The following is a 57,344-nucleotide window of genomic DNA, read 5'->3' on the forward strand; positions in this document are numbered from 1 at the left end:
CAAGACCTTAGAGGACAACGTCAGTACAATTTTCATGTTGCTATATGTTAACTATGATGCTGCATCCACGAGACAAGAAAAGCAAACGGAAATATGATTATGTTCAAATGTTTAAAAAAAAAACCTGCCTATCAGCAACTTTAGACCTCACTAATAACCATGTTATCTTATATTTTAATCTGTATTAAAACTAAACAAAATTTAAAACACTTTACTTCTTATACCCATGAGCCCAGTCAGCCCATAGTTCCCCCTGTTTCCAGTCCATTATGCTAAGCTAAGCTAACTGGCAGCTGGCTGCGGTTTTATATTTAGCATACATTTATTTGTCCTTTGAATATCGACATGATCTTTAATTCCAGTGTGGTGTTCATACAGAGCTTAGCTGAGACGCCCGGGGCCCTTGTGCAGCGGTACAGATAAACAACTGTATCCTCCCGTAGAAGCAGCCAGCTGCATGAAGGGCTACAGACTGGAAAAAAAAAAAAAAAAAAAAAAGGCAGCGAGCTTTGAAAAGGAATGAGCTGTCCTGAGTGGGTGGAAACATTCAAAGTATGGAGCAACACAACAGAAGTGCAAAACAGAGCTGGCCTCAGATATGACCTGCGTTGCACCATTCACCGAATCACCGGCTCACAGCGGATGAGGAATTTGGAAGTGCTGCTCTATGAGGCTGAGAGACTTCTGTAACTAAGATTTCAAAACAACGTCTGGAACATCGTGAGCTGCTCCCTCCTTCTCACAGCCCAGCTGCCATTCATTGATTTTCTGTCCAGCTGCAGGAATTAGAACATACTTAGGGACTTCAGTGAAGGGTAGCATCACAGTCAATCACTGAGGCCAACCAGTGACAGGATATGTCTCTCTGTCAGTCAGTAAACATGTATATATATATATATATATGAAGGTTTTTCGCTCTGTGCAGGATCGGGCAGGGGAATTGTTTGAGGTACCAGCTGTACTTATTCCCAGTATCTCTGTGGAAGGTTGCAGCAGAGCAATGGGCATTTTTCTTGAGAGCTGATGGAAAGCTGCCTCGCTGGTCACGTAAAGACTCAAATATTGTCTTCAAGCAGAGTGCACGGCATACTGCGGTTGTTACCATTAGGAAATCATTTGTTAGGAGTGGCTCAGTGCTAAAGCATAGACATGTACGAGATTGCAGGTTGATCCTCTTTATTATGCATCAAGAGGTGGAGCCTTTACTTTTTTTTTTTTTTTGGTGACACATTTTCATGTCTGCAGCAAATTGTTATCACGATGAAGTTTCTCCAACATGCTGCGATGCATCTAAATGCGGCTCCCTTGAAAAACTGTGTTTATGTAAGTGACCCATGGCGCAGATGAGGAGACATTTGTCTAATGCCAGAGGGGAGATATGCTATTATCAGTAGTAAGAGAGTGCTGTGAATAAAAAAAAGAAAAAAAAAAAAGAGGATCCAGTAAAATTAAAAGCAATTTCGGAAAGAGGAAGACCAAAGGAGACGTACAGGGGGATGGTTGAATGAAAAAAAAAAAAAAGAAAAAAAAAAAGCGAGATGTTGGGGGATGGAGAGAGAGAAAGGTTAAGAGGATTGGCAGGTTCCTGCAGTAGTGTTGTTGCTAGGGAACGCCATGTGACCTGTTGCCTGGCAACACTGTCTAACTGAGAGATTGCTGCAGCAGCCGCACCCTCCATCAGCAGGGAGTGGGCGAAGGCAGTTTCCATGGCAACCGGTCATATCTCTGAATGGAATATTTGGAGACAAAAAAAATAAAAAAAATAAAAGAGGAAGGAGTAGAGAGCAGAAAAGGGAAGGGGACTTGACAAGGGCAGGTATTAAGAAGAAAAAGAGGGCTATTGAGAGGATGAGTATGGTTTATATAGATGTGTGTCATGCAGAATACAAATGACACATATATATTTACACGACCACAATGTGACTGTCAGATTTGTGCATGTGCTACAAACCACCATAGGGATTCATTTCCAATGGTATCTTGGACTAGACAGAAAATAACGTAGCCTATTTTAAAACTAGGACATCAGGTTACAAGAAACGAGGCTTCTGACACCCACACATCCACATCAGGTGTCATAGCAACCGCCTCACAAGGAGCTATACTGACCTGCTTACCAGCAGTTACACCGTAATGCGTTTCAGACCCACGTTGGCTGTGAAACATAGTCTCATATAAAGCAATGGCAGAGGCATGTTACAGAAGTGATAAAACCTGCTCGTTACTGTAGGAATTAATATCTCACATGCACACACTCATACACACACATACACACACATACACACACATACACAGGAGAATCTCTGATTACTACCTGAGTCTGTACTTTAATTAACAATGTCAGGGGATTGGATTTGTCACAGCAGTGCAGGAATCCCTGGGATGTCCCAAGACACCGAAACAAAATTCACTTGAACAGACGCAACACAAGCAGCTGAAATTTTTAGCTTAGCTGGTCATGCAAAGGCACAGGAACTGCTCTAAAACCATGAAGTTTGCATATGCTGCCACTGCTATCTATACTGCTCTGATAGGGTATTATTTTCCTGATAGCAAGAACACGTAATTATAGTTTGACTTCCAGCAACATGTTTGTTGCTTTCTTAGTAAACTGTGGATAAAGAATTTACACCATGTCTCACAAACTGTTCAATACCTGACTAAATAGGTCAAAGCTTAACCTGTAATGGTCAAAAACTCTAACACCCGTATGGCCCCAACCATAAAACACTGTGTCCACAAATTTTCAAACAAAACTTTGCCAAAATCGAATGATAATCTCAGCATTCATTTGCCATCGAGGACGCATCCTAATGTTTCAGTGAATTTTATTATACAAATCCATAATCCACGGAGGATCAACCCATTCAGGCTTGTACACTTGACCTATCATCTCTTTATGTAAACTCTTCCACGGGTATATTGTAGGCAAATAGTTACACTTGCTAGAGAAAAAATTATGACAGGTTGAAATTAGCTTTAATTTCCTCCTGGCTTTTCCTCAACCAAGAGCTGAGCTCACCGCGTATAACATGCAAAAATGTGGCAAAAAGGCAAATAAAGGCTAGAAATGGCCAAAGGTGGTGCATGGGTGGAGCTGAGTCGGGTCGAATTAAACCTGATCGCTGAAACTGGCACCAAGGAGAGTCTCTGGCTGACAGTCAGTGGCTGAAGCCTGTAGACATCCAGCCAAAGGTGACGGGACCCACCTGTCACTCAAAGAAGCTCATGCATAACTTTAAGCCTTATTACATTTTAAATAAGCGAGTTATATAAATTGTCACCGCTTGTTCAGTTGTCATGAACTAGGAAACCTGCTGCAGTGACCAAAACCCCTTTTTTTTTGTACCAGGCTGGAAACATGTTTATTTCTACTGTAAAGTTGGTCATTTCAAAATAAGAGTCATGGGGATCGACTCGCTTTTGGAGCGAGCCTCTTGTGGCTGTTCAAGGAAATGCAATTTTTGGCACTTCTGCATTGGCTTCATATTTCAGCCTCAGAGGTTGCTGCTTACATGCTTATATGTAACATGTCGCTTCAAAGCCACCCGAGTTTAATGTAAAAAGTAGTCTGCCGGTATTCAATGCCACCCCTATAGTTTAATGCTGTGGTTTCACATTACGGGCGAATGGGTATTTCTAGGTCTATCAGCACAACGGTACCTAAAGCATTCTCCAAATCTCAGCATCAAATCACCATGTTTTACAGAGCAGGATCAGGTAACAGGAAATGGTGTTTCCGTTACACAGAACTCAGCTGAATTGTGTACAGAAATGCAGTGCACGTACAGGCTCGTCCACGTTCTGACGCTTCACAGTGTTTCACTCATCTACTTTAACTCGTCTTCTCAGTATATTTGAATCATCTTCCTCACCTTAACTGCTGATACCAGTCACATATATTACAACCTCCTCCTGGGCTTAATATCCAGATTAAATACAGACAGACACCACGTACCATCAAATGTCATAATCCTTAAACAGCATTACAGTATTACAGCAGTGACGGCACTAATGGTAAGATAAGGAGATAACATCTGACACAGACTAATTATCAAACAAGCTCACTTACATTGGTCAATTAGCTGCTGGTGGATTTTTTTTTTTTCTAAAATTGTCCATGAAAGTTACACAAAATTATATTTAAAAAAAAAACAGCTTAATCTGGAGTTCCTCCAAAGCTTTTTTTTGTTTGTTTTTTTCACCTTCAAATGCTAATTATTTCATATAGTTAAAAGTGAATATTTATATTTTTACAAGTAGGGAACAAATTATTTATGTGCATGCTCTTTCTGGTATGTTGTAATAATAATGTCGCTACGTTACTTCATACCACTCTCTGACCTCTGTTGCTATATAGAAAGCACCCATCCTTTCCAGCATTGTCTGGTGTTAATATATATCACAGCAATCTCTGATTCTTTATAGGCTCTTTGTACGAGGTGTTAAAAAGGGCAATAATACAGAGCTATCTCTTGTCCAGATTAATAGTGTCTATTACATCAACTACAGTCTTCACATGGACTGTACTCTGAGACTCAATGAAGTCACTGTGGGGACACAGTGGGACTCCGTGCGTACGGACGTCGCAAATTTTCTAAAATAGTGTGCGTTCCAGTGGGACAGTGGGTGAAACCATTTCAGCACTCCAACAATGTCATAAATAGCCTACAAAGAAAAATCAAACAGAATCGTTTTGCAAGTGGCCCGTGTTTGATCTAAATAAAATCCAGACAGAAAGTAGGTCAGCGCAGAGGGAACTGGTGTGGGCCTGAGAGCACCGTGCCTGTGAAACCCGCCCACCCCCCATCTCTCTTACTGCCTCTCTTGCACTCTCGCTCTCTCTCTCTCTCTCTTCATCTCCTCTCACATCCTCTTTCCTTTTCATTCTGGAATATATGACCTTTTGACCTTAATAGCTATGTCTTATTTTCACTTATCATTATATTTCCCCGATGCGAATACAGAACACCTTCCTGTTTTTTTTCTTTCTGTTGTATTTTTCTGAGCTCCTTTCTCTTTCACATCCATGCTTGCGTATTGAAGGTTGAGTCTCTGTCTCTGGCTTCCGATGAGAGCAGGATTATGCTGCTGCCAAACCCAAATACAAATCACATTGCCAAGTTAAACATCCCTGTGGTTTAAAGGTCAGACCCCGACAGCGTTCCCCGAATTCCTCTCCTGAAAATATCCGCCACTCCCTGTGGCTATTCCGCTATTGTCAAACCATTGACTCAATAATAAAGGCTAAGAAAAGAACAATGCATGACAAGCATATAACAATTAATAGCAATAGCAAAGCAGGGTTTAACCTAATAAAGTCCAGGCTAGAATGGGTTGTGCTCCTTCTACCACTTGTCAGCTATCAAAATATTACCAGTATGTGTAAAGACCAACCAACTTTTGAATTGATGCTGAAAGGAAGAGGATTTAACATTTTGGTATTTGCCTTCTTGACCAACGTTTTATGAGAAATCTGGTACCATAGTAAATAGTAAGTGTCTGGCTAGATTGGAACAAAGACTGGAAACGAAGGGAATCAGCTAGCCTGGTTCTGTCTAAAGGTGCCAAACTCTGCCTACCAGCACCTCTTCGTTCTTTTACTTTTAATTCAAAAAATGTTTTTGACTCAATTCAGCACTTTCCTGGAGGTTTTGCTGGTTGCCTGGCAACAGCTCCCAGGCGATAACATTGTATTTCATCCCGGTCTTATGCCAAAGTGTATAATACACCTCGCCTTAACGTGAGCGAAGACGCACGAGCAAAGCGTGACGATGACACTCTGTCCACCGGTTGGTGTATTACACAATTTGGCATGATACTGTACAGACAATAGAGTTGTATTTATTTCCCAAAATGTTGAACTCTTCCTTTAACATAGCCATCCAATTTTATGAGTGTCCAGATATGAGATGATCTCTGTTTTTTTCTTTCATCTTACTTCTATAGATGGCGATGGGGGTGGAGAGCTGTCGCCCCCAGTGGGCGCCGGAGTCAACAGCAACAGCTGGCACTTCAGATACGGCGCCGGAGCGGGCTACGGCCCTCCGCAACCTCTGAAACCCGGAGAGATCCCTCCTGAAGCCTTCATCATCCCTGGTTCCCCAGCCATCATTTCTATCCGCCAGGACCAGGGCCCTGTGGACGACAAAGGTGACTTCATAAGCTTCGGCAAGAAGGAGGAGGCCAAGAAGAAGAAAAAGAAGAAGAAGGACAAGAAGGACAAGAAGGATAAAGGAAAGGATGACGGTGATGAATAGAGGAGATGAACGCAGAGTTACCGACAAACTACCATCCCAATTTCAGAGCCAGAAAAATAAGCCAAATGCATATTGTAGAACCGAGGGAGCCTCCTTGCACCATACTTGCATAGACATTGTACAGTGGCCAAATCCTCATTAGACCCGGCCTGGCTCCCCACATCATGCGAACTTGTTAAACAAATGCTCTTTACCTAAAGGCTGGACCAAATTCAAACAGACACAAATTCATTGGCTTAAATTAGCCTTACTGTGATTTACTGCCCCTCCCCCCAGTTTGTATAATAATAATGAGGATAGCACCCGAAAAGGTGCAATATTTGTATCTGATCATTATCAGGTGAGGCTGCCTGTGATGACATCTCTGGGCCCCTTCCTTTTTGGCAGGTCGAACGCCAAACTTTTAAAAAGAAAAAATTCAACAGAGGCTTTTGTCTTCAGCATTATGGAGGCCTTATAGAAATTCAGACAATGTGGTCTTTTGTAAAAAAAAAAACATTGGAAAAAAAAATATGAAAAAGTAACAACATAACGGTATACCATAAGATTAGCACCTTTTAAGAAAAGGAGGTGGCTGAGAGAAGCTGGACCACACTCGAATAAAGAGCTCTGTCTCAGTGTAACATATAGCGCATCGCAGAGGCTGAGGACCTGGACTGGGTTGCACCAACTATGCGCAAGTTTGATCCCAGGTTAGTTACTAAAGTAGTGGCTTCATAACTGCTAGTTCATTTACAATTAGCAAATTACTAAATTCGATTGTACCATGGGGTAAGGTCTAAGGCTGTATCTATCTATAACATTAAGATTTAAGATGCCAATAAGTCATTGCTATATCGCGCTAAAGGTCCAAACCACATGGATTTGGCATAAAAATTACGATTGGTAAATATAATCCACATTTGACGCTTAAAGGGCAATGCTAGTTTTTGCATGTTTTAGTCCTCTCTACCAATGATTTCATACTGAACATCACTGCTAACCAGTTCCCGAAGCACATCGTTGTTCGTTTTGGTGGCACAAAAAAATGACATTAGCTGAGGCTCAAAACTCTTTCACACCAAGAAAGTCATCAAAGTGGACACAGCATTTGGTTTTATTGTAGTTCAAATTGTATTTTCATTGCATGGTAGCCTAATTCGGCAACATCTCAACAATTCAACCTTAGCCAAATTAAAAAACAAACATGACAGATTAGGTCCCGAATCTAAAGCAAGTCTCAGCATGCTAGCTTTTAGATTTTATGGGGCCAAAGTGGAACCCGGGTTTGCCTGAAGAAAAGGCAAAATACACAACAAAAAAACTTAAAGTGGAAAATTGTTGGCAGTTCTATGTAATTTGTAGAAAATGGACAGAAACATTCAAAACCCCCTGCTGTAGCCCTTCAAGTTGGAAAAATAGCATGGAATTGCTAAAGAAAAAAATATATATATGCTGTGTGCAGAAAAAAAGAAGAAAAAAAATTCTGCTTTACTGTCAGTGAGTGCAGTTGTGTGACTTTGTATCATTTGCACCTGCTTTATTGCTTGCTTAATCATGTACTTGTTACTTAGGGTTACGTTCTAAAAGGTTTTCGTGGTGGTACCGCTTGTAATTTAGCAGTGCGTGAATCGGGATTAGTGGCTACTTGGGATATAGTAACTAGGGAACCTACGTGCAGCTGATGCAACCGGCCCCTGACCTTGCCTCCTCTCTGGGACTATGGCACAGGTCACTGGGGGGTCTCAATCCTGCTGACTATCAGCACACCCAGTCTGACACACACATTACTGTACTCAAACACACACGCACGCACACACGCACGCACACACACGCACACACACACACACACACACACACACACACACACACACACACACACACACACGCGGTCCCTTCCTACAGTACATACAAACACACAAATATACTAAAAGAACACACGCCCCTTTATGGAAACCGCAACTCCAGAACTGAAGGCCGGCGCCATCCTTAATGTGGGAGTGTATTATAAGGCTGGGACGCAGGAACGTTGCTCGTCACTCCATTTCTGTTCAAGCCTGATCCCTCTACTTCTGTCTTTGAATGTTAAGTAGTTGTTCTTCAAGCCCTGCACCACTGCCTCAACTGCTTCAGTGCTTGTAGGATTTGCTTGCCCGCTGCTTGTTTCCTCCCTTCGCTTTTCGCGTTTCCTAGAATCAACAGGGTTGGACGACATCTTTTCAAAGTCCCTCTCCTTCAATGAACTGTGCGGTCGTGACACCGTAACTTTTGTGTATTTTGCATATTCACACACAGAATACACACATCGAGACTACATAAGGCACACAAACACACACATATACATCTTTTGTTCGCTTCAACTTCAACTGAGCGTCTCCTCTTGATTGCTAGTTGTTGACAGCTTTGCCATCCCTCGCATAGCTTTGCTCGCATTGCCTTGTGAGGACGCCTGACAGCTTAGCAGACACTGAGATTTTGCTGGATACAATTACACAAGATGGAGTGGCCAAAAGAAGAGTCAGATAGTAGCACTCGTTGTAAGTCTATTGTGTAGAAAACCTTGGGCGAATCGTTCCTGTTTTGCACGAGCAGAAGTGTTGCAGTTATTCCTGTCAGCCACAAGTGAGCAGCTAAGCAGCAGCCGAAAGAGGTTTGAGGTTAAATTCAGAGAGGGAAGAAGCCCTCTTATGAGACAGTGGGGGTGAAACACAATGTTGAAATTGCCTGTGTAGCACCAGAGATCGGTAACAACATGTAAAGATCAGCAATTGCACCTGGCAAGACTTTAAAATTGTACTTTTTTTTTTTTTCGCTTTATTGCTGTACATAGATATGAGAATCAAGGCTGGTGGGAAAGTTCAGTGTTAAAGAAAGTAGAGCTATATTTGTTGTGAAACCCCAGGTGTAGCATGGTAAAGAGAAAGGCTGTAGCAGGCAGTAGATCCTGGAGAAGCATCGACACGATTACAAGTGTCATCACCTCAGTGTTCCTTCTTTTTTTTTTCCCGACCATCAGACTACCAATCACTGTAGGGGAATATAGGTGCTGCTATCCAGCTCAAACCCTCCCGTGCACATGATTCCTTCCCCCCTCCTGCCCCCGTTCTTCAGGTGTACTTCTGTGCTGTCAGATCACCAAGTGGCTGTTTGCATGTTATAAGCAAAGGAAACAGATACTATATAGATACTATATATACATTGATATGTTTTTCCACTGGGAAATGCGTATTGGAATACATATACCTCTAATACACATTCTCAAAGACGACACACACACACACACACACACATCGGAATACATGGATCCACATGGATAAACACATACGTACGGTACATACAGATACGCCATTGCGAACAGTAATTTGTGGAAAAACCTAAAAGAATCACATTTTTTATCCTGTTGAAAATGAATTTAATATTCTAGATATACATAATGCTATTGTGTTATGCTATGAAATGCCTTTTTTTCTGATTTTAACCCATATGATTTTCATAGGTAAGAAAATCAATCCTTAAACTTGTGTTGAGCTTTGAGACGATGATCAAACAAACACTCTTGTGAAGTCAATTATTCACCTTCCATATCTCTTCCTTTCCCAATAGAGAAAAAGGCAGAAAAAGAAGAAAAAAAAAATCTAAATATATAAAATGATATGAAAAAAAATAAAGTTGATGTATTCTCTGCTTGTGTATAGTGAATGTTCCTCAGTCGCTGGGTGTGGACGTGAGCGGCACACACTAGTCGACTGTGACAGTGCAGATCTGTTAATAACTTTTTTGTACACCTGCTTATCATTGTAAAGGTGATAATAGTGATTCTTATGATTTAATCAATCTGGTAATGTGTTTTGTTAATAAGTCACGAATAAAGTTTTTTTCTTATATATCTTAAAACTGTGTCTTGATTTCAATTCAACTAACAGCTTGTGTTTCACTTCTTGTAAACTTTACACTTGTTGGACATGATTTGGAAAAGTCATATAATCAGCAGCTCACATGGGAGCAAATAATGAGATGATAATGCAGCAAATGGACATAAATGCTAACATGCTCAAAACGGCTACCCTACTTCTTTGCAAGATGGCTGCAAACCGTGAACCTGCCGTAACTCACAGTGCAGAGTTGCCAGTTTTGCTCCACAACAAAGGTGGAAGCGCTGCTGGATGACTAAATAAGGTAAGCTACATTTGTTTGTATAGCACATTTGAAAGAGAAGGCAATTCAAAGTGCAAAATATTGGTCTGGATATCAACCAGACTAATGTCTAATAATATGGCATTAATTATTAATGACAATAACAACAGTACATCTAATTTGTATGAAAGGTGCTTTCATACATAAAATGCAGGTCAAAACACTTTACAAAAGAAGGTAAAAACAAATTCAGAAAACAGGATAATGCAGTGGTAGTATGCATTAAGCAGTGCCTGTTATTGTTAATGAAACATAGGTGGAGGACTGAATACAGACACTACGAATGTTCCTACAGGATGACTACATTAAATATTTATAGAAATGTTATGGGAATACATGAAACTATACCATTAATCCAGGAACTAAACAACAACAGGCATCTTTCCAATTAATTATAAAATATCTTTCTGGAGACTGAAACATTTTGTCCTTGTAAAATCAACCATAAAGAAATGGAGGCCATCAGCCAAGCAGCTGACCTTATGGCCAAAAATGAGAACCATTTAAAAAATCTGACTGAAAAAAAACTGCCTGAGGTGCTGGGTTACCAACAGTTTGGCAGGGACTGACGGTTTCCACTGAGGCTTGGACATTTGTATGGGAACTTGATCTTTTCCTCCATTTGAGCAGGAGTTCTGCTTTGTAATATAGTCTGGGAAGGAGACTGTTGATGTTTGTAGCACGAGCGCCATCTTCCTGCAGCCTGGAGAAATGATCAACACACCTCCCCTTCATTCCCAAGAGTCCATGTCTCCAGCACTGCTGACACCTATTGATGAAAGCCAAGACTTACAACTGACCCATATTGTTGACATTAAATAACTGTTCATTTTGTGTATGTTAGAACAAAGCAGATGAAGTCATAATGACACATATAGTATTTACTACAAGATTAGTTTTTGCTTATTGTGTAAGTTTGGGTGGAGTAATTAATAATGGAATAATATCAGATTTTGCTCAGTTTTGAAATGACTTGATACTCAAAAAACGTATTCCAAAGACACTAACACAGAAACAAAGTGAATATTTGCCTTGGCTGTCATTACTGACACAGTTCAAGGAGTACATAGAGAAATGGAACAGTGAATGAGCTTCTTTGATACGAATCTGCCCCTTAGTGGCCGTTTTTTTTTAATGCAGCTTTGAAAAAACAAAATCTTGCTCAGTCATTCAGCTCCAGTAATCCCTAATAGAGTTGTATGAAATGCTTCTGAACCCACAGAAATATATGAAAATGTGATGGGATTTTGAGTGTATTATTTCAAACTATGATCATTACTCATGACTCAATGATTTTAGTTTTGCCACAAGGAACCTCTCTGATGTTTCATGGTTTAAAGATAAATCCTTTATATATTAGAAGCATGCTGAGACTGAAAGTGTAGCAATTGGAAAAAGAAAGGAAATGTCATGTTTCAACAGATTTGATACTCAAAGAAAAACTCTAGCAATTTTACACGTTAAACATTTTTATGAAAACAGGTGTATAAAGTCCTTTGGTCCTCCAAAGGGAACCACAAAGTGGAATGGAGTTATGGCTACATTAGCAAAACAGTCAGTGTGTGAAACTAGGACATAACAGTCAGTGGTCAAGTTGCATTGTGGGTTTGAATCTATGGAGTTAAAAAAAAAAAAGGCATATATCTGTTTGGTTTGCATACATTTTCCAAACTAGTAGCAGGAGTTCTCACGTAAAACAGGCCCCATCTTTACATGTTGTTATGTTTACCACAATACAATGACACCAGAATCGCAATGTAATTTTTTCAACTCTGCTTGGATAACTCCCTCGTTATCAGCATGACTGTAACTGCAACGACATCATCAGTCGTCATGGACGCGGTCTTCACAGCACCAGACACTAAAAGTTACAGTTTGGCAAAGGAAACTGAATCCTAATATTTAAATACTTCTCTGAAGAACAACCAAATGTTATGATGTATAAATGCAAACCCCACAAAGCTCTTACAGTGACAGTAAAACTGTTTTCACTGTAGGCAAATTCACTGATACAATATTGTGTAATCGCCCCGGGGCTGTGGGATGATTTTCTATTCACAAAGTCAGCTTTGTGTTCCCCAGGGCTGCAGTGATGGAATCGGAGTGCAATCTCCTGAACGCAGCACACTCAGTCAACCCACAGACCTATTTCAATGCAGCAACAGTTACATTTGATTAAATCTCGATTGCTGCTGGACTGTCACATTTTGTAAAGCACCTGCTATTTGAAGGGAACAGTTAACAGTCAGATTTCCATTTTGAACAGACAGTAAAAAGGTTTCTCACTTCATTCAATCAGTCCCTTTAATCTGAGACAGACAGTGACTCCAATTCAAAAGAAGCCCAGACTATGAGTTTGATTCACCAAATGACATATGCACATTAACTGTCATACATTGCGGCCTGCTGTCCAGAGGGATTTCACAATGTCAGTGAAAACTTTTACTTGTTTTAGACTTAGTCAAACACAAATACCCAGATTCATTCATCTGACAAATACGGCAGAATGCTTAATTTTGAAGAAATTGCTGCATAAAAAGAACTGCTATGTTCAAATAATAATTTTTTTTTTTTTTTTTTTAAATGGTTAGTTGTTATTCTATTACAATACGTTAATGTGTTTTATATTTTATATGTTAAATTTGGCAATTTCCATTCATCAAATCAGGTACTTTTCTGCCCTGTTTATTTTAACCTCATCAATTTTCTCCCATTATTTTAAAGTGTTGTTTACTGGAGGTTGAACATTGGATAATTAACTAAATAAAATAATTACACAGTCTAAAAATACCAAATCATTGTATGAGTAAAGGTCAAGCTTTAAATAATTTAAAAGTGCAAAAGTATGACTATCAAAATATACTTAAACTGTCAAAAGTATTCAATTATGCACAACGGTCTATTTCAACATAATTCAGATCAGATTGTTGGTTTAGAATAGTTTTATTACTATGTAAATCAGTGTAATGCTGTAGCTGTTACAGATAAGCTCATTTGAAGTGCTTTACTGTTGGGTAGCTGTTTTGCTATTCCTTAAATATAGTCATATCTTAACCTATTAAAATATTTCATTATTTATTTTATGATTATATGTTTTAGTATTAATCAGAATCTGCAAAGTCATACGTGAAATACCATCAAATACGTTATCAAGTAAATGTAATACTGTACTTTGTATTTTATGTTAAATACAGTACTAAAGTAAATGTATTTACTTCCTACCACTGTCGTTTAATTTAAGAAGTGTATGGAAGTGGTTCAAGTGCAAACAACATGCAGGTCACTATGTTATGTCTAAAGTGTAGACTTATGCCACCCCATCCTCACCAAAAATTACAGCACTGGTCGATTGTTGAAGGGTGGTGGACAACGGTCTTTGTTTTCATTTATTGTGACCTCTAGTGGTCGTAGTAAATATGACTGAAGCAATGTAGGAAGTCATGTTAAGTAGTTTAAAGAGCTAAGTTCTCTGAGGAACATGCAGTACATATAGGTTAGAGGTGGCTGCATATATCAAATGCAGGACTCTCACACTGTTTGTGTCCTGTCTGAAATCAAAAGTGTGTGTAATGTATTTTCCGTATGTCAAATTTGATGTAAATTATGAAACAAACATAGTTATTTTAACCCAAACAATGATCTTCTCCTAAACCTAACCAATTTATTTATTTACTGATTATTGTTATTCATCATAACAACAAAGTTCAGATATGCTGTTGCAACCTGGTGTCACATCAAAACACAAAATAGACAAGCCTGTCCACCTACTGCAAAATGTGAGAAAGCTGCGCTTGGCGATGTCTAAGCGTGACAGTTACACGTTTTTGCTGTAGTTGACATGCGTGTCTATTATAAGCTTTGGCCTGTGGCCATGTTTAGGAAAATGAAACGTACTGCATGGTTTCAACCATGGGACTTACAGGGAAACTAAACCATTAGCAAAAACACATGATTAGGGTTAGAAAGAAAATAAACTTGTGTACTTGGCCTCAAGACCTCTGTTGCGGAACCATGGTGACATGATCCTTTGACACATTTACGAGAATTGTAAATTTCACGTTTATGAAACGAGTAATGGACACGCCGGTCCACTACAGCAAAAGTAATGTAACTCTCACGCCGAGACAGCCCCAAGTGTAGCAATCTCACGTTTTTCTGTAGTGGACGAGCGTATCTATTTCACGCTTTGCAGTGAGACTGAGTTGGCCTGTCACTGGTGCTGTTCAATAGTAAAATAATTTCGTCTGTGTGTTGGTCCTATAGAGGGCGCTTAAAACACTTATTTACGTCACTTAAGTTAGTTTTGCAAATATCGACCTTTCTGTCCTTTCGGTATGATAATGTCATAAAGCACAAAAACATAAGAGGGTCAGAGAATATGGCATCTATATCAAAGATCTCTGAGTCTAGTCACTCAGAGGTAAGATAATGTACAACATATTTGACAGTAACAACATTAACTATATATTATACATGTAATTCGTCATGTATTCAGTCCCACATCAAATAATACCTTCTTCTAAAAATTATATTATTCATTACGTTACAAAAATCCAGATATTACCTACACTGGTGAAATTCATATTTGCTGAGAGCAGTGATGATCTTGAGAGACTGCAATTATTCATGTTTAGCAATTCAGTATAAAGAATTTCCTGACCAAATATAGATTTGTTAAAATTACTTTCTCCTCTTATTTTTCCATATTACCTCTTCGGCTTTGCTCTACTGTTGTTGTCAGTTCATTCCCCTGCTTTTTAACTCGCATAGTAATTTACACACACTCCCTACCCCACTGATGCAAGTCACTTCCTCTCTCTCTCTCTCTCTCTCTCTTTCTCTCCACCCAGCTATAGATCAGGATACATGAAGGCTGGGAAGGAAGACAGTGGCAGAAAGAAGGGAGAGGGAGAGAGAAAGAGAGGGGAGGAAGAGGAGGAGGTTAAAAAGGCACAAGACATAGTAGGACAGAATGTGTTGGAGGGCAGCATGCTGTAGCATACTGCTGTGTTCTGATTATGGAGTGAGCATGGAGCAGCAGGACCAAAACAAGAGGAGGAGTGGATACAATGAGGACACAGCTCGGCTGCATGCCTGATCAATAAAAGGTAGATTAGTTCAGAATCTGAGCAGGAGGGAGGAGGGCTCATTAAGCGGCATTGCTTTGCAGCGCTCACTGCATACGGACTCCTGTGAGTTTTGAATTGTGCCACCAAGGGACTGGAAATATGAGGACAAAGTCACTCCAAACCTTGAGGACTTACGAGGACATACAACAGAAAGCAGAAAACTAGCACCTGACATTTGGAAGACAAGAAAACAGGACATCTTGCTGCAGGATCACATAAAACCCGCAGGTATGCCTGTTAAACAGAACCACGAACACACATCACCAAAAACAGCTCTTTTTCTTTTCTTTTTGAGTCACCATCATTTTAAAAAGTGTGCGGCTTTTCAAGAGCATGCTTTTTTTCCCCCAACTCTGCATAGGCGGATTTAATGGTGTATAAACAGGGCAGGACAGTTGTCACTTATTGTTAGACAGTGACAGCAGACATAGGTCACTTGACACAGCTCAAGTAACATTAGATGACACGACAACCAAAATAATAATATCCCCTTTAGGTAAGATGACTAAATGTCCTTTTTTGCAAATTTAAACATCCCTGGATGAAAGCAGTTGAGGAGGATGAAGAGGAGGAAGGAGTGAACGGAGCCTTGTCAGATTGTGTTTGCATGAAATTTTTGTCACAAATTAAAGCTTCCAAGCACGCAAACACACACACACACACACACACACACACACACACACACACACACACACACACACACACACACACGGGATATCCTACTGTATAATAATTAAACGTCTGCTCGTATGTAGAAAAAAAAAAAGAAAAGAAGAAAAGAAATCCACACATTATTATAATGTTGGTGACTACAGAACTGTTGTTCCGTAAATCATTAAAATGACCTCCTCCACACTTGAGAAAACTGTGAAATCATGGGCGGTATGAACACACACAGAAACTGCCCCCGTAGTGAAAAGGGTGTTCCAGTTAAACGCACTCAAAGCTTAATGAAGTCTATCTGTAGTATCAGGGTACACATTATGGCCTCTTTCCAAGGTGAACCGAACGTGGAGGACAACAGAGTGAAAGCTGTCGAGAGAGGAGAACGAGTTCACCACAGGAACTATTGCTTTGAATTTTATCCCACAAATAAATTATTCCGTGTGCTGTCAGACATTGAAAAGAGGATCTGTGCAGTATGTTTGAAATGCTAATATAAGATAGAACACTTGTTTTCACTGCGACAGCCTCCTCTTGTTATCAGTATTAACAGATTGCCCTTCCTACTTCTTATCCAGTCACTATGTCTGAAAAGTTCAAAAGTGAGAGCACCATTTTTTCTGTCTTATCTCCAATCGGTAATTGATTTTTGACAACTCTAGTTCTGCCACATTCCTGCAGTACATTGTCTCAGCTCTAACTCTTGTGCTTTGTTTCAACTTATCGTGCTTGCTCATGGGTTTCCTTCACAAGCACCATCCTGAATGCCTCTCACTGTAAACTTGTCCCTCTCTTGCTTTTAGACGGATGTGATGGTGTGGAAACATTGCCTCTCTCCCACGTTATCAGACTTTTGAGTCGGTTGGACAAAAGGTATGGGGAGACGAGCAGCGGACCTGACGACTCCGGTTCCAGTTTTAGGTGTCCCCGCCTTGGTCGGCCTACGCGGTTGGAAGACAACAGGAGGAGACAGAACCGGAGGAGCCCTGCTGCAGACGTGGGGACTTCAGTGCAGCATCGGTGTTCAGACGTCCCCGTGGATAAGCAGACCACCTCCCCTGCTAACTGATACGCTCTCAGGTAGCATTGCTCAAACATCCAACAGCTATATCACGAAGGAGACGGAGTACAAGGAGATACTGCTGCTAACTAAGAGTGACAAGGAGAAAAAGGCTATTTTAAAACAGAAAAGTGGGGAATCCAGGACCAAAAAGGAAGTGACTTTCAAAGCACTTGGAGGTGAGGCCTCGAAGGACGTGACCTGCTGTCAGAGGAGCAGTGGTGGGACTTTTTGCTATGCCAGGGCAATCAAGACCAATCCACATATTGCAGGGAATGCAACCAACGGTAGGCCTAAATTGAAATCCGCTGCCCGTTACACCAACGGCAGCGTGGTCGATTCGGAGGCGATCGGTGGAATTAGCGTAGATAACGATGAGGCAGAGGCTGCAAAGACTGCAACCTCTCATGGAAGAGACCAAACCACACTGCAAGGTCATTATGCAGATCAGTCTGGGAAGGTGTTATCTGCTGCCCGACCTTTTGGTATGCCACAAATAATATGCAACCACTGTGGTGGGAAGCAGTCTGCCACCACTGGAGCTGCCATTGCGGAGGAGAGAAGCCCTACAGCAGATTCTTGCCCTGGACAGAAGCCGTTAAAGTCGACCCTCACCACACTCTCAACTGTGCAGATGGCCCGCATCGAAAACACCCTGAAACCAAGCCAGCAAATCACCGACGACGTCACAAACACTGAAAATCGGACACCAATGACAGTCAACCCACAAATATTCTCTCTAAATGAAGAACTACGGTATAAGAAAACACCCCACCCTGCATGCCCGGTGCACTCTAGAGGCAATCTGGTAACTTTGTCACACATATATACTGCTAGTGATGCAACATCCACCCAACCCGTGACCATCCCTCGTTCTAAAACCACCACTGTCACAAAAGCAACTATTGAAACCAGACAGGACAAATCCAGAGTCAAAGCTTTCCCAAACCCACCAGAGGACAGTAAGATCCCACGACCAACAAGTCTTACTTTGACCCCTCAGATGGCCACGGCGACAAAACCAAACAACCCTCATTCCCACACCTACCCAAAGCTCCCCAAGACAACGCATCACAACAGCGTGTCTCAAAATGTATTTGTATCTGTCCACGCTACACCTGAAAATTCTCACTCGGCACCTTCTCATTTGTATACTGTAGCTGCGACGCATGAAAGTACATCCAGTACCAACACGCATACAAAAAACACAACCTCTAATTCTGCAGCGATGTCCAATGACAGTATAGCTGCTAAAGTCAACGCTCCACTTGAAACCCTGCGCTCAATGCATGCAGCACAAATACACTTAACAAATAGTACCAATAGCCCACAAATAACCCCTAAATGCCCTACATTGTCACTGTCAACTAGAGCATTAGACCCCGTTCATAAATCAGAAACATCTGCAAGTCCGCCGTGTGCTTCACCTGATCCTCATAAACCACAAGAAAAGCCGTCTTCAAATACTGACAGCCCATCACTAGGAAAAATGTCTTTTACTCGCACTAGAATAAGCTCTTTTGCTTTTGCTAATCCACCACACACAAAGCCTGCACCTCAGAGAACCATTGTCCCACAGAGTACTTTGTGTCATGGAGCTAATTCAGATCAAATTAGCTGTACGAGCGCTAAACACAAGTTTGAGGCTGCACAAATTCACTTAATTCAACCTATCTCGTCAAATTCTGAACCGACGCTTCATGTTTCTACATCTTCTCCACACACGACATCCTGTGCATCTAAACCTCTCGACTCGAGAGCGAGGTTGCCTACAAGTAAAACACCCAGCTCCACATTTAGATGTAATAGCGTTCTATACAGAAGTGCAGCCCTCAGGAACAGCACATTCGATTTGAAGAAATCTGCATCCACAGCGAGCTCGCTTTCATATGCACTGACAGAAAAGCAAAATGATGTTTCCGTATCAACCACAGCTTTGCTTCAATCAACAGACGCAGCACAAATACTTAGCAGTAATGAAGCCCCCGACACGAGAGAACCTCATCACACACAAGCAGCTGACATCAGAACTCAAACCGCTGACGAATCTGATGTCTGCGGTGTTGCTCCTAATCAGGAAAACAACTCCAGAACACCTTGGCACTCATTGTCTGAGCCACAAAATCTGTCAAAACATCACAACAAAGGCATTGATGCCAGCAAACACGATCCCATATCAACCATTAATCCCAATGAGGAAGTGTATTCTGATAAAAACAAATTCAATGGTAATCTAATCAATGAATTAGCTGTGCATGAGTCAAAAGACCATGGAAATTCAAATCCATCACAGGTCACTAACCTTCAGAATTGTATTTCCCTAATTAAGTCAAGCAGTTCTTGTCTGCAGGGTTGCATAAACACAGAACAACAAAGGCTTGCACATTATCAAGGATACACAGAAACAGAATATGAGGGACATTGTGCAACATGCCCACTAGTACAAACAGCCCAGCAGACGGATTCAAACACAAAACAGTTTGCCTTTGGAATGCCAGTCAGGCATGGAAATATTAATCTTAAATCCGCTGCAGATAAACAGACACATCCCCTTTACTCAACACCTTTTGTCACAGCACAAACAAACTGTGAACCCCTTGTCTCAAACACACACGTCAGAACTATCACCGAGTCTTCAGCCCACCAAAACTCTGATTTTAAAATATCATCGCTGCCGCGCGCGCACACAAGCGCAGAGCTTTCTTTCACTGCACCGGCCCCATTCAACAGTGAGGGAGAGCTCTTTGCGCACACAGGCCCTGAATGTAATTCCATATTTCCGCCATCACCAATGCACTTGGCATCCCGTCCCCGCCTCCGGTCCAGCGAGGCAATCGTGAGATCCGATTCAAAGTTTAGCCCTGCGCCCCTTCAGCCGTGCCCAGAGGACACCAGCAGCTTGGCTCACTCCCACCCAGCTGATGCAGCCCTGTTGCTGCCGCCTTCCCCACACTGCTGCAAATCAGCGGCCCTACAGCAGAGGCTGGAGACCGTGGAGGCCAGCCTGGCGGCCAACAAGGACAGGATCACTACTCTGCTTAACATTATCCACGACCTGGAGACGTGCCACACTCCCATCAGCGGGTAAGAGGACGTGCGTGTATGCGTGTTACTGGGTGTTTAAGCGTGCGATGCTGGGGAGTGCTTTTTCTTTTCTTTTTTCTTTAATGACTGTACAATCATCAGTACTTTACTTGTGTTAAACACAGAATGTCAACAGAATTGTGCCACGATGCATTTTAAATATTGAACTTACAGTTTAACGGTGCATTTTTGAATCATAAATATTCAACCTGGAGGGTCAGATATGACTTGTAAATTATTAATATATTACATTCAGCCCAATACTGGTCCAGCTGCCAGAATTTGATGTAGGGAATTACTTTAAAAGCAGTCCTGCGCTGCTGATCTTTGGCATTCCAGTGAGTCATCGCTTAAATTTACTGCAACTGTGACTTTGAAAATCTTTGGCAAACTGCATTGTTTTTCAGTCCGAAAACTTTTTTCACCGAGAGTGTATTTCATTGCACGTATGATTTTTCATTAATAGTTCAGTGAAGTGATTGGCAATGACAAAAAGTAGCTCTAGGTTATTTCTGATAACAAACAAATCTAAAAAAAAAAAAACTACAGTAGCGATATCCAGTCTGCTGTCACGTCAAAGTGTGTAACACCCCGTCAGTTCACCAGAGGGTACCGTGTCAGTATCACGTTTTAACTCATCTAGGCGGGTCGAGGAGGTCATATGACATAGAAAGAGTGCTGAAGTTTGAGTACGAGAAAGGTTGGTAGTGGTCGGATGGAAGAAATACAAGACATTCACGGAGACAACCAGTGTTCAAGTCTTAGAGAAAGCAAAAGTCAACATAGATTATTTTAAGTTGAAATCTGAGGCACTCAAGGGGGTGATTAATTAAAAAAGCCTTTAATCAGTCACGGCTATTCAATCACAGTAAAAACTCATGCCTACGCGTTTCAGCCTCTAAGGCCTTCATCAGGTATAAATCAGTTGCCTCAGTTGTCACATGACCACTACGGACCAATGAACTGTCACCCAGTACAAGGGAGCAGGTAAAGACACGATAGGAAACATGATGTCCGGACTAGAAACCAAATGCAGATATTAATCAAAATCTTAAAATCGCTTAATAGTTTAACATACATTTAAACATTAAATGGAAAAAGTATTGTAAAAAAGTTACCTTACAAGACGAACCTAACGATACTAACATAAAAATTACTTAGTTTAACCCAAACCATGATTTTTTTTCTCAACCCCAAGAGGGAAGACTTTGGTGCCACATACATGTACTTTCCACACTCGGGCGAGGCCAAACATGACACAGCCTCCAGTCGACTGAAGGGTGTATTACACACTTTGGCACGTTTGGGGTTTAGATGTCAGTTTTATTTTACATGTTTGGAGAAATAATTGACATAAACAATGAAACTCCTGAATGTAATTGGTAAATGCAAAATAGTAAGAACTTGAGCATTGTTTGGAGATTTAATAGTGTGTTTAGATGCAGCAAATTGTCAAGTGAGCTTTAACCTTCTGCTGATATTGATATTGAGAAACAAAGCACGATATGTGCTATTTTTTGTACACATCATAGTGTCACAGGTTGTGCAAATAGATTTTGAAGGCGACCGGACTGTCAAGATGTTATGAAGCTAGTGTTATGGCCACTGCAAATGTGCTATAAATCCTGTTTCATAGTGTGTAATGATGTGAGGCTGTTGCATTGTTACAAGTCTGCAAACAGGTCTGTGATTGTGTGCCTGACAGAAACCTACTTGGATATTTGGAGGCGGCGCATCTCAAGAGAGATTTATTTAGCCATACAACTCTTCTGGCACAAATAACAGGAATTAAAACGGCCTTCTGGCAATGTGTCTGTGTCAATCATTCTCATTCGCTGTGGTGTGCTAATAAGCTGTGACTGCCTCAGAGGTCATGTTTCAGAATAACCAACACCTAATAACCGACTGATGTCTACCATAATGCGTGTTAGATAACGCATCACTGCCAGCAGTCGTCTGAATGAACCTCAGGTGAAGAGGAGGAGTGGAAAGAATATTAAATTGTAAATCTGAAAGTATGAAGCGTTTTGGATGTTATTCATAGAATGCAATTTACTTTTGTTTGTTCCAGTCGGAACAAAACTGGACAAGACCTCAAAAACTGCTCAACCTGCCAGAAGACTGCTTGTATTGTATACAGGTGAGATAATAGTGAAATTGCCAATTTCGCCTGCATGCAATGTTTGAACTGATAAGTGACTACAGCAGAGAATACAAACAAATACTGCATTGTTCGACCCTTAAAGTCTTCATTTGATAAAGAAGATTAAGGGCCTTCTTGCATCAAAACTATTCATATCAGCAGCAATGGAAATTTGTGACAGTTGTTCAAAAAAAGGTTTGAATAGATTTGTGTCAGCTCATTTTTTAGAAAAATGATGGATTCAATATAATCTACTAATGAAGATTGTGTCCTGCTACTCCTAATTCAATAAAAGAAAAGGAGATTTTTGTACATGAGCCAAACCTGCTGTGACACTGCTGCCTGCTCAGTAGTAAATCTACCACATCCAAAAATAAACTTTATTAACTCATCACTATGCTGACAGCGTCTGTGTTTGGCGATGCTGCTCTATACATTGCCCTTGAGGTTGTTGTTTTTGTACTTTATTTTCCCCCTCTCATGTCACACTGGATGGCTACGGGCACAAACAATCAACATTGTCATTAGGAGTTTTGATGTGACGTCCGTGTCACTTCCACACAATATGATTGGTTGACGCCTTTCGGTACCGAAAGCACACAAATAAAGCCACTTTTTTGCCTTGTTGTCTGTGGAAGTTCAAAAAAATTGTATTGACATGCAATTTAATCACACAAAAAAAACAACACGTATAAGTTTCTTAAAGAACAATTTCAACATATACATGTTGTTTAAATCTTTAGAGACACAGTTCAATTCATGGGTCAGCCCATTTGCCACTGCAGTTCTCTGCCAGGACTGACCACTGTTCAATCCACTGAAAATGAATGACTCAGTGCAGGGGCAGCTTACCAAATGAAAAGCTCGGTGCTGGTCATTTGTTCCCAGCTCAGAATACACAGGAAGATTACATTTTCTTCTCTGAGCACGTCTTAAATCTTTTGGAACTGTCAAATTCAAACACTCACTGTATGCGGCTCAGTCTATTCTCACTGTGGATTTATGGTGATTGAGATGGACTTTCTGAAATCCAAGTAGGCAAAGAAGTCAGGCCCAAGCAGCCTGCGTGACTGAACTATAAGATTTATAAAAATCACTGGTCTGAGAAGAACTTGCATCAATAGTCTCATACACATAATTTTCAACAAAAATAAAAATGTTTATATATATACATATATTTTTATTTATATATATATAAACATTTTTATTTTTGTTGAAAATTATGTGTATTAGATGTTTAATGTTTATATATATATATATAAATAAAAATATATGTATATATATAAACATTTTTATTTTTATTTTTGTTGAAAATTCTGTGTATGAGACTATTGATGCAACATTGGTTAATTCCGGTCTATGGTTGCATCTATTCACTGAAATGTTGCATCAGAGGGAAGCGATAGAAAAATAAAACCCTCAACAAATTTCCCAGATTTATTGTATGCAGAAAGGAGGTCTAAGTGAGGCTAAGCAATCTAAAAGTCTTCTGATCACCAGAAAACGCCTCATGCTCTACAAAGCAAAACCTAAAACTGTCTTAATCTCAAAATATTAAAAAAAACTAAAACCTCTTGATCTACTTATTTCCAAAACCGTTTTTGTATGACAAAAAGACGTTACGTAAGTTGATCTGCTGACTGGTGTGTGTTGGCATCCGGTCCTGAAAGGCCAAGTGGAAAGATAACGATATTCAAACAAGACGTGTGTACCTTTGGAAAAAAGAAAGAATACAATACCCTGCCGCGAAACGTCTTCCTGCCCAAACCAATCAGCCACTTTGAAATCTGACGAGCCCAGAGCTTCCTACATCAAGGGTATCACACAAAGCAAAGTAAATTGTAGCAACACAGTTTAGAGTGATTTGTGCCATAAAAAAGCCTTTGCTACAAATGAGCTGGAAATGCGGATCCGACACGTTGAAGATTCATTTGCATCTTTGGCGAGAGCTGAATTTGATACATTTTGTGTTATTTCATATCTCTGTTTGGGGAGTTTTTCAGTAATTTTGGTCTGCATGTGTGTCTGTCCAGTGTCGAGTACGACTTCAGGCAGCAGGAGAGACGCTTCTTGGAGGTTCTGAATCTTTCAGCAAGAGGCAACAACGCTTTCTCTACGCACCTGTCCCGGCCCTTACACTTCAGCTTGCTCCGAAATGTCATCGCCAAGAACTTAGCAAAGACAAAGGTGAAAAGCAAAAAGCTGTGCAAGACCCTGTTCAAATGGCTCCCGAGGAAAATTCAGCACGTGTAGACCTTTTAAGAATACCTGTGCTGTTTCATAGCCATTCGCCTGTGTTACAAGTGACCAGCAGAAGCCTTTTGCAGAGGACTCTCTTCCTACCTTTAGAACAACTCTGAATTAGGCTTTTACCCAGTAGAGTTCCACTCTCCTGCACACTGTCAAAGCTTACAAGCAGGATTTTGTACTTTGAATTTGCCCACGACCTTCAACTAGTGTCACCCATAAGGAATTCTTTATTTCATTCCTGAAAGTTAATGCTATTTTGTTGCCAATATGCCTGCTTAAAATGTATGGCTAACCACAACCATAGATTTCTATATCTAATTTTATATACGAGATTTTGTTCTCTTTGCACTGGTATGACTAATGCAGTTGATTTAATGTTTCCCTTTCAATTGTGCCCTTACCTGCTTCCTCTAAGAATAAATGTTCAATACACAACATACTGACTCTTGATTTGTCTGTAAATCTTTTTATTTGTGTTTTTTTGTTTTATTCTGATTGCTAACTGAACTTGGTCATTTATGAATGAAATACATTTTTTTTTTCTTAGTTAAGATATAAACCTTCAATGCATCCAAACCTTTTCACAATTGCAAACTGGCCACAAGGGTGCAGAAAATAGCGAAACATTCATTATGCCTTTGCCAATTGTGCTGATGGTCTCCAAATCCCCAAACAATATGAACTTCATAAAAGGTTTCTGAGTAAAACAATGACATGACCAAAGGCTGCAATGAAGCATGAGTCACAATCAAAATGGTCACGTGCACGTGCACACACACCCATGAACACACTCTGGAGAGCAGACACATGGATAAAAAAAAAAAAAAAAAAAAAAAAAAAAAAAATTCAGCAACATGAAACAGACCTTTGTGGGTGCTTTCACAGCACTGTTCATAAATGATCAATGCATGGGGAACTTGAGCAGAGAATTTTGGATAAAAGCTTATGAGGAAGGAGCACAAACAGGGTATATTTGAGCAGTAAGCCAAGTGAAGAGTGTGATATTACCTTTTGAGCAGGAGATACTAAAACTCAGAGATGAAATAATATCAAGTGAAAATGAAATTCTTGCAACAATGGTACAAGAGGGGAATATGGGCCAATAGCAACTGCGGCCTTGTATAGGGTCATGCAGGCACAACAGTTCTGCTACCAACACACATTTAACCACTGAAAACTGCAACGTTCATTTAACAGCCAAACTTCTGCAAACATGTTCAGCTGCAAACATGCCATCAATCTACAAAAGTATAAAATGCTTCAATAGTTTACAGAGATTAAAATGCTTCGAGTGGATATTTAGTTTTCATATTATGCTCGCAAGTACACTTTATGTAACTTCAAGGGTAACTCCAAGGCTGTTTACACATCTTAGGGAGGACTACATATAGCAGCCTGTGTGACATAAATGATGAGAGAGAAAAGTAAAAATGCAAAGAATCTGAGCGTGTGGACAAATAAGAGAGCTAACCAGACTTTTGTAGCCTGTTCTTTAGTGTGCTGTAAGCGTAGCTGCTCAAGGGCACATCAGTGCGGCTCCATAATACACCCAGATCTCCTACCCAACGTTTGACAGTTGCATTGTGGGTAATGAAGGCACAAACAACAAGGCACAAGAGTGCATGGAATAAATAAAGTCAAGAGCTCTGGATAATGCGCCGTCAATTGTGACTCTGAATGAAATGTCCATTCTGAGTACGACAATGTTACAGGAATGAGATGATAAATCAGAGAAAGACTCGTTTTAACTTAAAGTGAGAATTTGTATTTTTGAATATTCCATGCAGTTGTCTTAATGGGTCTTATTAGGCATTAAAATGAAATTATTTATCATGTGTTATCAGAAGTCGTCACAAACACCTTTAATGCGTGTCCAGTGCTAGGTTTAAGATTTTAATGATTCATAAATGTAGCTGGTATTTCTGTATGAGCTCAAATAAAATCTACTTCCAGTCAAACACAATTTCTTTTCATTAACTGAAGCCAGAAGTCAAACTTATTTACTTTAAATAAACACTATCATAAAATATATTTTCATAAACCTTACTTATATTGAATTACTCAAACAATATGGAACAGAGACAAAACAATGTTTTTCTAACTTTAAAACAGTAATAAAAAACTTTGGCCATGATTGTTTGAGTGGACTTCTGCTGAGGTTCTGCAGTATTGTGCAAAGGCACCTGCTAATTTTGAAAAGTTTTACTGCTAAATGATACTGCAGCAACAGCATGTGCCGAGAACATATTGCACTTATATTACTATCCTTAACAGATAATATCTCTCACAGTGAATGAAACTGTCATCTATGTGAAGATTAAAGTGTTAAATTCTAACAATATCCAGTGAGACTCGGCCTGATAAGAGAATCAGTGTAACGCACAGAGAAGGACAATTTACTGTGTTTCAGTTATGTAATCACTGCAACAAAATATGACTGTATTGCTTCTCGCAGTAACTGGGTAGAACTGGAGAGCAGATATTGGAGAAAATTACCTAAATCAATACTAACTTGTCTGGGAAAAGGTTTCGAACCAGTCGGGCATTGAACTACTATGCTGGTGCACTTAAGACATCTATTTCTCTTAAGAACGGCACAAATAAACTCTTAAGTAGGTTTTTAGGAGGCAATTTTCTTTTTATTTCAACTGCATTTATCTTCATCTACTGTCCCACAAAGAATTTAGTTTCCAAGGTAACTCGTTAGCCATTTTCATTAAAAACCCACCAGGCATGTAAGTCCCTCAGTCATTTGGACCAATTTCTTGTTTTAAGTTTGGTTTCCTTTAAAGCTTTCCTGGAAGAAAAATGAAAGAGATTCTTGTTCTAGATTGTTTGAGATACTTGTTTTGTTAGCTCCGTGCCTTGCAATTTCTCTCTGATAGTCACAGATGTGTGTACAAAATCAAAGTTGCCATGTTGTTAGCGTCAGCCTGTGCAGTCTGCAGATGACTCAACTCTACTGTCGTGGGTAAAATGTCGCCTTTCACTGCAAAGAGGGCAGTCAGATCTACAATACAGCACAGAACCACAACGTGAAGATGTAAAATAACGGAAATATGTAACAAGCATGCCAGCGGATACATAAGCAACACATCTGTATCATATGCATGCAAAACATGCATTATTTCACTGCACAGTAAAAAAAATAAATTAAAAAAAAACCACAAAGGAAATCCGCAACACAAATCCATCCCTGTTGGCCCTTTGCCGCTGTTACAAAGTAAATAAAAGCTGCCAGCTGAACAACTTCAATCTCCATTAAACAACACTGATGATATTAACTTTGAATCAAATGACTCCATGCGAGGTGAAAGTATACAGCGCTGCCAACACCACTAAAGAGTAACACCCTGGTCTGCAGCTCTATGCAGCCCTCAGCCACGTTCAGCTCATTATTTTGGTTCACTGGTCCGTCTGGTTGAGGTCCAATGGCTTTCAGCAGCCCCTGCATAAAAAAAAAAAAGAAAAAAAAAAAAGCCATGGGCAGCTGCCAGCTTACAGGCTCAAACAAGCTGCACTGTACACTGCTGTACCTGTGCATTAAAAAAAAAAAATGGCAGAGAGATGAAATGATGGCGAGGCTTGGAAACCATGCTGAACATATAGCGAGCCAAAACGCACCCCCGTCCTTTCTTTGTCAGGAGTTTAAAAACAGCGCAGATGAACACGTGACAGGAATGAGGAGCGGTGTGTCCTTTGTGGATGTCCTGCAGTGCAGCAATCAGAGTCCAAAAGCTAATACAGGATTGAGGGGAGACCGCCAGGGGCCACTGTGTGCATGATCGGGGTCACAGGACCAACACAAGTCGCTGGGCTAATACTACAGTAGCAAGGGAGCTATTTTTACAATTCCCTGTTAGCTGTGGCTGCTATTAGCATCTGGGGAAGAACTCAATGTTGTACTTTTCTTGTAATCGCGGTCAAATTGGTTTTCTATATTTGAAAAACAAATAACAAATACAAATTGTTGTGTTTTGCTTCAGTGTTATCAGATGTTTCCACAGAAAGGTGTTGTAAACAAAGCTATAAAGGTGAAGTTGTTGGTCTCCGAACACTAAAAGAAACCGCAATTCCGGTAGTTAGAAATAAATGAAGTGAACCGAGGTTGTCGGTGTGTTCGGCTCGAAAGCGTTGTGACAAAGAATTTGTACTTGTTTGAATATTCATGATAAGTGAAACATTGCGCTATTTCAAAGGAAGGTCTGGCAGTTTCTTTCTCTCTTAATCATGGATTTTAATTTAAAAACATTTTAAATCTACAAATAAATTCATAAAATGTATCACTGATGAACTCTGGTGAGACTACAGTCAGACAGCAGTTTACTACGCTTCATGATAAGGTTAGCATACTAACATGCTCACAGTGAAAATGTTAACATACTGATGATTAGCAGGTCTAATATCCAACATGTTCAACATCTTACATTAGAAGGCTGACATTTTAACACCAATAAACACAATTACAGATGAAATGTCAATATTTTGGCAAGTACTCGTCTTCAATCAAAGTATTGGCCAAATTGAATTTTTGACGTGATGACGCTATATTAAACCAAAGAGGTTACAACTCATAGTCTCTGATGTTGTACGCATGCTGTAAGTGTTACAGTAGAAAAATGGTCCAATCGCTTTAAGGATTGCCGATTAATTTCTGCCTCACCATATTCGTACTGCTCAGTTTTTGTATCCCAAGCACACTAGAAGTTGTAAACCTGCTGCAGAACTGTTGCTTTTATCTTTATTGAGTTTCAACAAAACAATACCTTCTCTTTGTTTTCTTTTTTTTTTGTTTGTTTTTTAGTCGAGGGGCGGCTCTTTGGATAGAAGCATCAGCCGGTCAGACGATTCGTCCTCCACTTTTGTTCAGGCTGTTATTTCAACAACTTCTGGATGGATAAGTATTAAACATTTAGTCCCCAGAGAATAAAATCCACCGACTTGACCTGAAATGAACAACAAACTGGTCACTCAGACTCGGTACAAACTGCAGACCCCAAACCCGAACACTACCCTGGAAAGGCCACCGGTGTTGATTTGCATTCTTTTTGCATTTCTGCACCACCGTAAGCTTTATGCGGCGCCAATGATTCATGCGTGCTTTTAATCCAGTAGAACGTATGCTAATCATTTGACAACACAGTACAGCACCAAATATTATACATAGCAGCGAGGGTAATGCACACTATGCTGCTTCGGGGCTTTTTTTTTTTTTTGCCAGGAATGGTCCCTGCCTTTCAAAATGTAGGAACACCGGAAGAGATGTACTCTTTCTGTAATTCTTCGAGATAAAAGCAAAAATTTGGTTTTAATATCTTTATACATAATTTGTGTTGTGCCCACCCCATGCGAGACGGTTTCAGAAAGGACAATCATTTCCACTGCAGTGGTTTTCTCTCAGGGCAGCCTGCTGTGCACTGACAGACATTTTTTAGGCTCAAACTCTGTACAAATTGCCCTGTTTTTCTTCTTTGTAGCAAAGTGAGCTGCGAATTTCTGCAACGACACGACGCTATAACGACTCTATATATTTACAAATTTAACACTGACCCATTTAAATTTTCCCCCGACATTAAAATATCTAAATCATGTCATTAATAACCCTCTGAAATATTCTTCAAATTTTTTTTTTTTTTTTTAAATTTCCACAGAAGAAGGTTTTTTATTTTTTTATGATTCATTATGGGATAATATGTTGAATACTGAAATTTGCATATTTCTCCTGCAGTCCTCAAAATTCTTGTATATCTGAGCCCACTCTGTCAACGGCGGCGCACAACATGCCACAGGAATGCTCAGTCTCAATCTACTGTGACCGTTTTAAATATCAAAACCCCCCGTAAACAACACAGATATGAAAACTGAGAGCAAAGGCACAAAAAAACAAAACAACAACCATTAAATTATTTCAAAATTGATACTTTATTGTAACATACATTGTTACTTTAATGCAACGTGTATTTAAACATGAACCCATTTAGTCCCAAATTTGTCAGACGTGAAAATATCCAAAACATGGTGTCTCTGGTTACCCTTAAAAAATAATTGATCAGCATTTTTTTTTTTTTTTTAAATCATCATTTTAACGGAGAATGACGTGGAAAAAGTGTATTTTGTGATCATTCACAATTGTAACCGGTGGGATAATGTGTCGTATACTGAGGCTCGCACATTTTCCCTGCTTCCAACAGATCAGCAGTAAGAGCTGAATGTATCTTCTATTGTGACGAGATAATCAACGTTATTAATATCACCCGTCAGCGGTTGCAATATTGTGGCTGATGCTGTTACTTTAATGCAGCATGCATTGAAACATTAATGGAGGGAGGGAGGGAGGGACGGAGGAAGGGGTGGGGGGCGGGGGGGGGGCTGAGGGTTGAGGTCATCATCACTGAAGATATATGCTGATATGTTTGGTCAGCATATGCTGTGACTGCGGGATTAAACGGGCTAATCGTGAACAACTAGGGTGAAGATGAGTGCCATCTTTCTTTCTTTTTTCCCCTCTTCCCCCCCCCCTGTAATTTATGTCAGGCAGTGTCATCATGATGATGTTTTACACCACGAAATGTACCATCAACATTGGTGTGACACCCAGAGTGTTAATTGGTATATTTCACATTTCTGTGTGGAGAAAAACACCCTCAAGGACTTCATCAACAAGAGGGAAAGCAGGCACTTTCTTTTGACATGTTTTTTTTTTCCCCCCCATTGTTCTCTTCAGAACAGTCTCATTATGTGTATCAGTGAAATGGGTTAAAAGCAAATGAAATAGTTTTCAGCAGTATCCAAAGTCGAGGCCGTCTAAAGAGGACGGTGAGTAAGAGTATCTTGCGGTCGAGCAGACAAGAGTCAATTTAAAGCAAACGATCAAACAACAACAACAAAAAACCTTTGAAATGTTTTATCATGACAAAAACATAGAAATATTGACCTTTTAAAATAGAAAAAAAAAAAAAAATAAATGAGTCCTTTCATGTGGTGTGGTTAGTCAGATGCTAAAGGGGAAAGATAGAAAGTATATTGTCCACCTTTCAGTTTCTGTAATATTCAGTCCTTGTTAATTTCCTCTTCGAAAGCGCTTTCCTTTTAAATTTGAAAACGTAGCTGGTTTGCAGTACTGCTCGTCTTGTATCACACAAGAAAAAGATTAGTTTAAAAAAAAAAAAAAAAAAAAAAGAAAAAAAAAATTAACATTATTTTTTAACATTTAAAAATATATATTTTTTTAATTCCCTTCACAGCAATTTAAATGTGCACAGCTATGTTCAATTTAAGATAGCACAGACAATTAAATACTCACCGACAATGACCACTGAAGCACACCGGATTCTGGTCCTCCGTCGCCCTCTCACGAACAACAAAATACCGACACACGGTACTTCCGTCGGTAACATCAACTTTTAGGTTGTAAAACAACTTCATCTTCTCACCGTCGCTGGTAAACCACCTGGACTCCGCCTGTTTTACTTCCGTGTTTCTCTCTCTCCCGATTTTTCCCCATTTGACCTCGTTTTGTAGGCGCATGTCGCCCCCTACTGGATGGTTTGAAAACTGCAATATTAACCTTTCAATTGAATTTGAAAGTTTTCTCTTAGATTTATGGGATGGATTTAATATATTATTTCATATTGGCGGCTTATTTTGATAGCTAAGTTGGCAGCTCATGTGTAGTTAATAATATAATGAAAATTTATTTTCAACCCCTCACACAAGTGTTGCGAAAAATGAATTTAAAGAATCTTAAATTTAATGAATGCAAAGAACCAGAAATACCTTGATTTTGGTGTCAAAATACACTTGAAGAGGTATGTAACTCTGGATATGGAGTTGTGGACCTTTTTCAAATAGACACAAGGGCTAATATATATATATATATATATGTATATATATATATATTTCAATCAAATCAGTTGGTTCTATTTTCACACATCTTAAGAGCTGAAGATAGTTTGGAGTTGGAAGTAGATTTCTGTAACACCCTAAAAAACTGTTAGGCATTTGTAATTATGTCTCATTTAAGGTTAAGCCTAACATAAATTTGGTTTAATTAATAATGCATTATAAACAGCATCTATCGATAATAAGCAATTAAATTGTATCAGCGTCAGCAATTATGCACTAATGATGTAAGCAATCTTAAATTAGCAAATTGTACCTCTGACTTCATTGTTGACAAACAGCTACTGAAGACAAGAGCCGCTTGGATAAAAAAAAAAAATTCTTTAGCCATGCCAAGTTTCCAGTCAGTCGTAAATGGATGCAGGTGATATTATTTACCACGTCATTATGTATATGCCTGTTTGCATCAGCTTGTTTGATAAATATGTAGCCTATTTTCTGCTCTATCCACCAAATATAAACACCCCTTGACTCTTTTTTGTTGATATGGAAACATTGCTGCGGGTTTGATTCACAGACAGAACTAATGACTCATTTTGACGTGGAGACTCACTGGCAGGGCTCTTTGGGGACAACGAGGAGCGGCACGGGGCAGAGAGGGGCAGATTAGGGTTTACTCTCACTCCTCATCTCAGGCTTGAGTGTCCTCCAGAGGGGCCTTCAGAGGAGCAGTAATCCACTGAGATGGGAGAGATTGGCTACCCCTGGGATGGAAATGTAATATGACAGAGCACAAAGGAGGAGGAAGGAGAAAGTCCAGGCTGAATTTCCACACAAGGGACCAGGCAGTTGCCTGTGGCTTTTATGTGGCGTTAAATGTGATGTAATTTGGTATATTAATCCTCTTTAACAAACATTATCATTCCCACTCTACTCAGTCTGTTCTGTGTCCTGACCTCCCTCCATCACGTTCAACTATATGTGAGGTCATATCTGTAAGGATGAATGAGGATGTGTGAAACCAGAGACGTTGGCACGTCACATCACACTCAGGGTAGTGTTTGTTGTGTGAATTACACAATCCCAGAGAAAACCTTGTTCTCTTTAATCCACAAAGATTACGCTGATCAAAAGATGTGATATTTAAAAAAAAAAAATTGAATAATGTTTAGAAAAACATATCCATATCCATTATGGCCCCAAGAGGGACATTCATTTGGCTGACAAAGATCACGAAGTAACACCACACACATACAAACACAGAATATGTCTGCAAATGATGAATACACATCAGCAAATGTAACAGATTGAACCCCACTAAACAAATAAACAAATAGCAGTAACCATGATAACAGATGCAATAGGTGGCTTTTCCTTTATTTGCTTAAATTAAACTGCTGACATTTGGATTGCTTCAACTGTAAGTCTCATTGAATGCATCTCTTAAACCCTGTTTCCTCAGTCCTTAGAGGTACAATGCATCAAGTAAATGTAAACAAAAACAACAAATAGTTTACTTCATCATCTCTTTATGACTATAGAGATTAAGTTAAACAATTTAGCAGCATCAGGTGTGTTGGACGGTGTGTCAGTTGGACAATTCACCATTTTGGTCCAGACTGAAGTGTGTTATACACAGACTTGAATCCAAAGCTGCGTTCAGACTCACATACTTTGTCTTTGTACTTTTACTGCATGTTACCCTTACAAAGTATGTACTGTTGCATGCATACAATTAAGCCATACTACTTTGTCATAAAAATGCGCCTTGAATTTTGACCGTCTTGGCTGTCGCAATCCATAGCGCAACATTTGAGGTAAAAAGAAAGAGGATGCGAATTGGAACGAGTGCACTTCTATTTAATGCCTCTTTCTTTTCTTCCTTTTGCAAGTTTCAACCAGGTGGCAAACTACATTTTACATATTATTTGGGACAAACTAAATCTTTTTCTAGCATACTAAATAGTATAGTAGTATGGAGATTGGAAATCACAGCTAAAACCTGACATTTTATCTAGCATTTGACCAAGAGGTAAAAATGTTTTCAACACACATTATTTGTGTATCCTCAGAGGATAAATATGAACAACATGGATAATTCTGACCTAGAATACTTTTATTATTGTTTGATTTAAATTTGCTGAACCAAGGCTGAAGTCTCAGGCTTTTCTGGCTGATAAGATGCACACAGATATTTTTGAATACCCACTACTTTACGGATTATATTTTTAATCTGCGAACATTTTTGATGTTTTGTTTTTCTTCAAATTTAAAATGTGACTTGCCTTATTAAGGTCAGGACTTGATGGTAAATCAGCAGCAAATTAAAAAATCAACACCTCCCAAAGAACACTTGAACACATAATTGGTGGGCCTCCAGTATGTGTGGAAGAGCATCTCTGGGGCAACAGATTGAGAGCATTTTTCATTTCATTTTTTTCGCTCAGTAGTTTTCTGTTTGATTTAGAAGACAGCTTTGATGATAGAAAAGAAGTTTGGGTTTGCAAGTGCCCAGCAGGTCAAAGCAGTAGCCTTGAAACTGTGAGAAAAAGCTTGTTAGTCAGAAACATCACTTCAGGCTCACTCACATCTTGTTAGTACATCAGTGTGGATGATGATGATGATTGACAGACACCGCAGCTGAAAGAGCCTTTTAATTCCAGTTATTGGTGAAGATGAATCCTATGCAGCCAGAGTAATTTAACACAGACTTCCTTCGTAAAGCGCAGATATACACACAATAATCACAGAATGAAAAGTACACCATTATACAAACATTAGAGACAGATCAAATTTTACTGTTGTTGAAGTAGAGCCAAAGTTTTTTTTTAAATTATTATTATTTATTTTTTTTAGTTTAATGTAAAACAATTCATCATGTTTTTGTTTTTTTTTCAATTTACCACATTTTAAGATTTAAATCCTTAAAGTAACTATAACAATGGGAGTAAATATGATTTAGAACATTGTGTAGTTGAATCTTTAAGCAGCTTGAAATGGAAATAGTCACGTGTATGACTTAAATGATTTGTTGATTAACCCTTTAAGGTAATTCTTTAGTCAAATGACAAGAAATTAACCTGCAACTTTCAAAAAGTCTAGTATGAAAGTTAAAATTGTAACGGATTCAGCCTTGTATCTGTGTCCAAATGTGAACATGTGCTGCCTTTTTATAAAAGTAAACTGAATATATTTTACATTTTAAATGTTTTGATCAAACATGTTGACAAAGAATATGCTGAAAATGGAGTGAAATGAATAATACATACAACAACTATTTAAGTAGCTATATACAGTAGTGATGTACCAATAGGTATAAATGGGCTCGTGTTACTGGACAGTTGTCTTTCATAGTTCAGTAGTTGGGAGTCAACATCAGTTCCCACTTCTGTCCAGCAGGTGGGGGAAAAGAGTTATCAAAAGATAATTTAGGATCCAAATGTAACACTAATTGCTAAATAACTGCTTCATTATTACCAGACAAATTTAATTACTGCTAATCAACCCATTTCCACAATGACATTTATCACAGTTAACTTTACAATTATGTCTGTCATTACTGAGGAAAACACCCAACTTATGATTGGATTAGAAGACTCTGATTTGATTTTTGTTTAAAATCTTTCTATTTTTTTTGCTACGTGGTTCCTTTTGGTTTTGATGTGTTGAATCTTTTGCTAATGATCACACATTTTAAATCAAACGTTGACTTTAATAACACGATTTTTCAGAGGATTACTGAGGGTTCATTTCTGGACGAGTGCATCTAAATTACTCACATTTAGTTCACCTATTTAGAGTAACAATAAACAGTTTCCATCCTTTTTTGTTTGATTTAACATTCCTGATGCTTAAGTTGTTCTTTACTGGAGAAATTTGTCTCTGTCACCCCGATTGACCTGGTCAGTTTTTATGTAGCATAGCACACTGCTATTTCTAGTTGAACAAATAGTTGGACTGGCCTCTGTGATTCTCAGACCTTCTCTTCCTCCCTCAATGTGTATAGTTTATGGCTCCCTCTTGGATTAAGGACATTAACTTTCCCATCAACAGTTACAAACATACTGATCTTCCTGTCTGTAATCGTTTTAACCCTTATCTAATCTTGTGTTTAAAGCAGCAGTAAAACGTTTTTTACTTAAATTTATAAAGATAAAATCTCAAAAATATGTATGTGTGTGCTTATCTAGAGTGTGTGCTATATGTGACATAAATCCCAAACTGCTCTGCCTGGAAGGGAGTTTCTGAAGGATGAAGGCTCACACACATCAGCACAGACACAAATTCCAAGTTACTCATGCTGTGGCTTAATCTCTTTCGCCTGCAAGATTATTCAAGTTTGCATTAATTGTTAACTTATTTTAATTTAGGGGCAAGTAAGGTGATCTGGGCAAGAAGGGTATAAAGTCAGCCACATCTTGTTCCAGGGAAACCAATGACATATCCTGTCATGTGACCTTTAAATTTTGAAGGAACCACTTTTACTGTGACGGAGGGATGAAGGACGTTGAAGCAAACATCATTATCGAGCCTCTGCCAGACTTATAGTACTGTCGGGTTGCATCTTAAATTACTCTAAAGGAGAATTAACTACAGCGAGATCTATGCATTTTACCCAGGTGGGACTTTGATGCAGAGAGGACGCATTGTTGTTGAGTCCTCCAGGACCATAAATGAAATGCCCTTCATGTCCAGAAGCCTCAAAGGCAGATACTGAAACTGACTGTAGCCATGTAAGGCTCTGGCTCTTGTTGTTCTTTCCTCTGGTCCAGAATGTAATAGCTCAATGTCAATCTGATGGATGGGATGAAGTGTAATAAAGCATCATCATCAGGTCTAACACTTTGGTTTATGTATAAGTAAATCTACTGACATTCCCAACTAACTGCACTTTGTGTTTTGTCCTCAGAAAGTAAACATTGTAAACATTACCTGCTAAGCAGTAGCATGTCAGTATTATCATGTAATGAGGTTAGTATAGCGCAACGCTGTTTCTGAGTACGGCCCCACAGAGTTGCTAGATGCTGCTTTTGTTAAACATCTGTGATTCTGGTTTGTGATTAAAATTTTGGTTTTTGCTTGTGTTGCATTTGTGTTCCTTCTAAAATAAAGTGTTCCTGCTTTAGCTCAACATATCATCTTCACAGATATGCTATGATAACTTTTTTTTAGCAAGTTATAAATTTAAAATGATCTTATCTTGTCTTAACTTGCTATATCTAATGAAAGGAATCTCTGTCTATAGGTACACATGTATGTTTGTTTCTTTGTTTGTTGTCTCGGCACCTGTTTGTCCCGTTTGCTTCAAACTTACTGGGTGTATTATAAGGACCCAAGGATGTAGTACGATTTGGACTTGCGACACATTTAATATTAATAAACTCTAATGAACAGGAAACCGCTGCTGTGTGCAGCAGCGTGGCCAGAGTCTCACCCCGCAGTCGCAGTTCCAGACAGCATCGCAGCAGATGTAGTCAAGCGTGTCTTCACCCATGTCTGCAACAAGCTGTTCTCAAGAAAGCTTGACAGCAATACCACAAATCAGGAAATTTGAATGGGCATTGCACTCTTTTAATCTAATGACTATGATGTAATGACTACCGGTAATCTACTCTGTAACATTGTGAATGATAATATAATCAGATACATAGTGTGTCTTTATCTGGAGACATTACTGTCAGCAATGGTCATCTCCTACGCTCACCATGTACTTACTGTACTTTCATGAGCAAAAAATGGAGGCTACAAATGACACCCCACAATGCAGACATAAAGTGATGATGCAACATTGCATGCTTATTGAAAATCTCTCTTGAGAATACTATATTGAGCCCCTTCATATACATATTATCCATTACACAATGGGGCTGAAGTTGTGAGTTGTGCATCCAACTATTCTGAGGATATAGGGTGAATTAAATGTTTCTGCTGAACATAAAAAGGGCTCGAGTAAATGATGAATGGAAGAGCAGGAGGGAGTGAGATGTGGAAATGTTGATAACATTTGTCTGTTTACACATCTCTGGGAACAGAGGTAGGGGGAGAAAGAGGGAGGAGAAAGAGGGAGGAGAGTGAGTGAGAAACAAGTTGACACATTGGCAGGATTAAGGAACGAAGGAAAGAAGCAGAGGAGAACACTCATGATCTCTGAAGAAGGATCTGACAGAGATTTAGGATAAACCACGTGAGGTGAGTCAACAAACTTCTGGAGATCTTATGTGGAGAGATAAGGCTGTGTTAAGAAAACACACTGATGAGGGCTCCTGCAAAAAGTAAGGTTTTCGTGCTTTTGTTAAGACATGCATGCACATGTATATAAATGTGAGGCTGTGTCACTTGGTGATTCATTTATGTCTTCTTTTCGTTGGTTACACATTCACAGGATGTTAGCTGCCGTGTAGATGACTGGTTTAGTCTTGATTAAGCAGTAGCAGCATGGAGCAGCTGTTCTATCCCACAAGTCAAAGCTTAAGACATACTGTTCTCTTTCTTAAAGCAAGCTAATTGCTTTAGAATATTTTAAACTTGTTACAACACTTTGTATCGTGCAGTTAGAAATAGTTTGGGATTTTATTGCCATTGTTTTCTTAAATTTAATCATCTTGGAAGTGGTCAGTATTGTTGGATGATGAGGTATGTGGGCAAATATTCCTTATATGGTCATTCTGTTTGTTTGTACATTCTTGTGATTTTATTATTCAAAACTGAATGTTACCAAATTCTGTTAAAGTGGAATTCAGGTTTAATTTAAAGTATGATTGTATTAAAATATCAAAATCAAAGTAAAATGATTAACTAGTAATTCATTTGCAGACTTCTTACAGTAACTCAGATTTGGGTAAATAACATGTCAGTGGTTGCTAGTTGAGATTACAGTAACTATGAAGGAGTTGTCCCATTGAGCCACGAGACAATTATGTTTATGTTTCTAAAAAGATGTTTGAGATCAGCTTAATGGAATCAACATAGTCTGAAGAAGCATACAGGGCCTGTGTCACACAACTTCTCGTTGGCAAATTACCAAACGATGTACTTCTCCGCTCTGAGTGGTTTCACTTTTCACATCGTTAAATTATTGATCTACAATCTTGGGCCACCATATGTTATGCTACATTGCTATCGCTTACGTTTGACTACAACTTAGTTTGTGTCGTGATGCGGGGGACTTTTATACTCAGATATATACTGCTCAAGAAACATGGTATCATTTCAATACTGCTGATGAGGTTCTTTGTGGTGTACAGTAGATCGATCTGTGATCGCACTAACCTATTCCCCTTAATTGGTGATTGTTAATAAGCAAAGAAATATGCATTTAGAAGTGCTGTGCATTGCTAAAATAGCCAGTATTATTTATAAGTAGTGAGATGTAGTAAAGTATTCATACAAGTAGTGATAGCATGTCAGAGCAGAATCTGTTGTTATGCATGCAGCAGATACAAATAACCTTTCACATCACATCACAACATATATTGCATCAGATGAGAAGGTTCCTTCTGCTCTGTAACCTTCTGATCTGACCTCTGTTTGTTTGGAGAAAATGATCTTTTTCTAAGATAAATGAACACATTTTTTTTGTCCACTTCTGCTTGACTGCGTGAGAAGCAAAGCAATAATTTATACAATGAACTGTAAAAGGATCTTAGGTCGTGGATGGTACTATAGTGTCACGTTGCACCTGTTCCCTTTGTCTCGTGGCAAGTCAGGGACAGGACAAAATGAAATTGAAGACTAACATCATCTGCTTTTATTTAGGTTTTGTATTAAATCCTGTCTGACTCTTTATGGCCTGTGACAGTAAAGCCTGCTTCCAATGGTAGCTCGATTTAAACCCAGTCAGTGCTGAACAAACAAAGTCACCGTGGAAACCAGACGTGTTTACCCCTGAGGGACATCTATTGGCATCATCAAAAACATTAAAACCTTGAATTCTCTAAATGGTCAGGAACAGGCGAAACAAAGGCTTCTTTAAATAATTTAACTTGAAGCGTGAGAAAACAAATCCTCCTTTGAGATGATGCGCTATTCGTCAGTAAATTAATATAAAAAAGTATTATTAATAAAATCGAAATTTCATGTGAAGCAACATGGCATAACATCAGTCAACTCAGCAAAGGATGTTTGTGCTTGGTGTGCTGAGGAAATATTTTACAGTATGTCTATAAAAGAATAATGAAAGTGAAAATAATGAAGTCATAGTTACTGTTTCCAAACAGGTGAGAAGTGTGTATTTGGTTGTTTATTAGTACAGGAAAAGTACAGTTTCTTTTATACCTGATACTTAATGACAATTCAATACATCCTTTCAGGAGAATATTAACTGTAGATATTAATAACTACAAACATTGTTGTCACTTATTCAGCACTGAGTGGTGTCTGCAACCTGGTTGCACCTGGGAAGCAAAACTCAGGGTAAAACAGGACCTGAAGTCACAGCTGCTCCCACTTCACTGCTTCAAGTGCCAGTAATAACTGAAAGTGACTCAGGTGAGTGTATCAGTGATATTTCCTGAACTAAAACCTTCTTGTTTTGAATTGTGACGGAGCTGCCATGCAAAGTGTTTGTCCGCCATCGGGAGGTGTTTATTGTCCGGATTTTTGTTTGTTTGTATAAGTATTATGTCATACTGTGAGTTGACTTTTAGAGAAATAATCATATATATCAATCATAAACACTAGGTCTGAAGTGTGCCTGCAAGAATTTTTAATAATAAAAGATCAAAGTTATCTGCATAGAAGTTACTGATTGAACACCTCAATCATTTCCTCCACCATACACTTAAACATTACACCCCTATATCCGCTCTTCTTATCACCATCACTTTCATCTCTTCATAATATCCTACTTGCCATCACACCGTGGATTGTATTCTGGTGGGAAAACCCTGAACAGGGTCAGAACATTTGCCGCGAAACAAAAGATAAAGCACTTCCTGTTTGAACCCAGTACTTCCTTTGGTTTTCTCTGCTTTTGTAGTAGCAACAAATTTTACGTACTCGGTCTTAAACTAAACATGACCGAACACTTTCACCTATTAAACACGTGTCATAAAACTGGAGGTGCTGATATCTTATCATCCGTGTTAACCACCTATTATTGAATATTGCTTGTGTCACAGTGTTTGGATGTTTGCACAGACAGGGTAGAAAAGATCCGGTGCAGATGGACATACAGTATCTGTGTATGAGCTAAAAAAGGAAACTCTTTGCTAGGAGAAAATCATCTTCCATATGATATCATAGACGTTTGTCATAACTTTATGACCTAAATTCCCCTTCTCCTATAGGGACGTCAGAGGGGTACAATGGGTCAATTTCAGTCTGGGAGGTTGTAAGGATGCAGCCATGATTTGATGATTTAAGTTTTACCATTAAAAGATAATCCGGTGGTGTTTCTGCAAAAGTTGCATCAAAAATTAACTAACAATTGGTTAAAAAGTAAATAAAAACAAGTGCTTGCATATGCCTTAAAGTCATCGGTAGTTTTATTCTGTGTTTAGAGTACATGCAATATTTGTAATAGAATATAATACATGGTGGCGTATAAAAACATCGACACCTGAATTTCTGGATATTATGTTTTGTGGTACTGTATTGACTTTAAAAAAAAAACAACAACCTGTATTTGTTTTTCATTGAGAGTTACGTACTCAAATTTGTGGCAGTTCCTTCGCTCACAAAGATGTCCGTGATGCTGGATGTTACAGTGACTGAGATAAATGTAAATTCAAATCCCACAATTCCAATTGCATCAAGATTTTTTTGCATATGATGCTATGCTCTTTCTACTTCGACAGCTTTGCTAAAATTTGATTTAACGATTTAAACGTACAATTTGTCGCCTTCCTTCCAGCATATTGCAATATATGGAATCATAACCATAACATAATCATGATATGCATTGTATTGCATTGTCAGATTCTTGCAGCCCAAAGTAGTACAGAATAGAAATTTAAAAAACAGCAGATATTTATATGATATTTTCTACATTCAATTCTCTTAAAAAAAGTGCCATCAATATTACAATCCGTCTGCTGTTATAAAAGTCCCCTCTGCTTTACAACCATCAAATTTAATAAGACAGTTTGTTTTTATGGCAGGACATCTCACTCTATTAAGGTAGCTGATAGCACAAACACTGTTAAGCTGCAGTAGTGTGAGCATTACTTACCCTTACAGAAAAAACTCATGAATTTCACGTGCAAATGTGTTCACACATAAACACATGAACCTTGTTTTTTACCGTGGGAATCATGTGATTTTAGAACATTTTCATGGTGTAATGTGTGAAGCCAATGTAGGTTCCCATGTGAAAACGTATCCACATATTTTACCCGTTATTATCTGTTCCAAAACAAACATGTGTCATACATGTGATCACATGTTGAAAACATGTGGAAACTCAACGTGTTTTTTTTCTGAAACGGTGCTTACAAAATGCTAAAAACACATCATTACATAGTTTCCATTTTGAATGCATTGAATAAGCGATGACGCTTTAAGCTTGTGGGTGATGCAGGGGCAACACATGACAACATGTATCAGATTGACATCATTAAATCAATTAGCTGTTACTGGAAATTGGTTGAGCTTGTTTATCGATAAATCATGTAAGATGCATTCATCTGCGTTAGCTCAGCCTCACTGCAAGGCAAGACAGCTGTGGCTTTGAGAGAGTACGTCAAAGGAAAACCGAGTCAATCTGTTGATCCCACTTTCACAAATAGATACAGTATAGTTCGTGTTTGATATTCAGCTTTTGCTATTATTGTTTTAAAAGAAATCTGTGAGTACATTCCCATTAGTGGAGAATATGAACCAAACCAAATACAGATGGGAAACATCTCTGTGACATTCCAACAGTAGCCAACAAAATATCTTCAAAATTATTTTTAAAATGCCTGGATACACTGGAGGTTTTTTCCTTTGAAAAATCGTCCTACACTTAAGGAGCTCAGATTTGTTTATATGACTCCTCTGACTGTGACAGAATATTTTATGATTGTTCTTAAGATCTTGTCTTATATTAACCCGGCAGTCAGTAGTACTTTACATAGTGCAGCCCACGCTTACTCTCTCGAGTAAATATTGCCGTCTCTATGGAGCAGCTCTCTAGCCTCAGAATATACGTATACAAAGGCACACGTTTTTTGTTTTTTTTATCTCTTATTGCCAAATTTCCTCAAAGTGATTGTTGTTTAATATTAAAGCTATATAGTTTATATAAAAGTTATGTGCAATCAATAAATTGGGCTTCAGGAAAAACTGAAGCATTATCATGAATAGCATCACTGGCATTATAAGCAAATGAAAGGATTTTATGTTTTATGAAACTGATCTAATGGAGTAAAGAAACAAAAAGTGCTGGGACATTGCAGTAGGATTGAGGATGTGGATTTGTTTAACTTGTGGGTGGATAGCAACTTTATGGAGTTTACAGGATCATATGTACATAGGAAAATGGAACATAATGTACTGTGAGATACTGTATCTGACCTGAATATAAATGTTTGTGGATTATACTCTTCAGTTGCCCTTTTTTCACAGCTTACCTTTACAAGTTTGTGTTTATGTTATTTCTGGTATGGATGCAGGTGTACAGTGTGCCTATATATTCACCAGTGTATATGGCTTTTTTACATTATATTGGGATTGAGCCCTCAAGGGTGTAGTATACTGCAGAGAAACCTGAGATGCGCAGAACACCGCCTCTGTAACCTCCATAAATGTTATTAAATGTAATTTCTCATTTTGGCATGCAATGCTTTCAGCTAAATCACATTTTATTACATTTAACATAGACATCCGTAGGTTTAAGGGAATAAGGTTAGAGTTAAGGTTACTCTGACTTAACATATATTCTGTCTGTAAATACCTTAATTCAGAAAGAGGAATGAAATCAAACATTACCTTATTTCATTTAGAATAAGTATCCTCTTACGACCTTGTGCCTGACATCTGATTTATTATTTCCTGTCACTGATCCATTTTGCTGTTTCATCTTTATGGAGACCTTGCAACTTTAGATAATAAAATGGAGACAGACTATAATTCATCATGTCCCATACTGTCTGAGATATTACGATTTGTATTTCCTCCTAGAATATAAAGCTATGTTTTACAGCCTTGTGCATAGTTTTTGTGAAAATCATAATCTCAGGGATCATCGTGTTTGGTAATTTAACCTTTAACATCCAGCTGCAGTTATTTCATTAAATGTCAGATGGATAAAGATGATTTACATAAAATGTAATTTATTTGGTGACATGTGACCACTCTTGTGCTTTTTGTTCACTAGGGACGTTTTTACTTCAGGAGCTGGTGATGCTGGGGAAAAAAGAAAGATGGCCAGGAAGTGCTTTCCACTCAATGATCTACTCCTGATTATCTTCATGCAGAGGTGCCATGGAAAGGACTGTCTGAAGGAGAAGTAAATTGGCCCGAGCTGAGAAACTTAGGAGATAAGTGGATGAGTCAGTTGGAACATTTTGTACCAACAGCAGCACTGTTTCAGTGACCCAGTGCCTGAGGAGGAGGCCATCATGATCTCCACTGCTCTCCGTTGGCTCGTGCTGGTGTCTTTTATCGTTCTGACCATTGGTGGTAACGTGCTGGTGTGTTTGGCTGTGGGACTCAGCCGTCGACTGTGGCGCATCGCAAACTGCTTCGTGGTGTCGCTGGCAGTGACAGATCTCTTGCTCGGCCTGCTGGTGCTGCCCTTGTCTGCCACTGTGGAGCTGCGCAGCAGTAAATGGCCCCTCGGAGGGGCCCTGTGTAATATCTACATCTCGCTGGATGTCATGCTGTGTACATCCTCCATCCTGAACCTCATGGCGATCAGTGTGGACCGATATCTGGCCATTTCAGCCCCCCTCAGCCACTCCCAGAGAGTTACCCCTCTGAGGGTGACACTGGTCATCATCGCCATCTGGACCTTGTCGCTAGCTGTGTCCTTTGTGCCCATCCACCTGGGCTGGAACACAGCCGACTACCGAGTCCAGCACTTGGACTGGGGCATGGAAGACGAGGACGAGGAGGGACGCTACTGCCAGTTTGAATGGAATAACAACTATGTTCTTATTTATGCCTTTGGCTCATTTTACCTGCCTCTGCTGCTTATGTGTGGAATGTACCTCTGCATATTCAGAGTGGCACAAGAACAGGTCAGTTTTTGTTAGGATTTTTTTAAAAGCACACTGAGGTCGCCAACCCGCTATCACACCATAGCGTGTAATACACCCGCCAGCCCACTAGAGGAAAGTGTGTCAGTGTCATGGATTTGCGTACAAAAATAATTGGTTTAGGACAACAGACACACTTCCAAAACCATGTGGTTAGGTTTCGGGAAAAAGTCATATGGTATAGGCATAGACTGCATATAATAGGACGTAGCTTCAGATAATGAAAAATTATGCCGACACGCAAGCACCTTAAGCTGCAAAACTACTGACGGCCCATATACTCCCATTCAATTTCCCTCATGAAATACAAAGTCAATACATTTTTGCCACAAGTTGTGATGGTGTTGTTAGCTAAAGGCCATCCTTCTTAATCATTGCTGGCTGTCCATCTAAAAAAATAAAAAAAAATAAACATCATTACAGTAATTAGAAATTAGGCCTCAAAAAGCCATGCTTTTGGGGGCATGTCTGTTTAATTGACAGGCCTGTGGTGCAGTCAGGTTCCCGCTAGGTGGGCGGGGCCTAGCGTCCTCAGGTTCCCAGTCAGATGGAGTCAGATCCACCCAGCTTGTCCAAACTCAAGCCTTCATTAAAGCCGTTCAAACACCAATAGGGGACAACAAAAACATCATGTGATTAAGTCATGTTGTTAAGGTTTGAAAAAACGCCAAAGCGTCACAGAGCCACACCAGCCTCTAACGGACTGGTGGGTGTATTACAGGCTTTGCTGTTATACTGGGCTAAAGGTTGCATTTAAAATGTCAGAATTACTCAACTTTTTACAACTATCTGAGGCTACTATTCTCAAAAGCAAGACATAACTTTTGCATTTGAAAAGAAACAAACATTTAAATGTGATCCATCCAAAGTCTTATTATGGTAAATCATGAAATCAGTGAACGAGCTGAGTCACAAGGTCTCACTTTCTGTGTTATCTACCTCTCTATCCTTTTCTTAACAAATCTTTTTAGGTGCGACGTATCCGTGCTGCCACCCCGTCATGTGCACGCATGGCAACGGTAGCCGTGGCCCGAGAGCACAAAGCTACAGTGACCCTGGCAGCTGTCCTGGGGGCTTTCGTCATCTGCTGGTTCCCCTACTTCACCTTCTTCACCTGCAAGGGCATAAAGGAAAAGACAAACCCCCCGAATATACTCCACTCTATAGTTATATGGTTGGGCTATTTCAACTCGGCCCTCAATCCCATCCTGTATCCAGCCTTCAACAGGGATTTCCGGAGGGCATACAGAGAGCTGCTTCGCTGCAGAGGATCGTCTCGCAAAATAACCCAGCTCACTCGCGTGTCTGTACATAAACGATTGACCTTTACGAATGAACAAAGGGTCTCCCAACAGTCTGGGAAACATAAAGACGCATTTAAGAATGAAACTGAGGGGAAACACCTCACTCAACATGAGAGGAATGGGTTCCCGGATGAACCAAGATGAAATGCCGTGGATTCTGTTTCACCGATGGACTGCTGTGTGGCAGCACAATATTATAATTACACACTTGCTAAACTACTCACAGTACTGGATTAGCTAACGATTTACAACATCAGTTAAATACTGCTGATGCCAAAGATTATACAATCCCAGGCACAACACAATGAATGTTACAAAGTTGTATTGTTTGTATTGGACAGTACAAGAAGAAAAATGCAAAGTTCAAGTGCTTAATATAATAAAAGGTGCACATTATTTTGTTGATTAAATCAAACTTTAAACTAAATGAAGTTTGCAATATTGAAGTGTCTGTTTAAAAGACAACAGTTTACATCCAGATAAAGTGTAGTGGAGACGAGTGGAAGGAATGGATGACTCAGTAAGTTTGCCAGGAGGATGCCTGGAAACACCAGTGGTTAAAAGTTGGCAAATTGTTTGTTTTCTTTCTCTTCAGTCCTGCCATTAGAAGTGAATGAGTCACCAGTGAGTTGATTTGACATGTACAATATGTATATGTTTGACTTGACCCAAAGGACTTTCTGGATGTTTCAACAGATCAACTGCAACTGAACAAAATGTCTTTCCAAAACGTGCATTTTGAAGTTTTGATTCAAGTTGTGATGCGGACCGGGTGCACTGATGAAATCAGTAAAGCTAATCCTCAAGGTTTTGAGTAATTTTTTTTAATGTTTTTGCTTATGGACATGCACTGCATTGCATTAAGTGTTAATAACAATAACAACATGATCTAAAAATGTCTATGAAATTATTAGTACAATGCTACCTTTATTGACTGTATGTGTACCTGGGGGTTTTCTCATGCACTGACATCACGTGTCTATAGTGGTATCAGTAATGATGAGAGTGGATGTGGAATGTAAAATGAAGTGTACCTAACAAATTGTGAAAAATAACTTTTTTTTTAAAATCACAATTAAAGCACCTTGTTAGCTCCTGTACAAAGCACAATTTAACTTGTATTTTTGTAAGTATTTCACAAATAGGTAGAACAGTACAAGTTAAATGGTTTATATTTAACACACATATTTATGATAGGATTTTTATTCCATAAAAGCATTTTCAATAATTACTTTCTAAATCTATTCAATCAAATATAATTAATCAGGCTCTGTGATAGACTGGCGATCTGTCCAGGGTGTATCTTGCCTTCGCCTTAAGTGAGCTGGGATAGGCTCCAGCCCCCCGTGACCCTGTTCAGGATAAAGCAGGCATAGATAATGGACGGATGGATGGATAATTAATCAGTCAAATATATGAAAACTTAACTCTTTAAGCAGTTTATAAACTAGACTTTTATATATATCCCATCAATAATTGCAGATACTGTATTGAATATTGCACAAGTAATGTATCAGCATTTGTTTCTTTGAATGATTGAATAAGACCATCAATGGTAGTGTAAAAATAGATGTGGTTTTCAGGAATTGTCAGTGACAAGTTAAGCTGAATGTGAGTGATTAAAGATTCATGTCAGCCTTGGTGTTGCCGTTGGCAGTTGAAGTGGAGAGAGAAAATAACACCTACTTGCCTCAACTTTGACGAAGAGGGGATCATTTATATTCACAAGCATCCGGTCTGAAACTGGAATTTTTGAAGTCAGCACCTGCATAGTGACATACTGTATTAAAACAAGGGTAATTCAAATTTTCAACTGTAATTTGTTTATGGTGGCAGAGGAGTAAAAGTTTATGGATATGTTAATGTAGATTTCCCCTGTTGTCCAAACTGAGGAGGAGGAATTTGTGATACTGCTCCTAAACATGCTCAGTACATTTCCAGTTTAGAACGAATCTCAGTGAATTCGTGTGCGGCATGTTCAGCCAAATGAAGGTTAAACAGCTGCCTCCATAGAAGTGCATGGAAAATATAATGAAAAAAAAAAAGGGATGTTCACATGATGCACTCCAGTTAAAAATCATGTTTCAACTGGCAAAGAGATTTCCAGGAGTCTCCACTGGACTATCAACCTCACTAAGACAAGAAAACGACATGAATTCACTGCTCCTGGTCCAACCTGGTATCACACCAAAGGTTGTAATACACCCGTCAGTCCACTAGGGGATACCGCGTGCGTGTCATGTTTTGCCTCCATACCAGGCTGTTTGATCATTGTTCTCCAAGCAATAGTTACAATAAGTAACTATAATAATAAGTATTTAATAAGTATGAATTAAACAGGATAAAACGTTTGAAGTAAGCATTAGAGATTTGAACTTTGAACAGGGCCAAGTTAGCCATTTCTCTTGTGTCCAGTCTTTATGCTAAGCTATTGGCTAATGGTCTCCTTTCTCCTACTCCACATTTTTTGTGATTGCCAATTATGTATCTTTTTTTTTTTATTACAAAAAGACTACTAATAATTATGTCTTATTACTTTATTTTACTTGGTTGTCAAAAACAGGCTGTCTTTAAGGTCTGAAATATACCTTCATATTGTATGAACATTTTACATTATACATAATTCAAATCAAACATCATAAATATGATTACGTATGAATAATGCAGAAAATAGGTTAACAGGTGTGTGAAAACACAACAGTCTGTGACATCATGCACTAGTTCTGCTTTAAAATTATAAATAAAAAGTCCCATTCATTATAGGTTATGCACATTAAAACACTATGAGGCTGGGCTCTGTGCTTCTGTAAATGATAAATAGTGTGCTGCGAATTAACCCTCGTGTTGTCCTTGGGTCAAAATTACCCGCAGCTGTGTTCAACCAAGTTCTATTTTATTTCTATATTTTTATATTTTTTGGGATCATTGGTCATCATTCTTTAAAGAAACCCTCACAGCCTCCTTGTCACCAATGATCCCAAAAAATATGAAAATAAAATAGAACTTGGTTGAACACAGCTGTGGGTCATTTTGACCCGAGGACAACAGGAGGGTTAACCTGGACTGAACCCTAAAAAACAGATTTCAAAAAGAACAATTGCAAAAAATGAAAGGATCCACTATTTATTATCAGAATCTCAAGACAATCAAGCCACAAGAGAAGTGTCTGTAATTGTTGTCAAACAGAGACTTACAGATCCACAATGGTTACGTGCAGTATGCGTCATCATGTGTTGTATTGCTTCCTCAGGGCTGTGTTAATCCAATACTGTGCTTGTCTCACTGTTTATGTAAGGCCTGATGCAGAGATACCTTCTGTAATCTCACATATTGAGCCTCTCATTTTTATTGTGGCTGTCTTTGTTTACTTGTACATTATGATTTCCTATGTTATAGAATGACAAACAAAATCCCACCTGCTGCACAAAGGGCAGCTTTTTCATCTCGACAATTGCGTTAATATGGTTTAGGTTTGTGTCCATGTGGGAACAATTGTGACTTCAGCATCAATCAACTTTTCAAAGAAAAGTCTCGTCCAATGAGAAACTAAAGCAGACAAACAGGAAGTTTGTTACTGTTATGAATGTGATTACCGTACGAGACTGTACAGCACAGAGTAGAGACAGCATCACAGTATGTATGATATGTGCCAGTTACATGTAACACAGCATATTATGCCTCATTTGTTTTAATATGTTAAAACAAACGTGAAAAAAATGACATGCTGTGATATTAATGTTTGGTCAGTGGTCAGTGGATTTTCTTTCCTTTTGTCCAGAGTCCAGCAGGACTGGATTGCCTGTTGGACAAAACAGGCCTCTGCCCAGGGCCCCAAATCCTCAGGGGCCAAGAATCTGAGAGTTCACTTCACAATATTATTACTATTATTCATAAATTTCAACAACTAAATCCCCATATTTCTAATCTTTGATCTTTTTGAGAAATTCTAGTTTTGAAACCCAAGTCACTTCAGTTTCTATTTGTTGCTCCTTTGTTTTAAAACTGACACTGCAAGCAAACTGTTGCAGTGGCATGTTCACTCCTAAGGCAAAGGAGTGTCAGTCTGTGTGTGAAAACCTCTGAAGAAGCTAGTTGACACACTGGGTTCAGTTACTTTGGTAGTCATGTCTTGTCAATACATCATTTATAGTAGAGGAGCCATCAAAAGTGACTGATGCATACTCCTAAATCTTTAATTTAACTACCAACCCTACAGGATGAGTCATGCTCTACCCTGAATTTACACCCTGAGCCCTCGAGTGGGTTAATCTGGCCATGATGAAACTGCTGCCTTTTCTTTGAGACAGCACTGGTACATTTGAAAAAGTTCGACCTGACTTATGTGACAATACAAATGCAAATCTTTCACTGAGTGTATTCACAAAGAGCTGTGGAGTCCCACGTGGGCAGCTGCAGCTTTTATCAAAGAGGAATCGACTTGTTTTGACCAAACATTGTTTATCCGCCAGATGGCAGTATAAACCAGCTGCAGACACGTCTTACAGTAACAGCATGTGCTTCTGTTTCAAGACTGAAAACCCTCAGCAAATCTCAGCGAGATAGCAGGAAAAATTGTGTTTGGTGAAGTCCTGAGAATGTCCCGAAACTGACAACATACTGTTTTAGACTGGGCTATGTGGTGGAGGACAGCAGTCAGTGACAGAGTTTAAGAGGTCTACATGATTAATCAGAAACCATTCAAGTCAGTAGATTCAAAACCCTTCAGAAATATACAAATCAGCTTTGAGATTTAGGAAAAGAAAAATGACTAAAAACTCTGTTGATGTTTTTCTTCAATTTAATTAAGGTGCAAAGTGAAGGTGATGCGTCAGTCCACATTGAGTCTCTTCAATTCAACGATCCGACAGAGCAGAAAAAAAGAAGAAAATATGAAGGAAGGAACTATAGGTCATTCAATTTGGCAACAAAATTGTACGTTTTCGTTACCACAAACTGAAACAGGTGCACATTACCGTATTACACTGAACATTTTTCAATCAGCCATAGTTTTTAAGTGATAGAGCAGGTATTACTTATTAATAAATGACTATTGTTACACTTTAAATATGTACAAACTTACTTCTAAAATATACAGATGTAATATTCACCTTTATTTCAGCTCAGGAAAAAAAACCCTCTTCAGTGTCCAATAAGGAACACTAGAACTATGGGTGATAACGAAATTCTGTAAACATATCTGGGTTTGGTGGTGAAAAATTACATACATTTTATAATCATGGTCAGCTAGTGTTCTTTTTATATTTTTGAAATCTGAGAATGATCAAAAACTCCAGAAATGATTTTATAATCCACAAACAACACAAACTGGTCATTGATGTTGTTTGTTTATTTATTTGCTATCTATCTTTTTATTGTCATGGGACTGTGATGAAAGTGTTTAAATCACTGCATACATTATGCAACTGAGTAGGAGGTGAGGTGGGCGGTGAGGTGAAAAACTTAAAATAAGATTCCATCTCTGGTTCCTTCACAGCCTTGTAAGCCTGCACTGTAAGCTTGTAAATACGTACATATCCTGACTGCTCATCTCAATGGAGTGCTGGTTGGTGTTTGCTAAGTCACATAACCTATTTGACTCCAGTTGACCTGAGCAGGACAGCGTGGATAATTAAGCATAATTTCCTCCGCAAGCTGCCCTGGGAACGGACTTTGTGGAGGTTTACTGATCAGTCAGAATAAACAAAAAGAAAATAAAAGCGCGTCTTTACAGGTTATACTGTTAATAGCAGCTACATTTTGTGTCTCAATATGCATACTTAGTTCCTTATACTTGCTTTGTTCGGTACATAAATGCGTTCACGCTGACATGCGGTGCACTATGAGTACCTGGATGGCGTACTCATAGTGGTCAAAAAGTTGAATTCGAAATACTGGACATATCGTGTGAAATTTATGCACTACATAGGTAAGTGTAACAATGTTTAAGTGTCGTAAGGGAATTACTCTGATTGAGACATTTGCTGCCTTGAGACGGGATTGTGTTTGATGTGTTGAGAAGAGTCCTTTGCAACGCCCTGTTCTTGAGGTTTTCATGACCTCTGACCTCAGAACTTTCTGAAAGCGCTGAGTGCATGAGTAGAGATGTGTTTGCTGACGAGGAGGCTACAGAAAGTTTATTTTTTGTTGGATGTTAACCTAAATTAAAGTATTTATACGTCTGAGGAAAATGTTAATATTCCTAACAGACTGTGCTTTAACTGTCATTATGCAGATATATTTCCTGCTTTATGTTACCTGCCTGCTTGCTTCCTATATGGTTAGCCTCTGAACGCTGTTTATATTGACTTTAGCAGCAACTTAACCCCTTGAACACCAAGCATACGACTTCCCGTAAGCTTCAGCTCATGAGTTCGATTTGAAGGCAGCAACAGCCACAGTCCCTGCGTTCTGAATCGCATACTATTTATTTTTCTTTTAGTACGTACTGCAGCTACCCTTAGTATGTACTGTTGCATGTAGTATGTGTACAATTGGGACATCAGCGCCACCAACTGTCTCTGCGGCTCAGTTGATGTGACGTATCTTCGGCTGCGCAAAGGATTGTGGGTCGGAACAGCTCGAGTACCACGCTGGCCTGAATACTGCAAAATACGACTGGATGTAGTAGGACATCCTGGTACATTCGGCATCCTACTTTTAACATACTAAGTATTGGGACTTACTAAATCTTTTTTGGCTTACTAAATAGTATGTTAGTATGGATGTTGGATCGCAGGGACTGTTTCAGGTCTGCCCCGCCCCCTGTGAGATTACCCACACCTGATTTCATGTGATAATCAGTGGATGTATGTCATCCCCTGGAACCAGAGATATAAGCTATTCAGCCACTGCTGTTTGCTAATTGAAGCTCCGTTTAGCTTCGTCATTATCTTTCCTGACAAATTGCAGAGAAGTTCTTCATCGAACTACTCTTGGTAAATATAATGACCCATTGTAGGGTTTTTTTTTGCCATTAATTTTGCTCCCTCTTTTCCTCCTGTTTTGTGGTTAGTGAAGTGTTTCCTGTTTGATTCTGTGGGCCAACTGAGATTTTTATGTGGCTTTAATTCATCTCAATAATATTATCTCTGCTGCAACAAGGTCTTATGTGGATTCGGGTTTATCATCTCTTTTTTTTTTATTGCAGCTACATGACTTGCAGCAGAGGTGTGATCATATTTTGCACTCAACCTCTACTTAACTAAAGTTTCATTTTGAAGTTTACAACCCCACTTGTCCATGAGAAAAGACGTTATGTTACATCATGAGATTCTGGCTTGTGTATTGAAGCCCAAACATGTTACTGTGCATATTTCATTTGTGTTTATGGGAATGTGTGTTTGTGTGGGCCTAGCTGTTGGCTTTGCCTCACTCTGCCAGATATCTTAGCTCCATGGCTTCCCACTGCTCTTGTCACTTCTCATCGCTCCATGTGCAGATGACTGCTAAACTTCTGTCTCGAGATGCAGAAGCAGGTTCGTCTGAGCATGCTCAGTGCGGGGGCTCGGAGGGCTTAACATCTGAGAGTGTGGGAGGAGGCAATAACGCAATGCTGCTGCAGGGTTCAGCTGCGTGGCCGCCTGCATCCAACAGCAATTGTTTTTACGCTGGCAGCACTGAAAAGATAACCCTGAGGAAATAGAAAAATCGGAGGCCTCACTCGTGTGAATGAATGAATTGTGTTTTAAGCAAAGCAAAGCTAGTCCTCAAACATTTGCAGCTTGTCTTTTGTAAACTGTTAAAACATCTTTTTTCTGTTTAAGGACTCTGCTTCACTATGGCAACAACATTTTCCTCAAACAAGTGCCAAAGTTTATTTATTAATATCTCCATATCACCATGGACACTATGAATCGAAGATTTTACTTCTCCTCCTCACCATCTTTTAGTTTTTTTTTTAATGATGTTGACCAGAAAAATGGTGCCAACAGGATTTCAAAAAAAGTTTAATGTTAAGAAATTTTTTATAGTGGAGGCAGTAATGTGCTCATATTCAAATTCCAGTAGGAAGCAGATTTATAAGAACAAAATTCACGTTTGTGGGTTGCATGTTGGATCCATGATTAGTTTGAGTTGGTATGATATACTTCATGATATGATATGTAAAGGTTTGGGGTCGTGCATGTGATGAAGGGCTACATAAATAGCTTGACAGTGGTATCAACCCAGAGGTCATTCAGAAATTAGACCAGTGAATTATCCAGGTTGTGTGTGTGTAGTGACATGACCACGGCTGCTAATGAGCTCTCCGGGGCAGACATGATTACAATGAGTTTGTGGATGAAGGAGAATGCCACTGAATTACTTTGTGGGCTCACAAGGTGATTGGTAACTGTGGTGGAAAGTACATTTATTTCAAAACTGTATTGTAAAAGTAATTTACAGTACTTTTACTTCACTTAGTGTTTCCATTGCATGCTATTTTATTCTTGAACTCCCAATGTTTATTTGACAGAATAAAATTTGATATTAAAAACAATGCATTGCTTTAGATTAAACAAGGTTTTAGGTTGTGACTCACCAAAAAGGTGCGACATGGATGTGGTCTAAACCCCTTGCCACTTTTAAGAGTTGTTAAGAGAGCCATCAAAAACTGTTATTAACCTGTTATTAATTCATTTAAACCAAATTGAATGTCATTTACTGATCATTTTTATGTGAAGTATGTGACTAAAACTGGTAAATTATACAAAATGTGGTGGGTAATATATCCACTTGCATTCACTTTCACCCTAATTTGACCTTTTGAGATTTTATAATTTACAGGCAACATTCACTAATTTTGAAGCCAAATTGTCTTAAAGTTTCTCACGTGTACCAAGTGCCTGCTAAAGAAGGAGGGGAAGAAGTGGGAGAGGCGTCTTGTTTGTTATATGGCTATCTTCAAAGGTTTATTTCTACTTTTGTTTGTAAATAAAGTTGTTAGCAAACTATATTTCCGGTATTTATTTGTAGCTGTTTTGGTTATTAATGGTTAAAACTGCGCGCACGTGTGTGTGTGTGTGTGTGTGTGTGTGTGTGTGTGTGTGTGTGTGTGTGTTATTGTGCCAGGATATACAGTAAAGTCCCCTTCATTGTCATTCAGCTGGGTCACTTTTGTTCGGATTAGTTCTGTTTTGTTGACTTCTATCAGGGACTTCTAATCGGCTGCGCTTTATATTTTCTCCTCTAACCCACCCTTTTTAAAATATTTAAACTCTTTGTCGTGTATCCCCTTGCTCCCTCCCTGACAGTCTATGTCTTCTAAGGTTTGCATAATGTCCCATTTTCTGCATGCTTCTTTTTACACCCTTCACGATAGAGGCACAAACTAACACTGTTTCAAAAAAGTATGTTTGTAAAGGCTACTTGGGGCTGTGAAGCCCTGCTGAGACGAAACTGTAAGAGTCATGCTGTGGGATATAAAAGCACTCCTTTAACAGCTTATTTTTCCTGTTTGTAAATGAACTAAATCAATAACATCCTGTACATACAGTACATAGACTCCTTTTGACAGTGTGGCTAGCACTGTGCTATTTTTACCGTGCAACTCTTTTAGTAAAGTGCTCCTCTCCTGGGATCTGAACGGGATTGAGCGAACAACCCACCCCAAGTCACGAAAAGCAAAAGTCTTCCTGTGGTCATTTCCTTTATTTCCTCCACGATGCAGGACGTTTAGGATAGAGAGAGCGACCTCCTGAAATACGACTGCAAGAAGATAAATAGAATCTATAAGCATTAAATATAGACAAGTCTGGATGGAGAGGGAGGAAAAATAGACAGAGGAAGCACTGCGTCATGCCCTCCCCGAGCATTTCCCCAGTTCACTGGAGTGAGAAACAAAAAGCTCTGTCTCCAACAAGCAAATTGCAGGCTTACGTAACCTGTTTTAGAGTCCTTTTCAAGATTTATTGGACTACAGTGTGTATGGGCGATTGCTTGCTTAGGCTGTATGTGAATTTGGCACAGAGTGAGGTTCCCTTTCAGTGATAGCTTCTCAGTTCTGGTGGGTGTCTGAACACCATGAGTGACAGAAAATGTGCATTCAGGATTACAGATTTCCTGCTGTGGCTGTACAGAGGATTATTTTTTTTGTGTCATATATTTCTCAATTGCTTGTAGTTGCACAGCATTTCACTTGATATACACTGAGAAAAATGATCTGCCATACTGTGCATAGACAGCATTCTCTTCTCAACTCAGCATTTAATGCATTACTGTACAACTTTTGAACACTTTATTATGCTGACCAGCAGCAGAAGTCAACCTGATAAGA

General features: G+C 39.1%; 3 protein-coding genes across 4 annotated transcripts in view; all 3 read left to right on the top strand.

Annotated features, from left to right (window-relative positions):
- The window catches only part of LOC138196613 (protocadherin alpha-C2-like), a 22,320-nt gene extending 12,197 nt beyond the window's left edge, over window positions 1-10,123 (top strand). Inside the window, exons 4-5 of one of the 2 annotated variants that reach the window (XM_069146847.1) lie at window positions 1-19; window positions 5,950-6,160. The exon at window positions 1-19 is cut by the window's left edge and continues 67 nt beyond it. In XM_069146847.1, coding sequence (XP_069002948.1) covers window positions 1-19; window positions 5,950-6,060 — 130 coding nt within the window. In that variant the 3' untranslated portion in view covers window positions 6,061-6,160. Of the gene's footprint in view, window positions 20-5,949 lie in introns of both variants that reach the window. The other variant, XM_069146846.1, reaches the window with a different exon arrangement.
- A 5,402-nt stretch (window positions 10,124-15,525) lies between these two features.
- Window positions 15,526-45,038, top strand: LOC138196017 (mucin-6). Its single transcript, XM_069145675.1, has 6 exons — window positions 15,526-15,790; window positions 17,029-20,369; window positions 22,441-22,509; window positions 24,546-24,699; window positions 29,567-29,601; window positions 44,903-45,038. Exons 2-6 carry the CDS (start codon window positions 17,101-17,103, stop codon window positions 45,036-45,038), a joined length of 3,663 nt encoding a protein of 1,220 aa, XP_069001776.1. The 5' UTR covers window positions 15,526-15,790; window positions 17,029-17,100.
- A 108-nt stretch (window positions 45,039-45,146) lies between these two features.
- hrh2b (histamine receptor H2b) lies at window positions 45,147-47,233 on the top strand. The gene is made up of 2 exons (XM_069145677.1): window positions 45,147-45,767; window positions 46,757-47,233. The coding sequence occupies exons 1-2, from the start codon at window positions 45,147-45,149 to the stop codon at window positions 47,231-47,233; spliced, it is 1,098 nt and encodes a 365-aa protein (XP_069001778.1).
- Window positions 47,234-57,344: the final 10,111 nt, after the last annotated feature.

This window comes from Embiotoca jacksoni, unplaced genomic scaffold (genome assembly GCF_022577435.1).
Source record: "Embiotoca jacksoni isolate LCO1_2020_lvr unplaced genomic scaffold, fEmbJac1.0.p SCAF_13, whole genome shotgun sequence".
NCBI lineage: Eukaryota > Metazoa > Chordata > Actinopteri > Embiotocidae > Embiotoca > Embiotoca jacksoni.

Bases quoted from the DNA above. Each gene is read 5' to 3' on its own strand.
- LOC138196017 (XM_069145675.1), top strand. From the start codon at position 17,101: ATGGGGAGACGAGCAGCGGACCTGACGACTCCGGTTCCAGTTTTAGGT. The intron at 20,370-22,440 runs GTAAGAGGACGT...TGTTTGTTCCAG, and splicing joins TGCCACACTCCCATCAGCGG to TCGGAACAAAACTGGACAAG. The intron at 22,510-24,545 runs GTGAGATAATAG...GTGTCTGTCCAG, and splicing joins ACTGCTTGTATTGTATACAG to TGTCGAGTACGACTTCAGGC.
- hrh2b (XM_069145677.1), top strand. From the start codon at position 45,147: ATGATCTCCACTGCTCTCCGTTGGCTCGTGCTGGTGTCTTTTATCGTT. The intron at 45,768-46,756 runs GTCAGTTTTTGT...AAATCTTTTTAG, and splicing joins TCAGAGTGGCACAAGAACAG to GTGCGACGTATCCGTGCTGC.